This window comes from Bidens hawaiensis, unplaced genomic scaffold (assembly GCF_021521415.1).
Source record: "Bidens hawaiensis isolate Kalapana, Puna unplaced genomic scaffold, B.hawaiensis_p1.1 tig00010424_1, whole genome shotgun sequence".
Classification (NCBI taxonomy): domain Eukaryota; kingdom Viridiplantae; phylum Streptophyta; class Magnoliopsida; order Asterales; family Asteraceae; genus Bidens; species Bidens hawaiensis.
The window spans coordinates 350,538-422,626 of record NW_027491793.1 but is presented as its reverse complement, the minus strand read 5'-3'; the positions used below and the strand labels follow the sequence as shown (position 1 = coordinate 422,626).

The 72,089-nt window shown below is 38.8% G+C and overlaps 2 protein-coding genes across 2 annotated transcripts; both read right to left on the bottom strand.

Moving 5' to 3' along the window:
• Positions 1-37,716: 37,716 nt before the first annotated feature.
• On the bottom strand, positions 37,717-40,794 carry LOC143535163 (receptor-like kinase TMK4). Its single transcript, XM_077029497.1, has 2 exons — positions 39,077-40,794; positions 37,717-38,327 (listed from the first exon to the last, which is right to left on the bottom strand). The coding sequence occupies exons 1-2, from the start codon at positions 40,644-40,646 to the stop codon at positions 37,819-37,821; spliced, it is 2,079 nt and encodes a 692-aa protein (XP_076885612.1). The 5' UTR covers positions 40,647-40,794; the 3' UTR covers positions 37,717-37,818.
• Positions 40,795-49,275: 8,481 nt separating this feature from the next.
• On the bottom strand, positions 49,276-51,172 carry LOC143535173 (uncharacterized). The gene is made up of 5 exons (XM_077029501.1): positions 50,620-51,172; positions 49,866-50,070; positions 49,612-49,772; positions 49,447-49,526; positions 49,276-49,296 (listed from the first exon to the last, which is right to left on the bottom strand). The coding sequence occupies exons 1-5, from the start codon at positions 51,170-51,172 to the stop codon at positions 49,276-49,278; spliced, it is 1,020 nt and encodes a 339-aa protein (XP_076885616.1).
• Between the last annotated feature and the right edge of the window lie 20,917 nt (positions 51,173-72,089).

Genomic DNA, 72,089 nt, shown 5'->3' with positions numbered 1-72,089 from the left:
GGTTTAGTAAATGGAAAGGAATAAGGTCCAAATGGGCTCCTAGAGGATAACGTCGGGTAAGGAATTTTATTTGATGGAGAAAAATATGTATGGCAACAGGTTTTCTAAATTCCTAATCTCCATATAGGTGATGATATTAAGATCTCGACAAGCATATAACAAGCAAGTTCTAACTCTGTAAAACATGCCGGTTTCCCTCAAATAATGGCAAGACATGTTTTATATCTATTATATAGTATGTGTATTAAGTATAGGGGCTATTCTCAGAATATGCTTGGAAATAAGGGTTGTCGATATGAAACATGTATACCCGTCCCCTTGACTCGTATCCCTGCCTAAACGATTCCATTTTCAACTTCTCTTTTTGAAAAAAAATTGTTAGGAAAACTATCGAGAAGCTGAAAAACCAACCATGACCAAAAAACTCTAACTTGGCATTGATAGCAATAATCAACAGTTAGTAACTTTGGTTTCTGAATACTTTTCAAGGTACTATTGGGCTAAAAATTTCAATTTTTCCCCATCCCCACACTTAAGGTTGACATTGCTCTCAATGTTTAAATTTTAAAACAGTTAACGAGCACTTAAGGGACGGGGTTGAAAATGAACGTTTATCAATTTAAATCTCGGGACACTAAGGTGATGGGCCTAAAACTAAAATTATACAATTACACTTCTAACATCCAAACTAAGAATAACAAAATAAATTTTGAAACTGAAATCACCTGATAAGATAGATAATGCAATGCTAATCACGGCCCGTAAACTCGCAACCCACTTGTGACACTTGTCTCTGCCAAAAACCAACAATGACTAACCAAATCTACAAAAATCTCTAGACGTGTATAAGCAAACTTCTCACAAGTGTAAAACTTAGGTCTTTTAAGAGTTATAAAAATCATTACTGAGCCGAATTAGTTAATTACATAATAAATTTTGTTAAACCTTTCATAGGAATCACGGTTGCATTTAGCTTATGCAACAAGCCCTTTAAACCCCCCGGTAGCCCGGGTGGACGAGTGAGGTCTCGTGAGGGTTTATAGCAAACAACACCCACAAAGTTCCAAATACAACACAATATACATATATGAAATATAAAATACTGCAGACAATCATCAAAAGATATATATATATTCACACATGTGTTACTAACCGATTACCCATACAATTTTTCCTAAATATAATATTATATTATAGAGACCATGATAATAAAAACAAAATAAAAGGGAAAAATAACCAAAATGTAACCAGTTGTTTGCCGTGACCTACTCCTCCATATGAGCAGCCTCGCCAGCTAGCTGCTGTACAACCTCATCTCCACCAGCAGCAGCAGGCTGATCAGCTGCCTGCTCTGCACCTCCAACACCAGCGCCCCCAGCCTCCGCCTGATCGCCAGCCTGCTGATCATGTAACTAAAGTGCAGCTATGATCGGTACCTGCAAGTGAGTAAACAATATTCAAAAATAATCATCATGGCGTGCCAGGTGGGGCCGCATCTCCTCCTGCATCATCACCTGGTGCTGACAGATCATCTCGAGAGTGACCGGTGGTTGCTGTTATGGCTGTCTCAAGGGAAACTGCTGCTATAGCCTCATGATACGGGGGACCGGAGTGTGCTATCGGTGAGTAGTATTACCCATCTGTAGTGCTACAGTAGCGTCTGATACCATAGGTGGTGGTGCCTGTGGTCCCCGTTAGACCGGGACTAATGCAGGTAGATCACGTAACTCACAGATCCTGGCCCTCTGTCGCTATGTTGGCCTCCCGGCCGCTAATGATCGATAGCAAGCATAATAAGTTTGAGTTTTTGCACTTCTTGTGGCCGGAGTGGCGACCAACGATAGTGCAGGCAACTACACGGTGAGGTAACGATGGACGGGGTCCCGAATAGACGACTCTACCACTGTGCTCGAGTGGGCCCCGTCTGTTATTGTCTCCCAGAAATGGGCCAGCCGAGCATGGCTCAACCAGAAATGGCGGTCCTACTGGGCCTGCAAAGTATAACCCTGGATGCTCGAGATGAACTCTAGGGACTGAACCTCCTCTAGTGTATAGAAACCAGTGGCCACAGCGAAGTCTGTGGACACATGTCGAAATGTGGAAAGGAACTCGCGTGTGAGATATTTGTACTGCGTTGAGTCACACCCGAGGACATGGGCCCACCGAGCTCCTAACAGCTCCCGGACCTCCCCCTCTTGGCCCACTACAAGGAGTAGTGTCCATTCAATCGTGCGATGTCGAAGGAGTTGTATCGCCATAAATCGGCGATACATAATCTGCTCCTCCGACAGGGGGTCTGGAGGCCTTCTCTAACGATATGCTCTCGAAACATGTTGAGTGTAATCGGTATCTCCTCACCATCATACGATCAAGCGTGGCGGCCACATCACAAACTGCGGCGCATCCGGTGCACCTGGCGGCCGCTACCTAGGCCGCTTGCGCCCACCGGCGCTAGAAGATCCCTGAATATCGGCCATAACTGCAACATGATAAAATATTAAAATAAAAACAAAAAATTCGGGGATAGCCGATATACAAGTTTATAAAACCAAATATGCCTGCCCGAATGGAGATTGAGTACAAGCGGGTTAACCCAAAATTGTTTAACGCTCAAACTATCAACTATATCCCCGAAACTCAACAAACAAACTATAAAAACATGACTCGACACAATTGAACGAACACAAACTGACTCTAACGGACAGACTCAACTGACGTCTCGAAATACATGCCACACATAAACCACAGTCGGTGTGTACAATAGTCGGACGGTTCGGGCATCGTAATTCAATAGTATTATTAAAATATTATTAAATTAGTAATATTATATATATTTATATTAAAATATTATTATCATACAAAATGTTATTATTTATATTATATACATATTATTACTATTATATCTTAGAATATTAAAATGTTGTTATATTATATAATAAAATATATAAAAATTTCTTTTTATAAGTTTTATAATAAAATAATATTAATATATTAAAATATTTTTTTTAGAATTACAAAACCCGACCCATCACATTAGCATTTGAAAACCAACCCGACAACATTATTGCCAAAACCCGGCAACGACATAACTATAAAATCCTATCAATATGCGACCCAATTACCCCGAGAACCGAACGTAGTCACTTCACAACTCAACCGCTAACCAACCCAAATAAATAAATTACTAATCTCGATTTCGGTCGACTAATCTAACCAATAACCTAAGTTAATCAAATCCAACAACATCAAACTAACAATAAAACCATTAAATCAATACCTTGAGGTAGGATGACAAGTAAACTAAAGGGATGATGATGATGACGGTGACATGTGACGATGGTTGGGGGGAGCTGTAGTGATACTGGTTGTGGTGATGATGAATGGTAGTGTTGATGATGATAGATGATGGTGAAAGATAATGGATGAAAACGATGATGGATGATAAGTTTGATGATGTATGAGAATGATGGTGAATGTGTAGCGGCGGTAGGCGGAGAGAGAGAGAGAGAAGGAAAATGATTGAGGTGAAGGTGGACAGGCGGTGATAGGTGCTGTTATATTATAATTTTTTTCTCGGGTATCCGAGACCCATCGCGTAACGCGATGGGTTTAGATAAATTGCGTCGCGATACGCGACCCAAATATTTTTCAATTAGGGTTTTCCCCATCACGATACATGATGGGGTGGAGCTGGCTTCATCGCGCAATGCAATGACGTTAGCTGTTAGGTGTGTCTCAACCCCATCGCGATACGTGATGTTGTATTAACCATATTCATCGCGTACCGCAATGGGTCTGGTTAACAGAAAGTTTTACCTGTTTTTGAGCCTGGACATTTTCTGACCCGACCACTTTTCGACATCCCGACGTCACCCTGAACACGTTTCCAAAGTCAAAACATGCATTACATACATGGAAAGACGTGTAATTAACCAAATGCTTACCGAACTTCAATGACTTGCACTTCACCAAAAGCATCCCCACACTTGGAATTTGCTGCACAAAACTCGAGACGACAATCAATATACGACTCAAAAAACCAAAATCAAATTGGAACAAACTTACAAACCCCAGATTGCCTCCCGGCTGGCGCTGAATTGCATATCTACAGCTTGGCAATGCCTCGAATGCTTAATTATCTTCATAAATCGGTGAGGTCACAATGAAACTCACCAAGTCCGTCCATCTTGTGTATATCGTCCATCTCCAAATATGGCTTTAACCGATAGCCATTCACCACTTGACGGATGTGGTCATCAAAATCCTCAATCTCAAATTTCTTGTGATTACCAACTCCAACTATCACAAACGGGCCCGTCCGCTTACTTTTCAACTTACCCGAGAAGAGTTTCATCCTCTTGTTGTATAACCAAACCTTTTGTCCAACTTCAATGTTCTGCAACCGGATCTTCGCGTCATGTACCTTTTTCATCTTCGCCTTATAAGCCGATGCACACTCGTATGCCTCATCCCGCAACTCCTCGATATCGCACAATGCCAATTTCCTTGCTTTACCTGCATCGTCATAGCTAATATTAACTTCTTTTGTGGCCCAATAAGCATGTTGTGCAATCTCAATCGGTAAATGGTAATCCTATCCATACACAACTCTATAAGGTGTCGTACCGATCGGCGTTTTATAAGTGGTTCGATAGGCCCATAAGGCATCGGGCAACTTCGTTGACCAATCCTTTCTGTCTGTCTGAACGGTCACTACAAAAAAAGTGACTATTAGAGACTAAACTATGAGGGACTGATATATCATTCCCGAATACATAATATCAAGGACTGATTTATCAGCCCCAAATAATAAAAGAGACTGATTTTCATGTGACTAATGCTTGTGACTGATAATCAGTCGCTAATATTATGATACCTTATTTGAGACTGAATTTCAGTCCTAAGAATGTCTAAGAAATATAAGGTTTTAAAGGGAAACTTTTTGGCGACTAAGTTTCAGTGCCAAATACATAATGAACAATGGCGCAAATTTATAGTGACTAATCTCTAGTCTCTAATATGGAAAGAACATATTAGAGACTAAAAATTAGTGATCAATAGGGACCAAAGTATGAGAGACTGATGTTTCGGTCTCAAATACTTCGTATCAGGGACTAAGTTTTCAGTTGCTGGTAGCATCGGGGACTGATGTTTGTGGATCATATTTTAGTAACTAATAATTAGTCGCTAATATTTAGGAACCTTATTTGAGACTAAATTTTAGTTTCAAATATGCTTTTGCCATTTAACATTTTTGTAGGCTCCTGGACGGATCGTACACGGGATGTCGCTATCTGCGCAGGTGCGGAATCCCTGCGTAGTTAGATACGAGTGCAGAATATGTATAAACCAACACACGAACAATGAAAGCACACGTTATATTGATAACCGAACACGTGACTCGAGGTCACTATTACAGACACTGACACGTAACTCGTTCACTGAACAACTGAAACGAAAACCTAAAAAACCAACACCCGAAACTGTTCCGCTGAACAGTTTATATACACGACAACTTCGCCATAGGCGAAGTTGTCAATAACTTCGCTTGTTCAACAAGTTCGCCTGAGCGAACTTGTTGACAACTTTGCTTGTTACAAAAACATAAACATAATCATAAACATAATTACATTACAGACTCGATTACGATTGCTAGACTATGAACTACTGACACACATGTACCAACAGACTCCCCCTTGGCAGTAGCTTCATATCTTGATCTTCAAATCTTGAGTCTTGTAATCTTGCATCTCTACGCGTGCGCACCTTCTCTAACACATACCGACACCACCCGTTGATATTTCCTAGCTTGATCCTTCCAAGCAGGAATGTAGAAGATCTTCTTCTCGTTGAGCATTTTCAGATCAGCCTGCGATAGATTAACAAGATGCATCGGGTCGTAAACCCTAAGCACTTCTTGTTCATCCTCATCTTCCATAACCGCCTCCGCTGTCTCACAGTCCACAAACCACCATTTTAGGTCTTTGAGCACGTCCTTGGGCATGAGCTTCATCGGTACTTCTTTAAGGCACCGGATCGGTTTATATTTCATAACCATCCAAGGTTTTCCATCAACTCCCAGACCTCTATCCTTGTCTTCGACAAGTTTCCCTTTTTGTGGTGTCAGTAGCTCAAACTTTTTCTCTTTAACGCACTCTTTCCACACGATCTTCCCGATGATTCTAGCCATGTTGTCTTCACTTCTGTTTATCAATCCCAGTCTGGCTAAATCTTTTACCTCACATTCTGGCAGTGTGTTTAGAGATCTCAACGTTCTCCTGAAGTCCTGAATGCCATCGTATCTCTTGATCACGAAGAGCCGCAGCTGCTCGTCATATAACCAGCAGATAATACCTTTCTTAGCTTCTGCGTATCCCTTAATATTGTAACTTTTTCTGAACATCTTAGGGACTGCCGGCTTCTTCGTCTTTATGAACCAGTGAGCACAACTCTCCTTCCAATTCGGTTGTTCCTCCCATTCAGTATCTTCCACCACGCTCTCATCACCCAACTTTGGTCTCTCAACCTCCGGAATCTCGTGTTCCACGGAGTCATCTACAATCTCACCCTCCTCTATCACGTTTTCAACAGTAATCTGCTCTCCGATCCTCTCGATCTCATCAACAGGCAGCACATCATCTTCATTCATAAACTCATCATCCTCCTCATCCAACTCTTTCAACGCATCTATAACATCTTCAACATCAGCATCATCATCCACATCTACAACGTCGTCACCGGCTGCACTTGTAGAAAGACTTGTAGGGGAGATGAGTTGAGGACGAAACGGAGAGAATATCATGACGATGATCCCAATGCACCGGAAGGTGCAGGTGGTGAGCTGCCAAGAACCTCTCAGGCTCTTGGGGCTTCCACAGCTGAGGGGGAGTCTACAAGTGCAGCCGGTGACGACGTTGTAGATGTGGATGATGATGCTGATGTTGAAGATGTTATAGATGCGTTGAAAGAGTTGGATGAGGAGGATGATGAGTTTATGAATGAAGATGATGTGCTGCCTGTTGATGAGATCGAGAGGATCGGAGAGCAGATTACTGTTGAAAACGTGATATAGGAGGGTGAGATTGTAGATGACTCCGTGGAACACGAGATTCCGGAGGTTGAGAGACCAAAGTTGGGTGATGAGAGCGTGGTGGAAGATACTGAATGGGAGGAACAACCGAATTGGAAGGAGAGTTGTGCTCACTGGTTCATAAAGACGAAGAAGCCGGCGGTCCCTAAGATGTTCAGAAAAAGTTACAATATTAAGGGATACGCAGAAGCTAAGAAAGGTATTATCTGCTGGTTATATGACGAGCAGCTGCGGCTCTTCGTGATCAAGAGATACGATGGCATTCAGTACTTCAGGAGAACGTTGAGATCTCTAAACACACTGCCAGAATGTGAGGTAAAATATTTAGCCAGACTGGGATTGATAAACAGAAGTGAAGACAACATGGCTAGAATCATCGGGAAGATCGTGTGGAAAGAGTGCGTTAAAGAGAAAAAGTTTGAGCTACTGAAACCACAAAAAGGGAAACTTGTCGAAGACAAGGATTGAGAGTTGATGGAAAACCTTGGATGGTTATGAAATATAAACCGATCCGGTGCCTTAAAGAAGTACCGATGAAGCTCATGCCCAAGGACGTGCTCAAAGACCTATAATGGTGGTTCGTGGACTGTGAGACAGCGGAGGCGGTTATGGAAGATGAGGATGAACAAGAAGTGCTTAGGGTTTACGACCCGATGCATCTTGTTAATCTATCGCAGGCTGATCTGAAAATGCTCAACGAGAAGAAGATCTTCTACATTCCTGCTTGGAAGGATCAACCTAGGAAATATCAACGGGTGGTGTCGGTATGTGTTAGAAAAGGAGCGCACGCGTAGAGATGCAAGATTACAAGACTCAAGATTTGAAGATCAAGATATGAAGCTACTGCCAAGGGGGAGTCTGTTGGTACATGTGTGTCAGTAGTTCATAGTCTAGCAATTGTAATCGAGTCTGTAATGTAATTATGTTTATGATTATGTTTATGTTTTTGTAACAAGCGAAGTTGTCAACAAGTTCGCTCAGGCGAACTTGTTGAACAAGCGAAGTTATTGACAACTTCGCCTATGGCGAAGTTGTCGTTATAAACTGTTCAGCGGAACAGTTTCGGGGGTTGGTTTTTTAGGTTTTCGTTTCAGTTGTTCAGTGAACGAGTTACATGTCAGTGTCTGTAATAGTGACCTCGAGTCACGTGTTCGGTTATCAATATAACGTGTGCTTTCATTGTTCGTGTGTTGGTTTATACATATTCTGCACTCGTATCTAACTACGCAGGGATTCCGCACCTGCGCAGATAGCGACATCCCGTGTACGATCCGTCCAGGAGCCTACAATTGGTATCAAAGCCATCGTATAACCAGCAGATAATACCTTTCTTAGCTTCTGCGTATCCCTTAATATTGTAACTTTTTCTGAACATCTTAGGGACCGCCGGCTTCTTCGTCTTTATGAACCAGTGAGCACAACTCTCCTTCCAATTCGGTTGTTCCTCCCTTTCAGTATCTTCCACCACGCTCTCATCACCCAACTTTGGTCTCTCAACCTCCGGAATCTCGTGTTCCACGGAGTCATCTACAATCTCATCCTCCTCTATCACGTTTTCAACAGTAATCTGCTCTCCGATCCTCTCGATCTCATCAACAGGCAGCACATCATCTTCATTCATAAACTCATCATCCTCCTCATCCAACTCTTTCAACGCATCTATAACATCTTCAACATCAGCATCATCATCCACATCTACAACGTCGTCACCGGCTGCACTTGTAGACTCCCCCTCAGCTGTGGAAGCCCCAAGAGCCTGAGAGGTTCTTGGCAGCTCACCACCTGCACCTTCCGGTGCATTGGGATCATCGTCATGATCTTCTCTCCGTTTCGTCCTCAACTCATCTCCCCTACAAGTCTTCTCCCCCTGAGATGCCAAGAATGCCTTGAAGGCATCTATTACTTGTCCGTGTTCAACCAGGAGGGCTGCTTGTAATCGATTGGATTCCACTAGGCTGTGAATGGTCTTTGTCTGTTCAACAACAATCCGCTCTAGCGATGCAATCCTTTCGTTGTCTGAAGTAGGCGTCGGAGTTGGCGGGACATCAGCAGCAGAAGTGACCGCAGGTGGTACACTTGGTAACCCTGCAGTAGTGGTGACGGTCGACTCAACAAATCGTGCAACTACCACCGGTGGAGTAAGCGATTGGGGTGGTAGAGACACAACTGCTGGGGCCGACGTCTCAACAGCAGTAACCTGTGCTGTAGTAGGAATAAGAGACATACCAGACAAGGCAGGTGGAGCAAAACGTACCAGCCTCGAAGATTCTCCAGCTCCCAAACCCATACCTGTCCGTTCTCTTCGAGAACGTCTGAGCACAATCTGAACTGCTTCCTCTTCATCAACTTCCTCATCATCCTCGTCAACAATTCTCGGCCTCTTTCCCGTAGTTCTCTCCCGAGACACCATCAGTCGTCTAGCTTCAGCAAACGTTTCATCAAGATCGGAGTCAGCTACCGAAGTAACTGCTCTAGTAACATCCATGACCTGAGAAACTGATACATCCATATCAAACAAACCATGTCCACTAAAAAGCAGCATCAAGATCTACATCTTCAGTAGTAGGCACAGCAGAAGATGCAGCAGCTGGCACAGCAGCAGAAACCACAGTAGATACAGCAGGCGCAGCTGGTACAGCATGGGGTGCTGCCGCCTGATGTGGCTGTGGGTCTCTGAACTCGTCCCCTCCTGCAGGAACATACCCCGGGTTGATGAGATACCCGAATAATGGAGTATGCCTGGGACGCAGCTCAGGCTTGCTACGAGTGCTCGAAGTGCGGCACTGAGCAAAGATACGTTTCGTCACGCATTCGACGTATCTAATAGGGCGTCTCTGCGGTAGCGACGGAGCGACATGATTTAGAATCATTTGTAAGAATCGAGGATACATGATAAATCGCTCGCGCGCCACAGCCCTCCTCTGACGATCGATCTCGTAAAAGATCAGCTGACTAAATGAATATCGTCGGTTGTAAGTCAGCGCAGCCATGGCAGACTGCATTGTCGCGCCCATCCCATCCGTTCCTGCCTTCCTGCCAGACATGCAGACAATCAATACATGCATCAGGAAGCGCCATTGATCCAGCAAAAACCCTTTCCTCCTCTGCGTGTCCCCCAACGGTCCTGAATAACCCATCCTCAGGTACGCTCCATCACGAAAAGGAGCTACGAACTCCGTTGGGTCATCTCTTGTTTCTTCCCCAAACTGCAGAGCCAACCGTATATCTTCCGAAGAAAACTGTATGTCATGACCATTTACGGTTGCTCGCATCACCGGAGGCTCAGGCCTGCAATCATAGTACACTGTCTGCCAAAAGTCTTCAATGTTAGGCAGTGAAATGGGCAGTGTATTTGTGATCGCATGAAAGACTCTTGATCGCTGGAGAAATGTGATTATCTCCCTGTAGTCTTCTACGCCTCCTGCGTCTGGATCTAAAATGATGTACTGGTTATGGGCCGGAAAGAATTGTCGTTGATCATCACCGTCATCACTACCAGCACCTCCAACAGCAGCCATATCTGTACAAAACAAAACAAGTTAGACAATGTGTAAGCAACTCACAAGTTCGCTATGTACCACGAGCGAAGTTGTGATTAAACCTGTACAGGCGAACTTATAGGTGAGGCGAAGTTGGGAACAACTTCGCTTTATCTGTAAGTTCGTCTAAAAACTGTTAAGTAAATTGGTATAGGCGAAGTTGATGATAACTTCGCCTTATCACAACATCGCCTTAGGCGAACTTGAGTTCAAGGCGAAGTTACGGATAACTTCGCCACAGGCGAAATTAAGCTTCAGGCGAAGTTGCGGATAACTTCGCCTTAACCATAACTTCGCCTGAATCTGAAACGGCGACTGTTCAGATTCAATCGGCCAAGATCCGATGTTTTCGCACAAATTTGACGATTTAGGAGTGACGAACAACACATAATAATGGTGTTAAGACGTAAAGCTCGTCCATGAACACGTAATACACGGTTGAAAAACTAGGTTTTGAAGGTTCGACGACCCGAGGTCTCGAACCGGGTAAAACTATAACGAACGAGTAAGTTTGGGATCGATATTGACCACACATACCGTCAATAAACACTAGAAACTGGAAACAAAGATCGAAATCGAAAAGTAAACAAGATCGCCGGAATAACCGTTTTTGTTTTTGATTATAAGTTCGCCGGAATTATGAAAATAATGGTACTGTTCCAGTTTTAAAGTCCTTATATAGGGCAGATTCTGTTCAGGCGAAGTTACGCTTAACTTCGCCTAGGCGAAGTTAAGCACAACTTCGCCGAATTCAACAACTTCACCCGTAATTTCAAAATCAACCCTTTAAGTTTGAAGAAACTAGCACTTAACATTAGAAGCTTCCAAAAAGAGTTAAACAAAAATGATCATGTCCAAGTAACCAGTTTTACAATAACACAACTACAAAAATAGAAAAACTTATAAAAATTTACGAAATAAGGGATCAAATTTCAGTCTAGTCAGGGACCACTACGTTTTTAGAAAAGATCCGAACAGGAATCATACTAACTGCATGACTGTCACTTGGATCCGTGTTTAGCTGTATTATGACATAGAGAAACAGGTTGTAGGCATGTAAATAACTTAAATGGTTTTCATCGTTTCTGTGATACGGATTAAGGTTCAGTTAAGCTCAAAATTTAAGTAGGCAACAACTCAGAGATAATGATGCCTTCTATCTATTCTCAAAGCGTATTTGGCTATACCCAAGTCATCCCGAATTGACTTCGACCCATAGTGTCTGATTAACTTGTAGAACTCGTTGTCTGCTTCCCGTTCTCTTCTTACTCCAGAATTAAGAAGTCTGGATTGTTACAATGACTCATAAGTACTGAAAAATATATACATATATTTTTTTTTTAAACGAACATACTTATAGACTTCGGAGTACTAAACTACTGCAAGTCCCGAATCTGGATCACTGCAGTGTCTTGAAATGCTTTCATTACGGGAATCAGAACACTCACGGGCTCGTGTATGACTGGGTAGTCGCTTTTCTGCCTATCATTCGGAAAGATATGTATGAAGACATTCAAAACTCTTAAGGAGTTTCTACGTAAAATCGAGTAATTTAAGTTAATATCACATACACTTTTACGCACCATAAAAATTACTATGACATACAATGACTGATCTAAGGCCTTTTAAGCTTAATAACTTCACTAGTTAAGCACACACAATCAGTATATATATCATTTTCCAAGGTTGGATCAATTTTCTGTTAGACATAGCACATTTACTTCATACGAAGTAATAGACTTGAAAAGTAATTTCATTTCCCTATAAAATTTTTGATTTCAATCGCCCCGATCACGTCAAAGTCTTCAGGTAAACGGCAATCCTGAGGATCCAATGGATCAACTGGACCGACCACATACAAGAATGTGTCCTTCTTACTAAGAATGACCGACTAATTTTCAGCAACTGTAAGAACACACGTCATAACTGCCCCGGTGACTTTCAGTCTTCCGGTTAATGGCGATCCTCATTCTCTAAGTAGAAACGAGGACCAAAACATATCCGAGGATATGCCCATCAAACTGAGGTAACCGACTAATTTTAAGCAATAATGATACAATTTTTTTTTTTTTTTTTTTTTTTTTAAATACACACAAAGACATGGTTACTCGGGATTGATCATCCCGTTCAGCTCAATTAGGTTTTGAAATCTGGATTTATCAAACGCTTTTGTAAACAAATCAGCAAAGTTTTCCAGTGTATCAACCTTTTCGATCTTGATCAGTTTCTTCTCAGCACAATCCCGTATGAAGTGATGACGAATGTCAATATGCTTAGTTTTACTGTGCTTCACGGGATTGTTAATTACTGAGATGGCGGCAGTGTTATCAATTAAAATAGGAGTGAGTAAGAAATTCAGACCATAGTCGCGTAATTGTTGCTGAATCCACAAAACCTGAGAGCAGCAGTTGGATGCTGCCATGTATTCAGCTTCGCATGTTGAAATTGCAACTGATGTCTGTTTCTTGCACTGCCAGGAAACTAATCTTCCTCCAAGAAACTGACAGCCTCCTGTTGTCGACTTCCGACTCTGATTGCATCCTCCATAATCAGAATCTGTATATGCCACCAGTTCAACGTCTCCTCCCTTTGGGTACCACAACCCTAGCTTCGGCTTGCCCTTGAGATACCATAGTATCCTCTTTGCACCTTTCAAATGAGATTCTTTCGGATTTGCCTGAAAACGTGCACAAAGACAAACAGCAAACATTATATCAGGCCTAGAAGCAGTTAAATAAATTAATGAACCTATTATCGCCCGATACAGAGTTGGGTCCACATCTGCGTCACCATCTGTTTCAGCGCCCAATTTGTGATTGACGCAGATTGGAGTGTCATATGGAGAACTGTCCTCCATCTTGAATCTCTTCAGCACATCATGAACGTACTTCGTTTGATGAATGAACATCCCGTCCTTCTTCTGATCAACCTGCAATCCTAGAAAGAAAGTTAGTTCACCCATAGCACTCATCTCGAATCGTTTCTTCATGACAGCCTCAAAATCCTGACACATGGAAACTCTTGATGCAGCAAAAATGATATCATCCACGTAGACTTGAACCAGCAGGAAGTCACATCCTTCTCTCTTCACAAACAACGTACTGTCGATCAATCCCCTTTCAAAACCATTTTCCAGCAAGTAGTCTGATAACGTTGAATACCAGGCACGAGGTGCCTGATGTAACCCATACAACGCCTTGCTCAACCTGTATACGTGATCAGGAAAGTCTGGGTCAGGAAAACCCGGAGGTTGCTCAACATACACAACCTCATCAACTTTCCCGTTTAGAAACGCGCTCTTCACATCCAACTGAAATACCTTCATCTTTTTAAATGCAGCAAACGCCAAAAACAATCGAATCGCTTCTAACCGGGCAACAGGAGCGAACACCTCATTGTAATCAATACCCTCTTGCTGATTAAAACCTTTAACAACCAGCCTCGCCTTATTTCTTACGATAATTCCCTTATCATCTCTCTTACACTTGAACACCCATTTTGTGCCTATAGCGTGCACATTCCTTGGTTTTTCAACCAAAGTCCAAACTTCCATTTTCTCGAACTGAGCCAACTCTTCTTGCATGGCTTCGACCCACGAGCTGTCCTTTAAAGCCATTTGATAATTCTTTGGTTCAATTTGGCTTATAAAGCAGGAGTACAAACATTCATTCATTATACCCGTTTCTTTTATGCTTGTATAAACACAGGTGTGCTCTTTCAAGCTACTTCTGGTTTGTACACTGGAGGACACATCACCTATAATATTCTCCAATGGGTGATCTTTGTGAATTCTCGTGGTCGGAACAGCACCAACATGCAAATTATCTTCCAAATTTGAAGAGATCTCATCTATGGTTGTTTCTGGCTGAGAGTGAAAAGGATTAATAAATTCATCTTCAGTTGAGGCAGTAGGGGTACCAATAGTGTTTGATATGGAAGGTTGAGATTTCTCAATTAGCTGTCGTTGCAATAGATTCTCTTCCTCATCAAAAATCATCTTCGTCACAGCTCTTTCGTCTTCTTCAGAAATTTCTAAATCAGGTACGTTAAACGACTTAAAGAGCTTAACATAGTCGAAAAGCTCAGCAGGTCCATTGCTTGGTTTTGGCGATTGGTAACTAGTAATGTCGGTGTTACAAACCACCTCCACCTTGCAAGTCGAAGTATTGAAGACCCGTCTGTTGGGAGTCCCAACTACATAACCGACTAAGATTCCTTCATCGGCTACTTCACCAAATTTCGAATTAGTCTTCAAAATCGAACAAGGAGACCCAAATGGTTCTAGACCGCACAAGTTGGGCTTCCTTCCATGCATAAGCTCGTAACAAGTTTTTCCAAGTCTCTTAACGGTTAACACCCTATTCAGAACATAGCAGGCTGTAGCAACTGCTTCAGCCCAGAACATCACAGGAAGCTTCGAGTCTGCCAGCATAGTTCTGGCTCCTTCAATTAACGTTCGGTTCTTCCTTTCAGCCACTCCATTCTGTTGCGGAGTATACGGAGCGCTGTATTGATGTTCAATTCCCTTCTGAAGACAGAAGATTTCCATTTCAAAGTTCTTGAACTCTGTCCCATTGTCACTTCTGATGAATTTAACTGATTTACTCATGACGTTCTCAACTTTTGTAATTAGATTCTTCACCATCTGAGCCGTCTCGTCTTTCGTTTTCAGAAAATATACCCACGAGTATCGCGAGTAGTCATCAGTTATCACCAAGCAGTAAGAAGTACCACCTAGACTTTTTACATTCACGGGACCGAAGAGATCCATATGAAGTAGTTCTAGAGTACCGGCAATTGAATTGATCTTCTTGGTGAGATGGGATTTCTTGTGTTGTTTTCCCTTCTTGCAGGCTATGCATTTGTCTTCAAAGTTAAAACTTTTTAAGGGAACGCCCATCACAAGCCCATTTTTGACAATGAAGTTCATCTTCCGAAGATGAATATGTCCCATTCTCCTGTGCCACAATTCTGATTCTGATTCGCTTGCTTTTGTCATTAAACAAGATTCTCCGGTGGCCATTTCAGTAGACCTCATGTCCATCACATATGTATTCGTTTCACGTGGAGCTTTCATTACTATCCATTCGTCTGGTATCTGAAAACCAGGCTTCAATACTATCGCTTCATTCTTCGTGAAATGGACAGTGTAATCTTTATCACAAATCTGCGACACACTCAGCAGATTGTGCTTTAACTCCTCCACAAAGTTTACATTCTCAAGTGTCATTCTCCCATTCGACACTGTTCCTCTACCAGTAATCCTACCACCGCTCTCACCAGCAAAACTAACTCTTGCTCCCTGAACAGGTTTTAAATCTTGCAACAAGTGTTTGTTGCCCGTCATGTGCCGGGAACAGCCGCTATCTACAATCCAGAGATTGTTGGCAGCCCTGTTCAACTGTTCCTGCACAATAAAACAAAGAGTTAGAATCTTGGGACCCAAGACCAATTGGTCTTGGATCGATACGTCCCGTACCCTGGCTTTCTCAAGTTAGCATCAGGATAATTTCTGTAAGTCCTGTTAGGAAATCTCCTTACAGATTGAGGGTAAAGCCTCCCAAACCTTTGTGAATTGTAAGTGTTATATCTTGTGGTTTGGTTGTAAAACTGAGGTTTGTTTTTATGAAAACTTGAATTCGTTACATTTTGGCATTTTGTAAAGTTTTCATTTTTAGCAGTAACACAATGACGCTTATACTCAGTTTTATTTGGCTTCACACCTCTGAATCTCGGCTTCAAAGGGCAATCTGCAACTAGATGTCCTAACTTGTTACATCTAAAGCAACATCGACTCTCCATTTTCTTGTCAAATGTTGGTTTGGATGTAGAGGCTGTGTTACCAGCCGTTCGTCTCACATAAGGTGGGACGTACGGATTGAGTGGAGAACTCTTTTTAGAAATTTTATTTTTATCTCCACCGGTGGGTAACCCTACCTTCTCTTTTGTCTGACCAGATTCGGACAACTTATCCGAATCCGATGAGACTGGACTCGAAACAGAAATATTCACACTAGAAACAGGCGAACTCGTTTCGCCACAGCTAACACTTGGTTCTATATTTGTAACCTTGATGGGAGTTGTCTGAGTAACCTCAAAATCAACAGATTTCTGAACACTCGGATTATAAGTATAGTTGTGGTTAAAGGGTGGTGGAACTTCGTGATAACCGATTCCTCCCCTCTTTGCAGAGGTACCTTGATCACTCACGAGGTGATCAAGGATGGCCGAGGAATTCCTGAACTGCTCAAGTTTGCGGTTCAGTTCCACCACCTTCACCTGGTGGTCAGCAATCTGTTTATCCCGATCAGCAATCACTTTAGTTTTTTCTTCTAAAACTTCATAACTAAGATCAATTATTTCAATTTTCTCAGCAAGTTTAGTTTTTAAGCTTTGAATGTCTTTTTCACATGCTTTTATTTTAATTTTATAACTTGTTTCTCTTGCTTTCGTAAAATGGTGATCTTCTTTAATAGTTTTAAAATCAGCATCTAAACGGACGTACTGATCAGTCATTGTTGTTAGTTGCTCAGACAAATTTTCACAATTAGTACAAATATTCTTATTACTTACCTCGGAGCGAGTGTCCTTGTCATCTGCCATGAAAGCTGTTTCTTCTTCAGTAGCTTTCTCATTTCCATCAACCTTCTCACATTCTTTAACTTCAGCCTCAGCCATGTTCGCTTGCTCACCAGATTCATTTGAATGCAGGTTCCAGTTGTATTCACCTGCCTCTCTGGTCAACATGGCATTAATCTCTCTATTAACTCCAAAGTGTTGTGTAGGCCGACCTTGTCCACGTTCAACTCTTTCATTTCTGCATTCTTTGGCAAAGTGCCCGTATTGCTGACAATTATAGCACCTTACCTTAGATTTGTCGAATCCAGGCCTACCACCAACAAACTTTCTCCCAGTTTTATTCATAAACCGTTTTACTCGCCTCACAATCATTGCCATTTGCCATTGCAAATCCATCTCCTCCAGATCATCAGCATCGATCTGGTCGTAATCTTCATCCAGAACAGCAGGGTCCACAATCTTCCCCTGGATGTAGTTTTCGTAGGAAGCAATAAATGATGCATAGACTGCAAACTGCTCTTCAGCAGATTTTACACTCATAGGCATCTTGGAATAATTATTGCTTGAGGCATTTGCAGAGAAACCACTTGTGGATGCTTGAGGCTTTGAAGTACTTGATCCTTCAGCAATGAAACAGACATCACCATTCGAGTTTACAGAAACGTTTCCTTCATGAGAAGAGTAAGAACCTGACTCCCCTTTTGAGTAATAAGCAGCAGATTCAGGCCTTGAACTTGAGCCTGAGTTAACCTTTGCACCATACATACCAGGGTCTTGTATCTGATCTGTTGGTGTTTCTTTTCGAACCATATTAAGCTCATAAGTTCTGAGCTTGTTTACTGCCGTTTCCAGATCATAATTTGGAAAGTCTCTGTCTTCCCTCATAAGAACGGTGTACATTTCCCACTTCGGTGGGAGAGCATCGAGAAGCTTTTCAACGATCTCTTCTTCTCGGTAAGCAATCGAATAATTGCTAAGCTCTGTCATTAGATGATAGTATCTAGTGATAATATCATCCAGTGATTCGTTCTTCAAAAATTTGAAGACGGAGAACTGGGTCTTCAAAAGTTTAATCTTCGATGCACGGATACCCACATTCCCCTCGAATCTATTTTCAAGAGCATCCCAAAGCTCTCTCGCAGAAGTGTACTTTCGGAACGTATGGAGAACCTCTTGAGGAAGTGCCATTGTTATCGCAGCATGGGCCTTGCTCTCGGCCTCATACATTTTCTTTTCTTCGTCCTCCATTTTGCTATACTTCTTAACCACATCACGACCTTCGTATTGCATAGTTGGGGGGATATATCCATCCTGGATGCACACCCACATTTTTGCATCCTGGTATTTAATGTATTGGATGAATCTGTCCTTCCATGCCACGAAGTCAGTTCCTTTCATCAACCTCGGGGCCTTAGTGGCTGACCCCGCTTCTACTTCCATCTTGACCAAATCGGAGATGTTAATTGACGACATCTTTGCGAAAACACGAAAATCCGAAAATTTAAAAAAAAAACTTCCAAACAGCACAGTAGGCGAAGTTAAGAATAACTTCGCTTGAAAGTTAACTTCGCTGGAAAGTGTAACTTCGCTGGGTCTGAAATTCGCTTGACTGGGCGAAGTTAAGAATAACTTCGCTTAGAATGAGCGAACTTAGGAGGTAAGCGAACTTGGGAGGTGAGCGAAGTTGAGGATAACTTCGCTGAGGCGAACTTATGAGGATAGGCGAAGTTGTGGTTAACTTCGCTTAATCCTTATATCTTCGCCGAAACCCTATTTCCGGTGACGGCAACTTCGCCTGAAGAGATAACTTCGCCCGATGAACAAGGAAACTGTTCAGATCTGATTTCGTCAATCTAGCAGTTTCCGATCGATGTAATGGCTTGAAAATGACTGTCAAACACGAGTAAAACACAATCCCATCAAAAACACGTCTCGCGAATAGGTCAAACGAGACATTTTCTACACCCGCGTGAAATCCCGAACCTCACAATCGAGCCGATGGCTCTGATACCAATTGTAGGCTCCTGGACGGATCGTACACGGGATGTCGCTATCTGCGCAGGTGCGGAATCCCTGCGTAGTTAGATACGAGTGCAGAATATGTATAAACCAACACACGAACAATGAAAGCACACGTTATATTGATAACCGAACACGTGACTCGAGGTCACTATTACAGACACTGACACGTAACTCGTTCACTGAACAACTGAAACGAAAACCTAAAAAACCAACCCCCGAAACTGTTCCGCTGAACAGTTTATATACACGACAACTTCGCCATAGGCGAAGTTGTCAATAACTTCGCTTGTTCAACAAGTTCGCCTGAGCGAACTTGTTGACAACTTCGCTTGTTACAAAAACATAAACATAATCATAAACATAATTACATTACAGACTCGATTACAATTGCTAGACTATGAACTACTAACACACATGTACCAACAATTTTGGAACTAAATTTATTGGCTACTGGATTTCACTCTCAAATACATACCCTCTATAATAGAAAGTGACGCTAACATTATGGAGAACAATTGTTAGTCTCTAATTTATAGGAATTGCAGTAGGGACTGAATATTAGCTCTTAATATATTTAAAAAAAATTGTATCAGGGATTGATATTCAGTCTAAACTCCAGTCGGTATAAGAATTCTCGTGTGACTAATTTTCAGTCTCTATTTGTGCTAACCAAAGTCAACCATTTGATTGGAAGTATTAGGGATTATAAATCAGTCACAAATATCTTTTTCAAATTGTCATTCCGAACTGATATTTAGTTTCCACGTGATTTCTAGACAAAACAAGCAGAGACTGATGATCAGTCTCCAATAACCGATATATGCTAAAATCGTTTGAGGCTGCTATTTAGTCTTAAACGCCTATTGGTATAAGACATGCCGAGTGACTAATTTTCAGTCTCTTAATTATGTTAATCAAAATCTACCATTTGATGACAAGTATAGGGGACTGAAAATTAGTCATAAATAATTTAATTTTTAAATGTTATTCGCGACTAAAATTAAGTTTCCAACCTTTTTGAAGATAAAATAACTGGATACTAATTTTCAGTCTATCGTAAACCGTAATCAAATTCAACCATTATATAAGAAGAATAAGAGGCCAAAAATCAGTCTCAAAAGTTGAAGCATTCATGAAGATAGGAAAATAAACTAAAACATCATGATTTGTGAAACACACCAGCTGCTATTAGCCGACAAAACAATAAATTCAGCACACACCTTTCAAGTTCAGTAGTTTAATAAAAAGATTTGATTAATTTGTCGATTCAAAACCTCAAATTGTACACTCGTTTGTGGACGATAAGGAGTTACAACTCTATGATCCACCCCGTATTGTTTAAGCAACTTATCAAACTTAAAATTTTTGAAATGAGATCCCCCATCACTAATAATAGTTCGGGGGATTCCAAATCACAAAAAAAATGTTGCTTTGAACGAAATTCCAAACTACAAGGTGATCATTGGTCCTAGTGGCTATCGCCTCTGCCCATTTAGACACATAGTCGACGACCACTAGGATGTATAAATTACTGTAAGAATTCAGGAATTGGCCCATGAAATCGATCCCCCAAACATCAAAAATATCTATAACAAGGATTGGTTTCAAGGGCATCTCATCCCTCTTGGAAATACTCCCGAGTTTTCGACACTTCAAACAACATGTCACGAACTCATGCGCATCCTTAAACAGTGTTGGCTAATAAAATCCACGAGTTAAAACTTTTTGAGCTGTTTTCTGCCATTGAAGTGACCCCCACACGCGGAAGAATGCGCGTGTTCCAATAACAATCTGACATCCTCCTCGGGAATGCATTGCCTAATCATCTAATCCGCTTCAATCTTGAACAGATCCGGGTTATCCCAAATGTACTGTTTCGTCTGTGACAGCAAGTGTTTCCTTTTTCTCCCCAGCCAATGCTCCGGTATGTCACCTGTAACTTTAAAATTAACAATATATGCAAACCACGGGTTTTGGGAAACCGCCAAAATCTGTTCGTCGGGAAAAGACTCTTTAATGAGCCCATCCCGATCTCCGTCTTCCAACACAATTCGGGACAATGATCTGCAACAACATTTTCCGTTCCCTTCGTGTCCCGAATCTCTAAGTCAAATTCCTACAACAACAAAACCCATCTGATTAAAAGCGGTTTTGCATCCTTCTTATCCATGAGGTAACTGACAGCCGATTGATCTAAATAAACAATTACTTTACTACCCTAAATATAAGACCAAAATTTATCTAAAGCATATACTACCGCGAGTTTCTCCTTCCCGGTTGTGGTTTAATTCAACTGAGCGTCCGAGAGGGTTTTACTCGCATAGTATATGGCAACGGGTCTCTTTTTAACCCGTTGACCTAAAACAACCCCAACCACTTAATCACTCGCATCACACATTATTTTGAAAGGTAAATTCCAATTGGGTGATTGTAAGATTGGGGCTTAAACCAGTTTCTGTTTCAATATGTCAAAGGCCATAGCACATTCGTCATTAAAGTCAAATGAGGCATCCTTAAGCAATAAATTGCATAAGGGTTTTCTAATGTCACTATTTCTTAATAAATCGTCTATAGAACCCGGCATACCCCAGAAATGATCTAATGCCCTTGACATTCATAGGATGAGGTAGAGTCGAAATAACTTGAACCTTAGCTCGGTTCACCTTAATCCCACGACTCGACACAACATGACCCAAAAAATCTCCTTTTGGACCATAAAATGGCTCTTCTCCCAACTAAGAACCAAATTCGTTTCAACACATCTTTTCAAACCTCTTTCGAGCTGATTTAAACAATACTCAAAAGATGCGCCGAAAATCGTGAAATCATCCATGAAGAGTTCCAAAGACTCCCCCACCATATCTGAAAAGATACTTATCATACACCTTTGGAAGGTGGCGAGAGCGTTACATAGCTTGAATGGCATTCGCCTAAATGTGAATGTGCCATGCGGGCACATTAAAATAGTCTTTTCGTTATCTTCAGGATGAATAGCAATATGGTTATATCCTGAATAACCGTCTAAAAAGCAATAAAATTTCTGACCTGATAGGTTTTCAACAATCTGATCGATAAACTGAAACGTAAAGTGATCTTTCGATGTTGCTGCATTTGGTTTACGATAATCAATTCAAATACACCACCCGGTTACCGGCTGGGTGGCAACCTCGTTACTTGAGTCGTCTTTAACGACTTGGATGCCTGCCTTTTTCTATATAGTCTGAGTCGGGCTCACCCACGTGCTGTCAGAAATGGCGAAATAATCCATGCATCAAGCCACTTCAGCACCTCCTTCTTCATGACCTCCCGCATGTTCGGGTTCATGCCTCTGAGCGTCATGCGCGGGTTTCACATCTGGTTCTGTCAAAATTTTATGCATGATAATGAAGGGACTAATCCCTTTCTGATCCATGATGGCCCACCCGATCACCTCTTTGTTCGCCACTAGCACCTCTAGCAAAGTAGTTTCTTATTCCAAAGACAAGTTATAAGCTATAATGACCAGTAAAGTATCATTCTGACCCCAGAAAAACATATTTCGTATGCTTCGGTAGCTCTTTCAGCTCCACTTTCGGTGCTTCCTGCAAAGATGGTTTCAACCCAGTGTCAATCTTCTCGGGTAGTGGTTCCACCTGAACCGACCATGGGGGTCGATCTCCTCTCAAAGCTGCAACCTCAAGTTTCTTCTCCTACTCTTCCAGCTGCTTGTCAGTTTCCACCTGTAACCTATCAAACATAAAACACGTCTCTGTTCTACCGTCCGCGTCCATGACCGAGTCATATAACGGGATGCACTCGTCAATAATATAGGCCATAAAGCACTCATCATCGACCAGAGAATTATTTACATGTGTGAAAACGTTTAATCTGAGCTTATGGTTACCAAATGACAAATCAACTGTACCAGTTTTGCAATCAATTTTGGCATTTGTGGTGGCCAAAAATGGCCTACCGAGTATAACCGTAGGCTGTTTGGTTCTCTCACCTGAAACATAATCGAGAACCAAAAAGTCAACTGGATAGTAAAAATCCTTCACCTTGATGATCACGTCATGTAGCATTCCTCGGGAAAGTTTCGGTGTCTGAAGCGGACCAAAGTCATACTGATCGTATAGACTTCCTAGGAGGATACTAATACTGGTTCCAAGATCTAAGAGTGCCTGAGTCATTTTAAAATCACCCACCTGAATGGACATAATGGGAGCCCCCGGATCTTGTAGCTTAGGTGGAAGAGAACCCAAAAGAATTGCACTCACATTATCGGTTAAATCAATCTGTTTGGGAATTTTTCGATTCCTTTTCTGTGTGCACAAATCTTTCAGATACTTTGCATAGGCGGGAACTTGTTTTATGGCATCTAGGAGGGGAATGTTATTTTTAACCTATTTAAACGTTTCCCACGTTTCTTTCTGTTGCGATCCGTTTAGATGCCATCTTCGCCTTTGACGGTGTGCACAAGGCATCGGATAGGGGACGATTTTACCCTTCCCCTTGTCCTTAGCGTTGTCAGTACCATCCCTCCTAAATGGTTCATTATTTTTAATTTCACTTTTATTATTCTCAGTTAAAACAACCGGTTCTAGCTCGTCATCACTGACGACATTTTCATCAATTTCTTCCACCACCCCATCAACCCGCGGTGGTGGAACCCCAACCTTATTATCATACTTTCCACCACTTCTTAAAATACTTACCTGATTGGCGTGCTTCTTCAAACTCAAAACTGAAGTGTTGCGGGTTTATTGTGGTATCGCTCGGTAGTTGACCCGCGTTTTTCTGCAACCTCGCCATATCAGCTGCGAGCTGACCAAACTGCTTCGACATCGCTTCTGAAGACCTATCCCTCAACTCAAACTATTTCTACGTTTCTTTCTGATTATCTGTCACTATTTTCAACAGCGCATCCAATTTTTTGAGTGCACCGACTCGTCTAAATTACCTGAATTACCCTTCTGTTGGTCTTGATTTTGATTACCAAATGAATTATTAACCCGGTAAACGTCTCTGCTATACCCCCGACTGCTGTTCTGATTATACAAACCATGCTGATAGCCGCCCTGACGGTAACTATTCTACTGTCGGTTTTGACTGGACCCTGAAAGTTAGGGTTTAACTGACCCGCGACATTCCCGAATCTGAAGTTCGAGTGGTTCCTCAGGACTGGGTGATAGGTGTTTGAATTAAACCCTTGGCCCTTGGAATCCCTGTAAGCATAACTAACCCCCTCCTCATCGAGATACTCCTCCTCATCAAACCCGGGGCAATTTTCTGCTTTGTGCCCCAACTCGCCACAGTCTTCACAAACCGGGAACTTCACCTCATCTTTACCAACCTCTTTCTTTTTGTCTCGCCTATAAATTGCAAGTTACCATTCCAATTCTGCAATTCTTTCATTTTCACTTTAGGCTGATTTTACTGATCTGGTGACCCCTTATTTTCTTCTTCTTTCTGCAGCTGCTTTTGACTTAAAATCTTCACACATAAACTCAAGAAAATCCCAGTCATCCTCTTCGGGTTGGTTCAACAATAGACCATTACAAAATCCTTCAAATGCTTTTTATCCTCATACGTCAACTCGTCAACAAAACGCTTAACCAGTTCCCACAACTCAATCTAATGAGGCGGGCATTTCCTAATCATGTCCTTAAACCAAGTAGATGCCTAATGAAATAACTCACCCGGTAACTATGAAAAGTGTCAAATATCGATCCAAGATTCGCTTGTCTTTGACTGCGAATAATACTCGTTAAGGAAAACCTGCTGCACCTCACCTTAGTTCTCAATACTGTGCATCGGTAACAAGTTAAACTAGTGTTTTGCTTTGCCTTTTAGTGAAAAATGGAATAGCCGTAACAGAATTTCGTCCTCATCAAACCTACCATCACTGATAGACCCGCAGATTGCAGAAAAATCTGCTAAGTGTGAGTATGGGTCTTCTGACGCTATCCCATGAAAGTTAGGAACTATGTTAATATAGGACGGCCGGGACTTAAAAGTCTATTGTCCCGGTACATGAACCTGTGGGACAATAGGTGATGCACCATCAGATATAGCCGGTCTGAACTGACTATTTACTCCCTGAACCGGGGTGACATAATTCCTTCGTCTACCCCACTTATCAGATTTTTCAACAATCTGTGGGTCTGTCGGTAACGGTATGTTTGATCAGGACGAAATTCGGTTACAGTTGTTCCAGATTTCACTAAAAGACAAATCAAAACACTGGTTCAACTTGTTACCGATGCACAGTATTGAGAACTAACCTAATTTTACCTATAGACAGGGTAAGTCATGTATCGAATCCAGGGGAGCTTGTGGTCAATGTCATTCATTTGTTCGTTAATTTAACTATATTTACAAAAAAATTATAAAGAAACAAATATGAAGATTTGTTAAAAGTGCTGATCACATAAGCAAATGATTCGGTTTTAAAATCAATTACGTAATTAGCAAAGATTCAATCAATAAACAAAGCAAATCACACCCGGTAATCTAAGTAAGCAATTAACAGTATTCTCATGCAACCTAACAAATTAATTATCCTAAGTCAACTAATGATTGTTTAACAAGCTAAACCGTAGGCATACACAATCGCTAACATACGTCAATGGTTATCAAACGGTCCCTTCCAGTGTGACACAACTAAGGGCAATTGTATGCTTTCTTGTAATTAACTAGTCAACACAACCCTACGAGAAATTATTATTATAGCAACCGGCAAACTAATCGTTCTAATTGACAAAAACCTAAACCGACTGAATGCACAACAATACTAAACATCAATACTCATAGATTAACAAAAGACAATTACAACCAGTTGTTCTAATACATGAAGAAAATACTGAAAAATTACAAACTTTATATCCCAGGAATGACTCAAGAGGATTCAGCCGCTCATGATCTTTGATTAGTCTCGGCTATTGATTCAAGATGATGAACTACAAATCCCGAGGTGATCGGAGGTGATCCAGGGCTCCCGGAATCGCCCCCTGTCATCCCAAAACAGCTGGAAGTCGTGATAACTGATAGGGTTCATAAAATAGAAGATATTGGTCAAAACCCGTTTTTTCCCGTTTTTTAGGCCCGTCGCGATACACGATGACTATATAACAATCTCATCGCGTACCGTGATGGAAGATAACCTCATTTTTGGATTCCTTTTTTTCAGAAACCCAAAATTCATATATTATGGGTTCCGTAACTCATTTTCTAGCCTATGATATACTCGTTTTAATTCTTTGTCGATTTTTATCAACCCATCTTGTTCAGGTTTAGCATCAGCTTTAGGTTTCTCATCCAAACTCTTCCCGAATCCTTATAACACTTCCTAATACTTCAATTTTAGCTCCGGTCTTCCCGAGATATCATTCCATGCTCGTACAAGTATCCAATTTAGAATCTTTAACGATCTGAAATACAGAAGCATGTATGAAGTACCAAAGTTCTAACAATATATTTAATAAAATTACATAATTAATACACTAATATATATACAAAATACCCGACCATCACCCTCCTTCTTCGACCACCGTCGCAGCGCTGCTGCCTGCTACTTTTTCGGCTGACCACACAACTCCAGCCTTCCTCCATTCCTCCTATCTTTCTACTCTCCTAGAAGCTCGATTGCTCGAATCCTCCCACTTTGAAGGTAAGTTTACATTCATTTGTTAAATATTAATTTTTCTTGACTTATTGTTAATTGTTCTCGATTTCTAATTACCTAATTGTTAAGTTATTTGTTAAATTAGTTTTGATTTGTTAGATTGTTAGTTTTAATTTGTTTGTTTGTTAGTTTTTATTAGTTTCTTAGTTTATCATATTTGTATTATGTAATGAACTTTTCCCAAACCTTCGAACTGACCCGAACCTCAAACCGACTAGGATTTTTTATACCCGACTTTATAAAATTGAAGCATCTAAAAGTAGTGAACCACCTAAAAAATTCCTGGATCTATCACTAGTTTGATAAATGATAAGGTTCAAGGGAGAAATTATAAAAATACATGTGATGGTGGTGTGATATTTCAAAATTTGAGGATGCAATATTCAATGTTGGGAATTATGTCCATTATTTTATGAAAAATGATACATGTGTTTCAATGTTAACGTAAATTGAGAATTGGTTAGAGTAACTGAGTGAAAGTGTGAAATCCTCTTGTCGATAAGTGGGTGTGAGTTTAGCTTAACCGAGTTCACGCTGGCTTCAAAATTTGGCTTGGGCGTTACCTCGGGAAAGCATACCGCCGGCTTCCATTTGACAGTCATTGTGCATCACAAGAGCAGAACTCTCTAACGTAACACACGATGGATGAAAACCCGGATGGGCTTGGGATTCAAATCGACAACCTTGCAAGACATGGCTTAAATCTTTTATTGTCAATATCTACCCAATGTGCCATAAGTGGAGATTGAACTTGAGTCTCCACTAGAAAACCCAAGCTTTCTACTGCTAGACCACAAGTGAGGATATTAAAACCTGTAACTAAAATACAATTGTAACAACAATATTACTTTTTTATTAATATAATTATAATTGTGTATAGGTGTGTACTTTGTGAAGAGAAATTTGTACTATGCTTATTATACTTGTACCATGTGCTTTGAAGATAATTACCATTTGATTTGTGAACATCCTTTTATCCCATCTTAACCCAATAGATGAAAGGAGTTATACCACCACAACCGAAGCCTTCCTTCTTCCTCGACCACCATCGCTTGCGGCGAGGCGTTGGTTTCAAGGCAGGCGATAACATTACACCTCAATCTCCCAATTCTGGTTTGGGTAATCACATATCTGAACATGAAAATGTAGGACATGTGTCATGTTTTTAATAAATAATATTAGTAAAAAAAAGGTAAAGATATTTTCTTTATAAAATTTGGAAAATCGTAGTACATATACCGAATACAAATCTAAACAAGAATAACAACAAATATAACATATATAATATCGTGATTAACGCCGAAGACCTTAAGCTATGCTCCAATAGCTAAATCTTGAGACACATTGAAATTGGGTCGAAGTCAAGTTGAAGCCGCATTTATATCGCCTAGCTCGTGTTGACCGAGACATGAGCACCACCTCCGAGTCGTGTCTTCCTTCAATCGGTGAACCCGTCTTGATCACCCGAAGCCATCTGCACATCATTAGCTGCATGACCGGATAAACTAAAGTTTCCAGTTGTTGCTGAGGATTTATGTTAAACATATGTCCCTTAAAACAGATTTCGGGCTACCACCGCAAGCCTGTCTGTTTCCCAGGGTATAACAGGCTACTCGAGCCGTAGTTGAAACGCGAGTTCAGGATCTAGAACGTTGGAAACGAACTGAACTTATTTGAAGACATTTTGTGATTGTAAGTTTTCCTTATTCCACTCCCTATCGCCTTCTATTCATAGAAACAAGACATGCTGACTCATCACACACGTGTCAAGTGACCAGGGTTGCTCATTTGTGGTGACGACACATAGGCTGGTGACTCACCACTAGCGACGACAAGTTTCACGCACCAGGATTGTTTGGTTCAGGTGCTGACACGTAACATGCTGACTCATCCCTGCAGATGGCATGTGTCCACTTCCCGGTCCAAACACGCAAAAATACTAAGGCGGCGATGCGACTGTGCGAAGTGCAGAGTGCGTCATCAAAGCGCCACATTGCACCCATTGTGTGTGCGAGTGCGCATCGGGTGCTCAGCTACCTTGTAGAGTCACATAAGAATGTAATCTTGTGATTTATCCCACTTATAAGCAACTCACAAGTTTATCATTCTACTAATATGGGGCAAGCCCCTTTCCCATTTCACCAAAGTTCAATTTCTCAACTACACATTTTGGAGTATCGATATCGCATTCATCTCTAGTATTTGTACTCATTAATATCTAGTTTATTAGAAACACATACTAATAAATATTATTAGTCCAAATTTTCCAACAAAAAACCTATCGCCAACAGTGTTATCTCGCTCAATAACCACTTTTCGTCACCAGTGGTGGAACTAAAAGAAAAATTCATGGTTATCCCAAAAAAAATTTTGGACTTGGAGGAATCTTAATATTTGCTCAAGGGTATCCAATGACATAAACCAGAGCCGGAAAAAACGTTTTTGCACTAATTTTGCATTTTGCCATGAAAGCTAAGGAATGTCTCAGGCACCCCCTTAAACCCTCTAGGTCTGCCCCTTTTGATTTGAATATGGTGTTTGTGTTGTAGAAATTGGAACTATGTTTATCTTTTTTTCTTCCCTATCGTTCACGTTTTGGTTTTGTAGTTCCATTTTCAACTATTTTCGAGTTTCATTTAGGAGCCCTAAGCGACGATGGTGTGATGGTGGACTGGGGGGTTGCTTGTTGTTGTATGGACTTCGATTTCTACCATTGGTAGTGATGGTGATGAAGTAGTGGTCATGTCATCAATTTCGACTTTTCGGGTATGGGGTTGGTTCTGATTTCCGTTCGCTTGTGGTTTCGTTTTTGGTTCTATTTAGGAACCCTAGGCGACAGTGGTGTGGTGGTGGACTGTATGGAGTGGTGATGGCTTGTTATTCCATGGATTTCAATCTCTACTGTTGTCGAGTTCAACAGTATGTAACGGTGAGAGGTGGTGGTTACGATCATCGATTTCGGGTATACATTTGGTTATGATTTTCTTTCTTAAATGGTGTTTGATTTAGGGTATGAGTTTTGTTATTTGGTTCATACTGGAAATGTTTGGCGGGTTCTTACTTTCCTGAACTACCCTCCGAGTATTTGCTCATTGCTCGTTTGAGTTTCTATTGTTCTCATTGGTGCCCTTGCCCTAGGTTGTGGTGATTCTTTTTATTTTGACGAGTCAACTTGTGTTGCAGCCATAGTACAGGCATGGACTATGTTAGATGGTTCAACGTGTCAAACCGTTAATAGATTTGACGGAATATCTATTTAACATTTGTTTATATTATTTATGTTCTATATATGTTGATTTCGGTTGTGAAATTGGGTTAAATGGGTGAAGTGTGGTCTCGTTTGGTTGAACCGAACACAACACCTTTTGTTAAATAGGTTTTGTAGGCGATGATGTTGTCTGAGCTTATTTGGTTTTTATATTTGATGGATTGATTTGGTTAAAGATCATAATTGGGTTAAAGCCTTAAACGTGTAAACCCTTTTGACTTTAGATAATGAGATTTTACAGATGTTGTTTGAACTTATTTGGTTTCTTTTTTTTTTGGCTTGAATGCGTTAAAGTTAATGGGTAAGCGTGTGAACCCGTGAGCTTGAAATGAATACAACGTTTTTACAAGGGGTGATGTTGTCTAAGGCCTAATTTTTTATTCCTTTTTTTATGGCTTGAATAGATTAAAATCCTTAATTCCAGTTATCGATCTCTAACTTTGAAGATTATAATTGGTGCAAACTTTTTGAATGAGTTGTAATGGGTTGTCGATATTTGTGAGAACCCGTTCAAATCTGAACAAAAAAACTTATCATTGTAAATTTGTATGCCAATTGTGTTAGCAAAGAATTGAAGCGTTAAAAATCTTAAACCCGTCGCAACGTGACGGGTCTGAATACTAGTTTTGATAAAACTCCAATCGTATTGTTTTTATAAATTTTATCATTTTAGTTTAATATACAAAGAGAGAGACAATTATTAGAAAGAATAATAAATTAATAACTAACATTTTCATAAATACAAAGTTAAGCATAATCATTGATGGAATAATACAAACGTTTTCATAACTTTAAGTCCATTTTACCAACAATCATTCAATCTTAGTTTCCTTTTTACAAGTATCTAGAAACGATTAAACTTGTTATGAAACTAATAATTTGTTTTCCAAAACCAAATAATGCGATTTTATTAGAATAAAGGATTAGAATTAACATTATAAATTTGATTTTGATGTTTCAAGGGATAACATACATAACTATTTGACTAAGAAGATATTTTAATCAATGTCTTGAATATCTGGCAGATTAGTAAACCATAGTATAGGTCTATTTGTTAGACGTGTCTTAAAATTAGAGGATGCTATATTTAATTTCACTTTAACTTAATATAAACTAGGTTGTTACTCCGCGCGTTGCGCGGGCTATTCAGTTGGTCGGGCGTCGTTTCCGTAAGTTGCCGCAAATTCGGTTGGTATCGGTTACGTTAGTTACGGTACCAAAACTAAACCCAAAAAATAATTCCTCAAAATAACGAATTTAAAACAAAGTAAAAAACGAAACATCACACCACCTTACTTTTTCGTTGGTTTATCTAGTATGAAATCTATTTAAAAAAACAAAAGAAAACCAAAAATACAAAAAAAAAAAAAAAAAAAAACAAAAGGAAAAACAAAAGAAAACCATAAAACACAAAAAATCTCCTTAGATGAGGTTTAAACTCAGGACTTCCAGGTTAAAACATTACAACACTACCATCACAACAACTTCCTTTTCTGTTACTTTAATTACTTTCTAATAAATAAATATGTAAACAGATTTTAGAATATTTAAAAAAAGAAACTTAGTGGTGACAGCCACTAATTGGACCAACAATCAAAATACTGTAGCATGCCTTCTCCTTTAATATATAGTATAATTTAGATGATGTCATATTTAATTTAAGACGTGTCTTAAAATTAGTCAGAGACGGCAAAGCGGTGACGCAAAATTGTAAATTCGATTAGTATCAATTACGCTACCTATGGTATACCATAAAAATAAATTAATTAGTAACGTCTAACAGTTGACGTATCTTAGAAAAAACACAATGCAAAATCGGTCGGTATCAGTTAACTTAGCTATGTTACCGACACTAAACCATAAAATAAATAACTAGATGCACAAGAAAAACTAAATCTTAAAAATAAATTTGTTAGCAACAAATAGAACATATTTAAGAAAGAAAAGCAACGCGGATATGTTGGTATCAATCAGCTTCTGGTACCAGCGCTAAACCATAAAATAAATTAGTAGGCGCAAAAAAAGTAAACCCTAAAAATAAATAAGTAAACACCAATAATAAAACAACGCAAATTCGATCGATATCAGTTAACTTTATTGTGTTGCTAGCCACAAACCCTATAAGTAAATTTCCTTCCAATAAAGTTGAAAGTATCTTTGTTAGTTAGATTCCGCTAGATGGTTGAAAAAAAAAAGATGCGGTCGAGGCAATTGTCTTTACTACTTGGTGTTCATTTGGAGAGCTCGAAACGAGGATATTTTGGCTTCCGTGAAGACCATAGAGATCATATTTTTTATTCGATTGTTTCGTTTTCTTTTTTATATGTTTCATTTCGTAATTGTAACTTTTATTTGAACTGGGTAGAATGGCTTAGAAACTCTCTGCTCTATATGTAATTCTCTTTGTCCGTCAGGTTAGGTTCTTTAAACTTAAACCTGAAGATGTGTTATTTCAATTTGTTTTCTTTTTCTAATATAAGAAAAACTAAACCTAAAATATATTAACATACTTTTAACACAAAATAACATATTTAAGAAAAGAAACATGGTGTGGCATCATTACAAGCCACCACATGGCCCAATGGTATGCTTGCGCTGCCACCGATGTTGCGTATTAATATACTACGAGAGGAGTGCTCACGTGATGTAGTGGGAACACACACGTTGATAATGGTTTGGTTTCAATTTTTAACGGTTCTGTTTTGGTTTAAGATGATCAAAAACCGCTACTAATTGTTTATTTAAAAACCATCAAAATCGGATCGCAAACACCGCTACGTAAATGCTAATTTTTTAACTAAACAAAATATGACGATATCATACTCAAATTATAGAGAATAAAATTCTCATTTTTATGGTGTCGGCTTTTAAAAAAGAATATTAGCGTATGAAAAAATTATGACCGTTTAAAAGTCGTTGGTGAAAGTTGGGTTGAATGTGAAATTAAAAAGAATATATGGTTAAAAGTTAAAAAAGCTAAGATTGTAACTATTACTTAAATTTACAAAAGTTAATTAAAGTTGACGGGACAATATTGCAACTATGTTTAAATAATTGAAGTTTATGTGCTTCATGTTTTCTAATGGATTATATTACCCCTCTTCAACATGCTATACAAGTTGTAACATTTGTTAGTTAAGTTGTAAAAAAATTAGAGAAAATTACTGTGTGTCTCCCTGTGGTTTTAGGGCGGAGGCACAATGAGTCCCCAAAAAAATTTTTGAACTGGTTAAGTCCTCCTGGTTTCAGAAACGAAAAATTTGAGTCCCTGTGGTTTCAGAAACGAACAATTTGAGTCCCTGTGGTTTCAGTAATAAAAGTTTACCCTAAAAGTTAAGTAACGGCAGGGACCCAAATGATTCATTTTTGAAACCACATGGACTCAACCAGTTCAAAAAAATTTTCAGGGAGTCGTTGTGCCTCCGCCTTAAAATCACAGAGACACAAACAGTAATTTTCTCAAAAAATTACTTAAAATCTAAGTGTCTTAATTTGCCCCTAAGTTATGTATTATCTACTATCTATCTAGTATATTATTAAAGCAATATATCTTTCCATAAATAATATTCATTCTCATAATTTTCTTGTTAATAAAACAATTCAAAACTTTATTAAATTACATTCAATTACATTTAACGTATTTTAATCTGCTATAATATTGAATTGATAATACATGTGTCCCTTAACGAGTTTTGGTTTTTCTTTTCAAAGTTTCATGGTTGTTATTTTTTATTTTGGTAGTTTTGCTCAGCTTTAGTTTTTATAAATTTGTTTTGTTTTAGTTTCGTGTCAGCTCGATTTTGTTCCTTTTTTTTTAGTTTCGTTTTAGGTGGGTTTAGCTTTATTCAGTTTTTTATTTTGGTTTTTACAGTTTTTGTTTTTTGCTCGATTTCAGATTTATCGATTTTAGTTTTTTAGTTTCATTTCGGTTTTTGTTTTAGTTTTATTGTTATTTGGTTTTATTTAGGTTTTCGATTTTGGTTTTGTTTTAATTATTTTCAATTTGGTCTCGTTTCAGTTTGTATTTAATTTGTTTGGTGTTTGGTTTTATTATCTATTAAAAAATGAAATAATGTGGAGGGTTCACAAATTAAATGAAAGGTTTACTTAAGTTTCAACTTTCAAGTAGGTTGAAGTAATTGAAGCTTTATATTATTTTTTAATCTTTATAACCAGTAATAATGAATTCACATTTGATAGAAATGATTAAAAGCTAAGAATGTTGTATGCATTACCCTTCATTTTTCTTCTTAGTCTTCAAGTGTGCGTGTTATTTTTATTTTCATTTATAAAAATGGGTCGTTTTAGAAATGTTTCGATTTGCTTTGGCTCAAGTCAAAATGGGTCATATTAAAAGGGTATCAGTTTAGTTATGGTCAACAAGTCAATATAAAAAGGTATCGATTTCATTCGGCTTTCAACGGTTCTTTTTAAAATCGTATCGATTTGGTTCGGGTCATAACGGGCAAATTTTAGAAGATATCAATTTTATTCAGATTAAAATGGGTCATTTTCAAAACATAACAATTTGATTCAGGTCAAAACATGTCATTTTAAAAAAGTTTCGATTTGGTTCTGGTTCTTAAAAGCGCTTTGGACGTGCTTCAGTTTATTAGGGGGTAAGGCTTTTCACATGAAATGTAAAAACAGTTTTCGTAGTCAGTTAGTCACTATGTTTGTTAGATTGGTGTATGAATGTATATGCCATCAATTGCGTTCCCGGTCTAGAAAGAAAAGAAGCCCAAATCATTATTGGATGCTTATCGTGAATCTTTCCCGGATGCTTATTTTCTGATTTGCTTGCTTTTTAGACTAATGCTAGTGAAGTTTGTTTGTTTTCTGTTAATATTATTTTTTTAAGTTTATGTTTTAAACTTTTAAATTTTCTTCGTAAACATTCTATGTAAAGTGATTCTTTTGTAAGTTTATGCATTTCAATACTTTGTTCGCGTATGAATATAAATTGCAATTAAAAATCTTTTTGTTGTCTCAAAAAATATATTAAAAAATAACTTGTCGTTTGAAATTATATAAGTGTTTACTTGACGATTTCTATATTTCCGCACGTGTCGTGCACGGGTCAATAACCTAGTATAGAATAGATGCATTATAATCAAATAAATATAAAAAGTAAATCATACTATAACTTTATAAAATATTACGTATAACTTGATAAGTGTTAGTTATAATAGAAAGTATTCTTTTTGTAGGAAGGATAAGAAGTAATCTTATTCATTGATTTTAAATATGGAGGGTTGAGATGAGATTATGGGGAAATCAAGTGGGAAAGAAGAGGGGGGGGGGGGGCACAAAAATAATAATACATTTGTTGACTTTCTCTCTCCACATGCAAGGCACATGCCAAATTCCCTCATCATTTTAAAAGGTCCATAACTTTTTTTTACGACGTTTTTATTGAAAAACAAATTCACCATAATAACGATTGTCTTTTTATCTTTTATATAAGTACCATATTGTAACATAAAAATTAAAAAAATACAAATTGTGTTTTACCGAATTGTGTTTTAAAAAATTGTGTTATACAATAGTATTTTTCATTGTGTTTTTTTTTTCATTGTGTTTTTTATATTGTGCCATACAATTGTATTTTTTATTATTGTTTTTTTTTCATAGTGTATTTTTCCATTGTGTTTTTCATAGTGTTTTCCATTGTGTTTTTTCGGACTTTTCCGGCGAGATGGTGGCGGTGGGTGACGGTAGTGGTGGCGGTGGGCGGTGGAGTGGTGGTGGTTGTAGGAGATGAGTGAAGATGTAATTGGCTTTTATGTAAGTGGGTTTTTAAAATTAATTTAAGTGGGTTTTTATATTAAAGTATGTGGGTTTTGATATTAAAGTGTTAGACTAAAATACCCTCCTTTCTAGCCTTATTAGGAAAATCAAATTTCTTATTTGAACCTAACAACTTTATAACATATGTATATATTTTAGTTACAAATTTATCTGATCAAATTGGTTATCAAACATTAAAACTTCAAAGAGCCTATATCTATAAAGTTTCACTTTTCCTCCAATACTCTCACTTTTTCTTACGCTATTATAACATAAAATAAAAAGTGAAATGTCGGTGTCACAGAGTTTAGAGAAAGCAAGTAACTTGACCTTTTAGGTAAATAGTTTGGAGGTTTTAGCATTATCTATATGATGCTGTGATTGTTTGGCTAATATTTGGTGAAATATAACCCAGCTACTTTGTCCAGGTTCGATTCTCAACCAGCATTGTTTTGCTCTTTTTTTAAGCATCAATTTTCTTTTCCATGTGAAGTTTCTGCCCTTTAATATTTCCATTTTGTAGCCCATTATTTGATTTTGTTTTATATTTCATTAATTTTTATGAATGTTACTGCTTGCTTATGTTTTGCTTGATTGAGCATCGATAGTCTAGGTAATTTATTTGTTATTCTTTATGTTAATTTTATTGTATGTTATCGTATTTCGTTTTACAACTCGAACGTGAATTTCTCGTGTTTTATTTGTTGTGACTGTTCTTGTGTTTAAGTTAGCTTTTACCGTTCGTTACATCTATAAAGCCAGAGCGTTATCAGTAAAACCCGGGTGTTGGTAAAACCCGAGCGTTTTCAAAACCCGGTCATTGATAAAACCCAAGCGTTGTGTTAGGAGGAGAGTCAACGTTAACTCAATCGATATCGGTTACGAACGGCCCTGACGGCTGGTGCGTTGAAAACTAGTATGCAATTATATCCCCTAAATGCCAAAAATCCATTTTTTCTTTTCTCTTTTGGAATGAAAACAAATCTAGACTGGTCTATTTAACCTGGGTTAGTAGTTCTACAGGATCCTATCAAAACAGACTTGTCCAAAATGAAATTTTTATGTACTTAACCGGTGAAGGGTTCGGATCCCAATCGACTCCAATCATCAAAACAATGTTTTTAACTTAAAACAAATTTTCATTTTTATTGTATCTTTTCTTTTCTATATTTTTTAACAGTATTTTATTGCGTAACTAGCAAACGCTAAAAAACCAATATACAATAATTGCATTACTAACATCGAATATTTGATCACTTCGGTCCAACTAATCATACTTTATCAAGCATTATTTTTACTTTATTTGTATAAACAATTTGTTTATTTTAAAATATTTATAAAAAGAAAATGTAAACACACGGCATGATAATTGTATTGTCAACCAACTCACATAGATAGCAATCTAAATGTCTTGTGCCGAAACATCCTCCTTGATTAGCGTGGCTAAGAAAATGAAAGACAATCAGTCTATATTAAATTACATTTTAAAACTGAATAACAAAAAATATTTAAAATCTATTTTTTAAACAACTGAATTACACTAAATTCGCTTTACCATCTAACAAGTATAACTAATACCTGTTACATGTTACATACAACTTTCAAAGCAAAATATACATGTTACAAACTTACAATTACCTGAAGACTCAAAAAAGTATTGTAGATTGTAATGCATTTAATTTAATTCATATGGTACAGCTATCTAATGCAGCGTTCAAGCAACCTAAGGATCACAAATTGGTCATTTTCCAAGTTTCAAAACCAGAAAATGATCCAACATACAAACAAAAACAACATACTTCAATTTCAATTTAGTTTAACCTTTCACAGCAAAAAAATGAATAAATATAAAGACAATTCAATGTGTTTATCGGCAATCCATCGAGTCAAACGAATCAGCAAAACCTGAAGGTTTAGAGGGAATACTCGATTGTGTAAACGACATGTCAAACGTTCTAGAAGTACCCTCGTCGGCTTGCCATCTTTGGAGGGCTTGAGGAAGGCTCATATGGAGGTCGATTCCATACCCGTCTTCTTCTTCCGGCCGAGATGGTTTCCATTGTTCCACAAGTGGGCCCAACACGTTAACCGCGTGGCCCATGTCTGGCCTCTGAAACGGCTCACGGGCCGTGCAGTGACCCGCTAGCTCGGCTACTTTTGCGATGCTATCAAGTGTTTCTTCGTTATCGGTTTCAAGAGTTTGGTCAATGGTCTTTAATATGTTTTCTTTTGAGATTAGGACTCTTCTAAACCATGTTACTAAATGACATCTTTCATCCGGCTGGGTCTCGTCAAGGGCCTTTCGGCCCGTTATTAACTCCATTAACACGACCCCGGATGCAAAAACGTCGACTTTTGTTGTCACTCTCCCTGTAGCTGTTTTGATCAAGAAAAAACATAAAAGTTTTCAGATTTTGGGTTTTTAGAGTTTCTTTGACACTAAAGATTGCAAATCTTGCATCAAATGTGTAAAAGTCTTTTTAGATGATTGAGATTGATCTACACGAATACTAAAAACTACAGATTTGGCTTTGTAAAGGAACTTTAATGTGAAAGATTATGAATCTTGAAACCAAATGTGTTAAGAAAACGTGTATTTTTTATAGGTAAATAAAGAAAGTTTAAAAATGATCAAACGCTGGCCTTTTCGGGTTAAAGCTTAACCAGGCTGTCTTCATGCCAACCCACAAACACGACCCGTTTAGCAGCCCTAAGTAGTTTGGTCAAATGTGTAAAAGCCGTTAAACCTTTGTCATTTAGTAATTTGATAAAGAAAATCACCAATTTGATCAAGATTCTGGCTTTTTAGGTTCTCTTGATGCCAGGAATCAAAAATGAAAAACTTGAACCCATGTGTAAAAAGTCTTGTCTTTCTAGTTGTCTGATATAAAAAGGTCCCAAAATGATCAGATTTGGCTTTTTTCCAGTCTCTTTAACCCCAAAAATCAAATCTTGAAGCCAAATATTTGAAAGTTTGTGTATTTAGTTGTTTTATAAGAAAAGGTAATACCCAACTGCTGTTTCCTTACTTTCTTTAACACAAAAGATCACAAAACTTGAAACCAAATGAATAAAAATTGAAACTTTAAAGATCACTAATCTTAAACACTAAGGTAAGTACTAACCAGCATACTCGGGTGCAAGATAACCAAACGTGCCAGCAAGTCGTGTCTCAACCGAGTACTTGCCACCATCAGGAGCATTCTTAACTAATCCAAAGTCAGCAACTTTCGCTCGCATATCATCACCAAGAAGAATATTAGACGGCTTTAAGTCCCGATGAATAAAACTCGACTGAGCCAAACTATGCAAATACTCAACCCCGCGTGCCACATCCAAAGCAATGGACACCCTTTGTTTCCAACTAAGTGGAGGTGTCTTATGCTCACTCCACTCAAACAAATGTTGACTCAAAGTCCCTTGTGGCATGTACTCGTACACCAAAAGTCGCTCTGTGCGGTCAATACAATATCCCAAAAGAGCCACCAAGTGTCTATGTCTAACTTTTGTTAGAACTGCAATCTCGGCTTGAAACTCATTCAGCCCTTTGGTCCCCATCACACCTGACTCCATCTTTTTAACAGCAATCTTGGTCCCATCATGTAATTCCCCCTTATAAACAACCCCAAACCCCCCTCGTCCCAAAACATTATCATCACTAAAGTTATTAGTCACCTGTCGAAGAACTTGAATCGAAATAATAACATTCCCGCCATCGAAAACATGCATTTCACTATGATCACCACTGCTTTGACTCTGCAACTCACTAAAGCCGCCACCATACCCATTCGAGCTACTCCCGGCACCACTCGTTTTCACCAGTTCCTTACCAGCCTCTGGATTCTCGACCCGACCGAACTTTTGGTGTTTCTTTGTACGACAACATTTGTAGAACACAAACAAAACAATCCCTATGAAAACAATAACACCAACAACAATCCCCGCAATCATACCTGGTGAAACAGATGACCCTTTTGATGATCCAGACGAATTCCCACCCGATCCACCCGAACTGGGTCCGGACCCAGGTTGTCCATTGGGTGCACCCGGAATGGTTTGACCTAAAAACGGGTTTCCCGTATGCGAAAACTTAACATTTTGTGGGAATTCTGGAATAGGACCAGAAAGATTATTGTTGGACACATCAACCAGTTGAAGAGTCGGGATAGATGTTAAGATTTCAGGAATAGAACCGGTTAAACTATTATCACTCAATGATAAACTCCTTAATGAAGTCAGATTTGCCAACGCAGGTGAAATGTAACCCGAAAATTTCTGCTTTACAAAGTTTAAAGAGGTGACCTTCTTCCCCGAGGAATCACAGGAAACAAAGCTCCACCCTTTGCACGCGTCATTACCCATCCAAGATTCCGCCAACGACATCGGATACCCAACTGCCCCAGCTACCTCAAGCAGGGCTGTCACTTGCGGATCACATGGTCCCGGTTTCGGTAAACAGAAACGATTAGAACTAATATCAGATTCAATACTAAACTCAGGCACTGGACCCTGCAATTTATTATTTCTCAACGTAACATTGGCTAACTTAGGCAGCGACACGAGAGACGGAGGAACCAACCCGGTAAACTGGTTATCCCGGAGCTGCAAATCGAACAAACCAGTACAGTTTGACAGATCCGGGATAGGCCCAGTGAAAGCATTCGCTTGCAACCAAACTTGGTACAACATAGTCATGGAAGAAAGCACCTCGATATTACCCGATAGCCCGGACTTCTGATTATTCAGCCACAGGTTCTGAATCTCAGACCCTCGGAAACTTTCAGGTAAGCTCCCGGTAAGGTTGTTGTAACTCAACCTGAGATTCTGCAGGTTGGGGAAGCTATTGAAAATGTCCGGAATGGAGCCTTGGATGTTGGCGTTACTCGCCTGGAAGGTTTGTAGGTTTGTGCTTTCAGTGAGATCTCTGGGGAGATCCCACGGGGCGAGCTGTAGGTTATCTGAGATGCTGAAACTCTGAAGATTCGTGAGACCCAGGAAGAAATCTGGAGGAATTGAAGTGAAGTTGTTGCTGTCTAGGAACACATCTTGGAGGAATTGAAGTGAAGTTGTGCCAAACGGAGTCCAAACACAAACAAGTTTACAAAAACTAAGATTTACATTGCATCAATCGTAATTCATCAAGAACACCAATTTTCTCCTTTATTTTCACTACAGTTCGTTTTTCCGAGTTCTCTCACCCTTCGAATATCTCTACACCTCCACAATGTCCACATTGTGACGGTAAACACTGCCTCCGCCGCCTTTTCTTATATTTTGCACGAGCTTGATTGGCCCTAAAATCTAACTTGCTTTAGCCATCAAACATGGCACAAGTAAATGGTCTATTGTCTCCATCAAGTACCCAGAATTACAATACACTTCATCCCCCTCCTAACTTCCCGATATGCTAACGCTTCTTTTGTAGCTATACGGTCGTTTTTAGCTTGCTAAACAAAATAATTATTCTTAAGAGGTACACAACTATTCCAGGGGAAAAGCCAAGCAGTCATCAGCCCACTGGCATCAGATTTTTGCTTTTTTTATGCTAAACTCCATTTAATCCCCATTTGAACACCAAAGCAAACGATCCTCTTCACCACTAAAAACACAATTATTTAAAAGCCTCATTAGTTCCCTTAATTTTCTCCACTCCAACTCATTATTTGGGCCTCCTTTCCACAACCAAGCACATCGCAAACAAGACCCAGTTTTACCGTAACAATCAGCCACTAGTACCTTCTTATTATTTGTAACATTAAAAAGTTCCTCATACTTGTCACGCTATAAACCACAACCGGCCCAGTTATCAGTCCACAAATGGACCAAGGATTCAGAACCCACCCTTGCCTTGATACCCTCATGAATATTGATGTTATATTTCACCAACTCTTTGTCTATGGCTTTGATGTCTTTCCAAGTGCATGTAATATTTTTCTTTACCGGGATAGTTTTATGCCACCAATGAGACCCGTGAATTGATATTTTAACCTTTCTCCGAAGCTGGTCCAAAAATTTCTTCAATCTCCACCACCATTTTGTTAAAAGTGCAACATTATATTTGTGAAGAGCGCCTACTACCAAGCCTCCAACCCGCTTTGGTACAATAATTTTATCCCATAGAAACCTTTTGATCTTCTAATGATTACTAGGCAAACCCCAAAAGAAATTTCTTCTTATCCCTTATAGAGTCTTGCTAACCTGCGAGGGGGCGTTAAACGATGAAAGAAAGCAGATAGGGAGGCTACTTAGAATTGATTTTTCTAACGTGACCCGCCCAGCAAAAGACAACAACTTTGCCTTCCAACAACCGAGAATTGTATTTGTTGATAACCGGTTTTCAATATCTAATTTTCTTCATATTTACTTCAATAGGAAGACCCAAGTATGTAAGATGGAAGATCACCTGACTTACACCAAACAATTCTAGCCATTCAACCTGCTTCTAACTCGTTTAACACCTACCCCATAAATACAACTTTGTTAAGGTTAACCTTCAATCCAGACAAAACGTAAAAAAAATAGAAGAACTCTCCCAATTTTATTTTTCTGACCACTCCATCACAAACATAACATCGTCCGCCTAGCAAAGGTGGGAGATGTTAGGGCCCGTGTTAAGCAATTGTACTCCATTTTTATTGCCGAGATTTTTTACTCAACCAATGATTATATCAAATGCTTCCATGGATATTACAAAAAGGAATGGCTCTAGGGGTCCTCCTTGTATAATATCACGCTTTAAATCAAACTCCCACGCCGGCAAACCATTTACTAAAGCTAAGCACCTACCGGATTCTTAACACGCTTGAATCCACCCACACCACCTTTCCAAAAAGCCCATATTTTTCTTAACCATCAATAGGATATCATGATTTAGGGAATCACAAGCTTTCTCAAAGTATACTTTGAGCAACATTATATTATATTAAGTTTGGAGCATATTTCATAACCTCTCTTTTTCGACAATTTAGTTTTGAGAACCGTCTCCCTCTGAAAAATAATCCACTTATTCTATTATGAAATTTATGACAGATAACAGTTTTGTGAAAGAAGTAGATTTCTCATCACGAAGTCTTGCCAAAGTCACCTTTGCCCGTTGTTTTAGATCTTTTATCTTATTGTCTCAAATGATTTCAATTATTTTGTTACATTAGAATATTTCTTCCTTTTCCTCGTCGCATAAATCTCTAACCTCTGCCATTTAATCTAACCCTTCTTTGTCTGAAGCTATATGATGTGTTATAAAGCACGCCCGTCTTTCGCACTTGTTTTAATAAGAAATCATACTAAATTATAATTTTTATGTGTTGGATTTAGCATGTAGTTACATATTTTCATATATCCAGGTACTCGTGAATGGAATGAGCGAACACGAGGCTAAATCATGAAAAAATGAGCACACGGGAGAATGCACGAGAGTGAAAGAATAAAATTAGAAAATAAAAATGGATTGGAAATAAAGATATTGGAATATGACATAATAGAGGGTTGAAATACGAAGACGTAGGAAAAAACAAGGAGTAAAACGGAGCTAAAACGAAGATTTTACGAAGAAAACCATTGGCTGAATTGTCGCTCCCTTGCCATACGCGGAGGATGAGGCTTCACGCAACGCACAGTTCGCTTGGATTCAGCAAAAATAAAGGCCCCGACTATTTTGTCTCCCGCGTGGAGTGTAAGAATGGAGCGTGTCCCCCGTGTGGCACAGGGACCTGCTTGTCGACAAAACCATGTAAAAACCCTATTTAAATGATTTTCTGTCAAACCCCGACTAGCCAATTCAAAAGCGTAAAATGAGAATGTAACAGACACATCTGGTATCTATTACATTGTTTATAAAGATACATTACAATCTAATTTACAATATATTACATTGTTCTAACATCTTTTACAAACTAGGTGATACAATCAAAACTAGTCCGTTAACTGCTTTACATCCTGCTAGCATACTTGCATCAATTTACACACCATCGATCACAATCCAAACACGTAGCACATAAGCAATCTACTCCACTTTTCTGTACATCTGAAAAGCGTGTTAAAACGTGTCAACTATAAATAGTTGGTGAGTTTCATGAGTTTCAATGAAATTAGTTGTGCATACCATACTATCATAATTTTTATGTACACACGTATGTAAGTATGTATGTCTGTACGTTTATATGTTTGTATGTACATCTGTATGATTGGATGTACACATATATGTTTATATATTTGTGATATAATTGTACTAAGAAACAGTGAAACCTTGACAGTTTGTTCGTGCTACGTGCCTCCATTCCGCCCACAACATATTTCAAGTAACGACGTTTAATACTACATAATATGTATTTCCCACGTCTACAACTGTGGCCCCCATTCAGCCCACAACATATTTCAAGTAACTACGTTTAATACTACATAATATGTATGTATCAGTATATAATCATGTATAATCGCAGTAGATTCTTGGCCTTCATTCCCTAATCAAGTTAGTTTGTTCAGTTACAGTAGAAACTTGGCATCAAGGCCATACTCAACTCGGTTTGTTTAGTTGTAGTAGAAACTTGGCATAAGTGCCATACTCAACTTATTTATTAACTTGCAGTAGAATCTTGGCATTCAAGTCATACTCAATTTAATTTGTTCAATTGCAGCAGAACCTTGACATTCGCGCCATACTCAATTGGGTTCGTCACATATAGAGTCATGTATATAGTCAATAGTTTCGCCTTGCTTGCGGTGCGCGCATATAATGTATATATGTGTGAACCCCCGGGTGGGCAAAAGTGAAATTGCACTAATTTTGACGTTATTTTACTAATCTCGTGAAAATAACGTTAAAAGTGGTGGAAGGTTAATCAGGCATCATGTGGTGGTGTTGATAGTTGAAAGATAAGGGTACATGCACCAATCAGCCGGTGTGCCGATGGTTGAGTGTTATGTGCCTTATGTCCAAGGCTTGATGCAAAACTACTATCGAGCCGGGGGTCTCACCGGAAGCAGCCTATCTATTCTTATGGGGTAGAGGTAAGGCTGTCTACATCTTACCCTCCTCAGTCCCTACCATAGCTTTGCTATTGGTGGGATATACTGAGTACGATGATGATGATGTATATAGTCAATAGTACTATTCACATTTCACCGCGCTCGTAATCAATTACTATAGGGATCTTTCGTGTGTCAGTGCTTAGGCAATTACTATGATAATACGTTTCCAAACAAATAAATATATATAAACATGTTTTTCACCCCAAAAGTTCGTAAAACCATTTAAAAAGAAGGGTCATGAAACTCACGGTTTGGTAGGTACTCAGTGCGACATCAGCTCGTGGTTTGTTTCACGTACTATCACTTAGTCCCTATAATCAATATTATAATAATATTAATATTTTAATATTATTATAATCTCCATACTAAAATGGGCTGTATATCTAGTCTGGGTATGGCTGTCATACCCAGAACATGTCAATAGGCTTAGATCGTGATGTTGTTAAATGTCTATTGTTGAAAATCGAACTTGGCTTAGTTTCACCGTTTCACCTGCTGGGCCTAGTTGATCGTTTACACGTTTAGAAAACCGGTATGATCACATGAACTCGGGTAAATGTGTCGGTTGATAAATGGTTAAATTTATAAAGAAAAATCATAGTTTAGATGTTTGGATTCGCTACATGGCCCATTTCCGTTTATTCAGTCTGGTTTGGAGAAAAACGCGCACAATCCATCTGAATTGTCCGAATTTCTCACAAAAAGTTATGTTTTGCTCAATTAACCCGAAAATATGCTCTTGATTTTCTGATATTTCAATATGTTCGTTAATCACAAACTTATCGATTTTTATAGAATTGAATTTGTTTAACTTTCAAATTAGCATAATTAATTATCTGTTTATCATTAAATTATGAAAATTTATACACTTACCAATTAAAATATGTATATTTTTATAACAATATTTTTTGAAATTTATACTGATTTATTAATTTTTAAAAATTCATTTTGTATGATATTTTTAACTGGTAAATCGTCTGTTTATACCAAACGACTTTCGAAAATTCTGATATTTTTCTAAGTGATCCAAATAACTTCCAAAATAGCCTGTAAAATTCCCAGAACTTAACAATCTTACCAAGTTACCTTTTTGAGCCAAAAACGATCATAAAAACTCGAATAAACGCGAATCCAGAAACTATAACTAGGGTTCTCCAATTGACCCCAAATTTTATATGTGATCATATTATACCATACCTGAATTCTCCACAAAATTTCATAATTTGTCATGAAGTTTAAGTATTTTTCCCAAATAAACGTTCCCAAATGGTAATAAATTCTCCAAATATTCTCGGATTGTCGAAAAATTACCAAATTTGGAAAGGGACTCATTCATAGGTCCTTGATGTCCCTACAAAGTTTTCAAGATAACAACAAGCACGCCAAAATCTAATCCTAAACAGCCCCTAAATGAGTGTTTCGGTAATACCTTTGTGGTTTTTGACTGTTTCGACCCTTTACTTGCTTATCCGGGTTCTTGGCCTTCTAGCTAGTATAACTACAGGTCCTATATCACAAAACCAAGCATGTATCATCAAAAATACAGCCTTGAAACATAGGGTTTCGGTTAAGGTTTTAAACCAAACTTTTGAACCGTAAAAACGCGATTTAAACCCTCTAATTCGAGTTTATGGCCAAAAAAAACTTATCAATTCAGATTCCTAACCATGTTTAAGATCAAACACATCTTTTGGACAATTTTTAGGGTTTTTGCTTGGTTAGGGATGATTTTTGATAATCATAGTTCAATATTTATGCATAAACCATGATTAAAACATGCATAAAATGATCAAAACATGGGGGTTTACCTTAGGATTTATGTGTGTGTGAAAGAGAAGAGGTTGAACTCCCGGTTTGGTGTTGATATGCATGTTAAAATATCTCAAAACATAGCTTAAGTATAAAGAAAACAAAAAACGGGGTGAGTCCCTTTTGGCGGCCAAGAATAAAGGGGGTCCCCCTTGGGTCCTTTTCAGTTTATTTTGCTTCGTTTTGCATGCCGTACGTGAAATCTAAATTTATTTCGGGTTTGGTTTTAGGCGAGAAAAATATATCAGGTACGATAAACAGTGTGAAAACGAGTGTTTTTCGGCCAATTTTTGTAAATTTAGAAAAACATACTATTTGGTTGTAAAAATCTAAAATATTTTTACGGATTGCTTAAAAATTTTAAATAAATGTTTAGTAAGTCTTTTTCTACTTAACGGATGATACAATGCTTGTTTTGGAATTATCTTTCGCGTTTAAAGTCATAACGAGTAGTTAAAGGAGTATCTTTTTGTTTAACTGATTTGCCATTGTAATAAGGCCATAATATCAATATGTTAGCTTATAATATACGTATATCACTTATAGATTCCCCCCCCCCCCCCCCCGAGATATCCGGGTCATAACCAGACTCGTTTGGTTATTCGTTTGTTCGTTACGCAATAAGAGGTTAATCGCTTATTTGATAAATAAATACTAAGGCATACTTGGTTTTGTCACGAATGTCACATTTTAACAACCCTAATCGATTCATTCAACCTTTAGCCATCCCTCAAGGACCCTTAGGGAGATTTTTTAGCAGGAGAGTGTTCGGGATCAAGATGTTAAAGTCTGGTGCGCGAGATTGATCATTAAGGGAGTCTCAGGTTCGTTTATTTGGGTTTTCTTATGTTTTAATCTATTCCAGAGCATGTATTTGAATGATTGTGATCTTTTGCTACTGTTCTTGATGATTGTTGGCTAGATTCCTGAACTATCTAAGTTTTTTGTGATTATTTGTTGATTTACGGATCTTTATCAGCTTATTGGATCTTATTATTGGTTTAATGCTAGAGTAAAGAGCTTGATTACAATTGATATGATGTGTATGCGTATTTAGGTCTGATTTATTGTTGATCTTTGTTCTACATGTGTCTTATTGAATGTCTTTCAGTTATAGATGCATGTTTAGGTCTCTTACCGTGTGTTTGTCATAACTTTATGGTTTTGCTAGACGTAGTAATCTATTGGAACATTGTTTGGTGATTGGTTAGAACTTCATACTCTACCTATCTAGATAGATGACAAGTGATAGATAGTCGGGTTATCTTTGGGGTTAGGAGTTCAGGTTTAGACACTCTGCCAGGAGGTTTCCCTTGCCCTAGTTTCATTGTAATTCTGTGTTTTATAGATTGTTTTTTGGTTACCCCTTTCACTTTAGGGTATATTGAAATAATGAGACCGACGGGTGATCTGTCTTTTTGGTACCTTAGCATTTCTGGAGAGACTGTCAAGTAATTCAACCAGCCGATAAGTTTAAACGCCCCTTAGGGTTTCATTTTAGGTCACACCCGAAGAATGATCATGAACCCACTAGGTTATCTAAGGGTGTCGTATTCTAAGATCCTAGTTGCATCATAATTTCCATAACTAAGAGAGATTCAAGAGTTACAAGTATGATTCTAAACCTAGGTATCGCTTCTCCTATCTTTGAGTTCGTGTAGGTCATAGTGTTGAAGTCTGTCAGTGTCTACATCAGTTTTACTTTAACTAGTAATTTGTTTAATCAATAAAATCATTAAGTTCTTAGTCAGAGTCTAGTTTAGGTGTCGCTAGTGTCCTTCGGGTTTGATATCCGGACTTCATTAGGCTTTACTACATTTATAGGTACATTTTCCTATCTAGTGGTCTAGCATTAGGAGAGTCTAGGTTTATAAATTTAAAACTAGAGTGTCTAGGTTAGGTTAAGTTTTTATAGATCGCTTTTAGCACATCACTATATGTCTCTAACTTTTAATAACTTCTTTCAATCTTTTGAGGAGGTCCGCCAATATTCTCTTGCCAGACCCAATATCATCCATTTTTCCTATTTTGATGTTTTATTTGAATTATGTTATTTGTTTATTTAAATAAAGTTTTAGTTGTTTTTGTGTGTTTAGTTGTTTATTTATGTAAGAGTTGGGTGTACGGGATCTGGGTGGATGGACTGGAAAGGGAGGAAATAGCAAGACTATTAAAGTACAAGATGGGGTCATTCTATTCAGATACCTCGGGTTACAAATCAAGGAAAACATGAATTTGGTGTGCCTCATGGGACCGAATCATTTTCTTAATTCAAAATTAGTTGTCAATTTGGAAAGCAAGAAAACTGTCTATTGGGCGGAGAGTCACGACAATGTAAGGCGTATTAAACGCGCTACTGTCATACTATTTTCCAATGTTTTAAAAACCGGTATTTTATTCGTACCGGATTCGACTAAAAAATAGTACAACCGGTTGAACCGGGTTATACCGGGAGGTTCAACCAGGTTATATAGTTTACCCTATAATTTCATAATAATGCTAACTTTAGCTAAAAAAAACAAAAAAAAAAAACATGATTCCATATAAAATATCATGCAAAAATCCTATTCAAAACACAATACCAAAGCACTTGATTTTTAAACAAAATTTTTTTAAAATAAAGGCCGCAATAGATTTATGTCATCAGAGTGTTGTATACATCGACTTCACGATCGCTTAGAATATGAAATTCACTCTCACTGCCATCTTCATCAACAAGAGTATAAGCACTTTCATTTCCTACAATAGTAAATAAGAAGTTTTAGTTACCTATAATTATAATATAAAAAAATTATATGAAATACGTAACATATATAAAATTTACCTTGTGTTTGAGAAACCGGTTCATTCTCTTCCTCACCAAACATGGTATCAATATCATCATTATTAAGTTCTCCTTCCGGCTCTTCTTCAACCACCCAAAATTCTGTATGATTAATACTTTCATAATCAACAGGATCATAGGATCTCTTGGCATATTTAAGCCTAGAAAAACATTTACCCACATGTTAGCACTTAAAAACTATATTACAATTTACAAAAAAAGAAATTTTATAAAAAAAATTTAAGATATCATACCTATTTTGTAAACGCAAGTTGTAATGCACATACACAAGGTCATTTAGTCTTTCATGTTCAAGCCTATTTCTTCTTTTTGTGTGGATCCTTTCAAAGACACTCCAATTACGTTCACAACCCAAGGAAAATGGGGTTTGACTTAATATTCGAACGGCAAAAGTTTGCATTTTAGGGTAATCTCCACCAAATAATCTCCACCATTCGGCTACAAAAGAATAAGGTTATCAACATAATACAAAAACAAACTAAATAGTTAACAATAACATGAAAAAACAAATATATCTTACCCGATTGAGTAGCATTACGAGAAGCTACAGCACTACTCCTACCAAAACAGTCTTTAGCATCTCAAAACTTGCATAAAGCCATTGTAACATCTAATACATCATCACCCGAAAAAGTCTTCTCAACCATATTAAGAACACCCCTGAAGACTTCATTACTTTGACAAAAAAAAAATTTGTCGTACTGAAAAGCTGGATTTAACTAATATGCAGCACAATGAATATCTGAACACAACATCTTTTTCCATCGAGCATCAATTATATCCGTATATGGCTTATACAAATGTTCTTTTTACTAAAATAATGCCTTAATTCCCATATTTGCGCGATTCATCCCCTCAAAAACGTACGACAAAGAAGGTTTTTCATCCGTATCACACAAACGCAAAACCCTCAACAAGGGAGTCATCACAGTCACAGTAATCATACAATTTCTCCAAAAAAAACTTCATTCATTAAAATTTCTCTACATTCATTAGCATTTCCCAGTTTCATCATCTTTTTAAATTTAGCAGATATAACAAGAGCTTGCAAGTCATTTTTATGATCGACCAAACTTTTTAGCTCAATGAAAGTCGTAGCAAAACGAGCACTACCTGGACGAACGATTTCTGTCCAACCTTCTCTTTTCCTTAACCAATTTAAGGGCGTCTTTTGATTATAAATAAAAACGGTAACTTTAGATGCAAGTTTCACCAACTTTGCAACATTATCTAACTCTGAAACATCCTTTAATGCAAGATTTAGACAAGGAGCTACACAAGGTGTCCAAGTAATTGAACAATATTTCTTACATAACATTTGACCGACACACTTATAATTAGCAGCATTGTCGGTAACTATTTGAACTACATTCTTAACCCCAACCATTTCAACAACTTCAACAAACAAATTACACAAATTCTCTGAATTGCTCTCAATATCAGATGCGTCTATAGATTTAAGAAATGAAATTCCTTTCTCACAGTAAACTAAGAAATTAATCAAATGACGATGCCTAATATCCCTCCACCCATCAGCCATAATCGTGCAACCACTTTCAACCCAATCACTTCTCTATGAATCTATTAATAACCCAACCGATGTTTTGCATCTTTCAACAAATTGATCCTTATAGCATGATAGTTAGGTGCTTTGTAACCATAAACTATAGATGCTATTTTATCTACCGCAACTTGATAATAAGGAGAATTACAAGCATTCATAGGTGTAGTGCATCATAGAACCACATTGCAAGAACCAAGTCGACATCGTGCACCTTTTCTTTACTTTGCATAGCCTTTTTTATAGTAGGTTGAGAAGGGTCATTTGTAGCTTTTGTAAAGAAAGGTTGAACATTCGGTGTAGCTTTCCTCTTTCGCTTTTGTGTTTGGTGACTATGTTCATTTATTTCCTCACCTTCTTCGTCACCATCTAAGATGCCAATAGACTTACCTCTCGCTTTAACTTTAGTTTCCTTCAAAAGTCATTGCATAGTAAATCGAACATCTGCGGATAATTTTTTACAAAGTTCTACATCACCCTTAATGCCAGCAAGGTGTTTTTCATCCTAGTTATACCAGCACCACGCACAGGTTTTAGACAAAAATCACATATGTATATTGCTTTATCTTTCTTATCTCTTTGGCATGTTACATAATCCCATGCTTTATTTGACTTTGCTCTAAAATTTGATTGAACAGGTGGCTCAGTGTGATCATCAGGCATATTCTACAAAACAATGAACTTCTTTTAGGAGATATCAACATGTGTAATTAATTAACTACTATATTAAGAAAAAGCCAAATTGATATAAAGCCATGGAATTAATAAACTAACTTACCCATGAAATTAATAAACCTACTAGCATGTGATGATGTGAACGTACTGGAGCATGATTAGAACGAATGAAAAGGCATAATCAATTTAATAGCATATTAGAAACCAACCTTAGATTGAAGCTTCAATGGCAATTCTTGTTTAATCGAATGAAAAGCTGTCATTCGTAAGTTATGCTAGGTTAATGTTAATTGTAAAAAAAAGAAAAATTTGGGCCTGAAGATTAAAAATATGGTGGGCTAAAAAACCGGTTTAACGGTATGAACCAGTTTTTTGTTAAAACCATCCAGTTTAATGTTCCTTCAAACCGCACGAATAAACCGGGCACTAAATACCGAGTTGGTGACCGAAATCCGGTTGAACCGGCCGGTTCAAACCGGTTTTTAAAACATTGCTATTTTCATTATATAACTCACCAGAGGGGGTGTTGGAAAAACTAGAAAAAATCCTACGTGTGTTTTCTATTTTTTTTTTTGGGTGGAGCGAAAGAGGAAACTAAAATTAATTGGATTGCATGGTCAAAGGTAATAGTGTCAGTTGAAAGGGAGGTCTCAGTCTGGGGTCGTTAAAGAAAGCTAATCTTGCATTGCTTGTGAAGTGATGGTCACAGTCGTCCAAGAATGAAAAAAAGGGGTTATGGAGAAAGATGGCTTGGTCTTTTCCCCACTCGGATAGAAACTGGTTGTGCATACCTGCCAAAAAGTAACCATCGGGTCATTGGATACACATAGTTAAAATTAAGGACGAGTTAGAGGAACTTGGCGTGTGGATAAAGGTTGTCATACAACCTATGTTTGTGGACGGAGAAGTACAATGTTTTGGATTGAAAGATGGTGCGGGAATTTGCCATTTTACTTGCGGCTTCCTAGGTTTTGTGAGCTTGAGACTAAGAGGGGTGTAATGTAGCGAATAGATTACTAATGTATATAGAAGAATTTTATGGGCAATGGCGGTGGTCCAGGGCTCTGTCTTATGATGAAAAATAGAAGAATTCAAAGATCTATTATATATGTGGCAACATGTCAGTTTACACACAGATAAAGATAGACTAGTTTGGGTTTTGGATGTAATGAATGGTTTTTCGGTTAAAAGTATAAAAATCGGTATGGATAGGGTAATAACGAAGGTGAGAACTGTTAACATGAATGGAATAGCTTTGTACCCAATAAGGTTGGTATATTAGTGTACAGGGCTGTAAGGCCCCGTTCCCGGTAACCCTACTTTGGTGTTGGATTTACTCATAAACACAGTTCTAAAATCAGAGTTAATAAAAACTTTCGTGGAATAATTAAAACTTCATGCATTACATTACAAAACATCAAATCATGTCTTAACATACAACTTGTCTTTTCATAAGCATTAACATAAAATAGTCATGACACTTCTTCATAGATGCCAGTCTCTTTAGCTCGTGCCATGTGTCCCTCCTCAAGCCAGCTGCCTCAACCTATTTGCCTGCGTGCATACTAAAAGTCAGCTACGCTGAGTGAGTTCTAGTTAATCGATTAACATACATTACATTCATACCATACTCATACGTGTCCGGAGATACGTATTCATACCTTATTTACTATCACTTCTTTCTACATACTTTACATACATGCATACGTTCTTACATACTTTCTTTCATAAAACCCTATGGTATACCATAAGCTATTCTATCTTAAACATCACAGATATTATAAGGGTCTGGTCCCCAGCATCACAGATATTATGAGGGTCTGGTCCCTAACATCACAAATATTATAAGGGTCTGGTCCCTAACATCACAGATATTATAAGGGTCTGGTCCCTAACATCACAGATATTATAAGGGTCTGGTCCCTAACATCACAGATATTATGAGGGTCTGATCCCTAACATCTCAGATATTATTAGGGTCTGGTCCCTTCTGTCTCGAATAACCATACCTTTATCATACGTGCATACTTTACATATCTTCTAGTTATAAATATATATACCTACTCGTTCATACAATCATTATGTAACAATACATTCAATACACAATCATACACTTACCAATCAAGTAAGTGTATTATTTACCACATAGGAGTATGCACACAGCCCCAAAAACATAACAGATAAAGGGGCTAGAACTCTATTGGAGTCGGTTTCTCTCGCCGTTAATGGTAATGTCCTTCCTTAGTTGTGCATGGCTAACTGTACAATACATTACGCGTGTCAATTATCCATACTACTTCCTACATCTAAGTTAATGAAACCCTCAACTAACGGGGGTCCGGGGGCAGTGCCCCTGGTAGCGGGGTCTAGGGGCGGCAGCCCCTAGCAGGGTCCAAAGAGCAGAGCCCCTGGCTGGGAAATTTCATTAACAGTCCTTTAATAAAAATGCATCAGAAAATGAATTTCATGAAATTTCGCATGGAAGAATTTCGCATGGAAGAATTTCGCTTCGCATGGAATTTTGCTTCGCATGACTTTTTCGCTTCGCATGGCTGTACGATGAAAATATTGATTTTGCTTCGCATGGCTGTGCTATGCGAATTATCGATTTCGCTTCGCATGGCTATGCGATGCGAAATCGACTTATGCGAAAATATCTCATTTTCTTCTTTTTTGGCATTTTAAGCCAAATTACTCTGTGACTCTTCCTTAGGACCCGATTTTACCCTTTTTATTGGTTTTGGGTTGTACCAACTTTGTATACCCGTATTTTATGAGGTCCGAACATCACCTTTTTGTTCTATAACACACACCCATGAGGCTAAAACTCACAAAGTTCATGTTTTTCTTACATTTCACAACTCGATCTATCATTATATCGATTTGCATGTCGATTCTAACCATAAAACTTAACCCTTTGGCCGAAGCTTACCTTTTTGCTCCGGGTTCGGTTCGGTTCGGACTGAACACTACGTAGATCTGGACGTGTTCTTGTTGCTTGAAGACACTTGAACACCAAGATCTTCCTTGCTTTAGGCCAGATTTGGATTCGGGTCTTGAGAGAAAATGTGTGTTCTAGTGTATGTGTGTGAAATGAAGGAAATGGTGAAAGGGTGGAGGGGTTGAGTTTATATAGGGGGTTACGGGCCCCACAACCCACTCACAATTCCAATTCCAAATATTATTCAAACACTTAACACACAACTAATTTAACGACACACGGTTAATAACAAAACTTTCTGTTATTTATTATTTAACAAAAGTTGGATGTTACAAGGGCATTAATGCATATAAAATTATACATCTTTTCAGCACTAAAATATCTTTAAATAGTCATAATATCAACAATAATATTAGAATAAATAACCACTAATATTTATAATTTTTATTTATACATAAATATAGCCTTGAAGAATAAAACGAGCTGATATACGAAGAAAAATGGAGAAAATTGTGAAAACCGACTCAACACACCCAATGTTGAAGCAAGGCATGGCCATGTTACAAGTATACAAGGAAAAGACAAAATTCGGAAGTCACAACATGGCCCATGTTGACACCAACACACCCCATGGTGAAAGTACAAGAGGAAAAGACAAAAACTGATGAAAACACGGACCATGCTGCCATCAATACGGCCATGGTGAAAGTACAAGAGACAAAGACAAATGGAAGCTTCTGGAGCTCAGCACGGGCTGTGCCCAGGCTCAACACAAGTCGTGTTCTCTCTCCTGTTGTACTTTCTAACAAAGAGCATTTAACACTATCAGGAAAAACGGTCAACACGGTCGAGCCCATATCAACACAGGCCGTGTTGAGACGTCCTGATCAGCCTATAAATACCTTGTCATTCTTCATTGAATACACACCATCAAGAACACTTAATACACTTCACCCACATCCTTTCACCATCACTAATAAGGGAATTATCCCATCCATCCACATTTTGAAGATCAAGGAGATTAAGCTCTTCGAAGCATCTAATGTGCTAAAAGCGGTCTATAAAAATTAACCTAATCTAGACACTCTAGTTTTAAATTTATAAACCTAGAATCTCCTAATGCTAGACCACTAGACAGGCAATTGTACCTATCGAATGTAGTAAAGCCTAATGAAGTCCGGATATTGAACCCAAAGGACACTAGCTGTGACATCCCACATAGGTTGGGGAGGAGAACTATACCTTCCCCATCATAACGCATTTTGGGCGCTTAATGGTAGTGGATGAGAAGAGAACTCCACAGTTAAGCGTGCTCAGGTGGAAGTAGTATCAGGATGGGTGACCTCCTGAGAATTTTTCACCTGCGCAACCAAAAACAAATCCGTGAGGCATTGGTGGTACGTCCCGGCCAAAGCGAACAATATTATGATGCGACGGTAGCTGGGCTGTTACAGATGGTATCAGAGCCAAAGGTTGTAGCGAACTAGAAATTTCTGAAGAAAATTTCTAGACTATAACTCAATTTTTGAAACAAACATTTTCCCAGTTCACGAAGCAAAATAATAATAATAAATAATGCAAAAGAAAAGGTTGCATTGAAATTGTTTGTGTATTATGTGAAATTAATTGATAAAATTACATGCTATTTATATTTATTTTTATTAGGATTACTTAGTACGGATTATATCAGATACGTCTGATTCACACACTATTAACGAAATACACAGCACTAACACTAAGTCGTGGGACTGTTTCCGCCGACCTCTGTTATGCTGGCAACCATGCATGCACTTCTATAACCTACTCCCCTACTAGATTTTGACTACATTTCTTCTTTCCACACAATTCAATTTGCGTATGTTACAGTTAGCTACCCTATGGCTAATTCAAGTAATAAGTGGATTGAGGATGACAATGTGACCCTACCTCTAGCGATTCTTGAGGTTGTGTAACTCAGTTGTAGGCGCCCGTATTGTTTCGGTTAAGGTGTTATAACCATTGATGGAGTACCTGGACCTCCAATAACTTTCTCTTGTTGATCTAGATAGGCATTGCATGCCTTGGATATTTTAGTATGGAAAATTATATAAATAAAAAAAAAACTTGTGATTGGTGCTGATGTGTATTCACACCTAATATAGTAGTTATTTCATTAACTTCTAAACAAGTATTATAATTTTCAAGTTAAAATGTCACGATGATCTTTGGCTGATTTATTGATTATTGTGCGAATGTGACTATCTCCTATATTTAGTCACTCACATTTAATAATTAATAATGAATATTGTTTTATCTATGCTATTCGAAAATAACATAAATGACAAAATGCCACCGAAAACAACACAAAATTCTGATAGTGGAAGATATGGATTACCGACCTAGTCCGAAGGAATAGCTCAACTAATCTCTCAACACGTTAACACTATTCTAGAACAGTGAAAGATTAGCCACGGGTACTATGACTTGGATATTAAGAACGCCAAATATTTGAATGTAAATATTCCAAATGTGACGAGAAAACTTGGTCAACTTTAGTGTACGCGGTTACACAAATTAAAGTCCTTATATAAATTTTAAAAATGAATGGGTGGAATATGTGATTAGTATATAATACATGTATCTCTGTGCAAACTTGTGTTACCTACATTATAACCCACAATGGGAGAATACTAGAATGATCCTGTAAGGTAAATTGACAATTACACTTGATATCACGTAATTGTGAATTTACAGCTACGAGAGAATTCTGGGAAATTCTATTGTGATGAACTATGAGTATAATATGATAGTTAGTTACTATTAGGGATGCGATAGTAATCAGCAAGTTATCCATCAATTCGTAAAAGTTTGTTTTCTTAAAACTTTGATTCATTAATAAGGAATTCGTTGCGATTACACTCTGGTTTAAAATCTTTAAGAACCCATTCTTTCGATCCCATGATCATTCTATCATCTTTGGGCTTAATCATGCTATATTATGGTTATCCTGGCACCGTTATTACATTCGCATGTCTTCATTATATTGATCTATTGATGACATGCGTGCCAGTTCTTGTCTTTTAACAAGTTTTGCTCCATATCTTAAATCTTGATGATTATATTATCAGGGTAAACGTTGTACAAATTCCTTTGCGGATTTAGGATATTACAATTGACTCTGGTAGATGCATCAAAAGATTTTGAGAATGAAGCACATATATCATATCTTTATTAAAGAAATCATCTTTTTTGGAATTAAGGCGTGAGTAGGATATTCCTATTTTCTCAAACTCAAGGATGACACCACGCACGAATGTGTCAGTTCTTTGCGAAATCATAATGAATTCTTCGCTTAATATTCCAATCTGACACTTCCTTTATTCGCCTTTTGTATCATAAGTGACGTTACCTTTATATGCGCGTGATACCTAGATGTGGTGTAAAGACTAAAACAAGGACAAGTAGGCATCGTAGCTCTTGTCAAAATTCTAATACGCCCATTATAAACACGCGACCTGAAATCTATAGATGAAGAACTAATTGCGCAACCACCTCAACAATCACTTAACCACCTTTATGATTGGAGACACTTTGAAGATTCTGAATGTACTGTCAGGTCTGGCATATTCATAGTTGTCCACCAAGCTATAAAGTTACACACATACGTAAAATTTTGTTGACCTCCATGTTTCAAATTCATTTCTAATGGACAAAAGATAAGTTATCGTCAACCAATCAATTGCTCATAAACATTATAAGACGATCATGCTATTTACACTAAATAGAATATATTATCGGCTTTGTTGGTACATGATGTCAGTAGTTCAGTGTCTAGTGTCTGTAATCGAGTTAGTAATGTTTTGTATTTGAATTAAGCGAAGTTGAGTCTCAAGTTCGCATGATATGGGCGAACTTGTTAGATAAGCGAAGTTAGTGACAACTTCGCCTGAACATGCCAGGCGAAGTTGTCGTGTTTATATAATCTGTTAGGTTACGGCAGAAAGAAAAAGTGTTGATCGAGTTGTAACGAGTTGTCCAGTGTTTGTGATTGATATCACGTGTTTCCAGTTGCAATACAACGTGTCTTTGTTTATTGTAACGTGTGTTTAATCGTGTTAGCTCGTATCGTCTTCTACGCTCGTTAACGTCTTACGTAGGGATTCCGCACCTTCGTAGAACGAGATATTCCGTGTAGATCCGGCTGGGAACCTACAATTGGTATCAAAGCTTTTGCTCGTGATTGTGTGGTTCGGGATTATCACACGGGTGTAGAAATCGTTCCGTTCGACTATTCGCGGGACGAGTTTACCGAGTTTTTGTGTCCTACTCACCTCCCACCATCATAAACAACCCTCTACACCTTCGCATACCTCGCAAAATCCAGAAATCAGACCTGCAAAATCATCGTGTTCATCAGGCGAAGTTGCTGCTACTGTTCGTAGGGTTTCGGCGAAGATATAAGGTTAAGCGAAGTTATCCATAACTTCGCCTACCTCACAATTTCGCTTATCTCAAGCGAAGTTACCCACAACTTCGCCTACCTCCCAAGTTCGCTTAACTTAAGCGAAGTTATTCTCAACTTCGCCAAATCAGGCGAATTTAGAAAAGAGAGCGAAGTTCCGAATTCAAGCGAAGTTCAGACTTAAGCGAAGTTATCCACAACTTCGCCTACAGTACTGTTAAGAATAAAATTTTTATTTTTTGGGTTTCTTTGTGTTTCGTGAAAGATGACTTCAATAAATATTACGGAACTGGTGAAGATGGAAGTGGAAGCGGGTTCAGCTACTAAGGCACCGAAGATGCTTAAGGGAACCGATTTTGTAGCGTGGAAAGATCGGTTTGAGCAATATGTCAAATACCAAGATGCTAAGATGTGGGTGTGCATTCAAGATGGATACATTCCACCAACTGCTGAGTATGAGGGTCGTGATCAGATTAAGAAATACAATAAGATGGAAGAAGAAGAAAAGAAAATGTATAAGGCTGAAAGCAAAGCTCATGCAGCGATAACAATGGCTCTTCCACAAGAGATTCTTCACACCTTCAGGAAGTATAAAACTGCTAGAGAACTTTGGGAAGTGCTTGAAAACTGATTTGAGGGTAATGTGGGGATTCGTGCATCAAAGATAAAACTACTTAAAACCCAATTCTCGGTGTTCAAGTACTTGAAGAATGAATCACTTGATGATATCATCACGAGATATTATCATCTGATGACCGAACTCAGCAATTATTCCATTGCTTACAAAGAAGATGAGATCGTTGAAAAGCTTCTTGATGCTCTCCCACCGAAATGGGAGATGTACACTGTCTTGATGAGAGAAGACAAAGAGTTTGCCGACTATGATTTGGAAACAGCAGTGAACAAACTACGAACGTTTGAACTTAACATGGTTCGAAAAGAGACACCAACTGATCAGCTTCAAGATCCAGGAATGTATGGTGCAAAAGTTAACTCAAGTTCAAGTTCGAAGTCTGAATCATCTGCTTACTACTCTAAGGGAGACTCGGGCGCTAACTCAACACATGAAGGTCATGTATCTCTCAACATGAATGGTGATGTGTGTTTTGTAGCTGGTGGATCAAATGCTTCTAAACCTCAAGCAACCAAGGGTAGTTTTTCCTCAAGTGTTCCTAACAACAACTACTTTAAGATGCCCATGAGTGTTAAATCTGCTGAACAGCAGTTTGCTCTCTATGCATCTTTCATTACTTCGTATGAAAATTACATTCAAGGTAAGATTGTTGACCCTACAACTTTAGACGAAGACTATGATCAGATCGATGCTGATGATCTGGAGGAGATGGACCTGCAGTGGCAGATGGCGATGATTGTGAGAAGGGTTAAGAGGTTTATGATGAAGACAGGTAGAGAGTTTGTTGGTGAAAGACCAGGTTTTGACAAGTCAAAGGTGCGATGTTATAACTGTCCACAAAATGGACACTTTGCGAACGAGTGCACAAATGAACGTGTAGAACGCAGTCAAAACAGGTCTACACAACAGAGTGGGGGTGGTAATGAGAATAGAGCCATGATATCCAGACAGAACGGAGAGTACAACTGGAATCTGCATGTTGAAGAAGTGTTCGAACAGGCCAATTTGGCGAACATCTAAACTGCAGATAGTGAGAAAGTGAATGGCGAAAATGAAGCTTACATGGCAGAAGTGACAGACCAGCTCTCCGAGGTAAGTACTAAACTCCTTTGTACTAAATGTGAAAATCTGTCTGAACAATTGACAACTATAACTAATCAGTTTGTTAGTTTGGATGCTCAATTTAAAACATTAAAAGAAGATCATCATTTCACTAAAGCTAGAGAAAATAGTTACAAAGTAAAAATAAAAGCTAGTGAGAAAGATATTAGAAGTCTTAAAGGAAATCTAGCTGAAAAAATTCAAGTAATTGATCTTAGCCATGAAGTGTTAGAAGAGAAAACCAAACTAATAGCTGAAAGGGATAAACATATAGCTGATCACCAGGTGAAAGTGATGGAACTTAACAGAAAGCTAGAGCAATTTAGAAATTCCTCCGCTATACTTGATCACCTCGTTAGTGATCAAGGTTCCCCAGTTAAAAGGGGAGGAATTGGATATCATGAAGTTCCACCACCTTACAATCATAACTATACTTATGATCCTAGTAATCAGAAATCTGTTGATGTTGATTTTGGTCAGACAGTTCCGGTTAAGGTTACTATTAAAGAACCAGAAGTTAGTAAAGGCGAAACAAGTAAGCCTGTTTCGAGTGTTAAGATTTCTGTTCCTAGTCCTATCTCATCAAACTCGGACAAGTCATCCAAGTCGAGTGAGACAAAAGAAGAGGCAGTGTTACCAAAAAGTGGAGAGAAACATAAATCAAATGAAAAGAATTCTCCACTAAACCCGTATGTCCCACCATATGTGAGACAAACGGGCAGTAATGCAGCCTCAACATCTAAAACAACTATTGAAAAGAAAGTTGAACACAGGAGTTGTTTCAGATGTAATCAATTAGGACACCTAATTGTTGATTGCCCTTTGAAGCAGAGATTCAGACGTATGAGGCCTTCAAAAACTGAGAACAGAACTAACAGTAAGTACAATAATGGTAAGAATGAAAACTCATCAAAGTTCAGAAATTGGACTAATCCAGGTTTTCCAAGAAATCGATCTCAGTTTTTCCCTGTTAACAACCAAATCATGAGTAATAATTCATTTAATTCACGAAGGTTTGGATGGCCTCATAGTCAATCTACAAGATGTTATCCTTTTAGGACTTACAGAAATTATTCTGATACTAACTTTGGACAGCCAAAGTACGGGATGTATCGACCCAAGACCAATAGGTCTTGGGTCCCTAGATTTTAATCCTTTGCTTTGATCGTGCAGGAACAGTTGAACAGGGCTGCAAACAATCTATGGGTTGTGGATAGCGGCTGTTCCCGGCACATGACGGGTAACAAGAGTTTGTTACACGAATGGAAACCTGTTCAGGGAGGAAGAGTGAGTTTTGCTGGAGAGAGCGGTGGAAGGATTACTGGAATTGGGACGGTGACTAATGGAAAAATGACTTTAGAGAAAGTAAATTTCGTTGAAGAACTGAAGCATAATCTGCTGAGTGTATCGCAGATCTGTGACAAAGATTACACTGTGCTCTTTACCAAGAATGAAGCGATCGTGCTGTATCCTGGTTTCAAGATACCAGAGGATTGGATAGTTATGAAGGCTCCAAGAGAAAAGAATATGTATATTATGGACATGAGGTCGACTGAGATGGCAACAAAAGAATCGTGTCTTCTGTCAAAAGCAACTGAATCGGAGTCCGAATTATGGCATAGAAGAATGGGGCATATTCATCTTCGGAAAATGAACTACATTGTCAAGAATGGGCTAGTGCTGGGTGTTCCCTTGAAGAATTTCAACTTTGAAGACCAATGCTTATCGTGCAAAAAGGGAAAGCAACACAAGAAATCCCATCACACCAAGAAGGTTAATTCAATCGTCAGTACCCTAGACCTACTTCACATGGATCTCTTCGGTCCCGTGAATGTAAAAAAGCCTAGGTGGAACATCATACTTCTTGGTGATCACTGATGATTTCTCTCGATACTCTTGGGTATATTTCCTGAAGTCAAAGGATGAAACGGTTCAGATGGTAATAAATTTGATTACCAAAGTTGAGAATATTATGGGGAAAAGAGTTAAATACATCAGGAGTGACAATGGGACAGAGTTCAAAAACTATCAGATGGAGATCTTCTGCTTACAGAAAGGGATAGAACACCAGTACAGGGCTCCGTATACTCCGCAACAAAATGGGGTGGCTGAGAGGAAGAACATAACGTTAATTGAAGGAGCCAGAACCATGCTGGCTGATTCGAAACTTCCTGTGGTGTTCTGGGCTGAAGCTGTTGCAACAGCCTTTTATATCCTTAATAGAGTGTTAACTGTTAAAAGATTGAATAAAACATGTTATGAACTTATGCATGGGAGAAAGCCCAACTTGAGTGGTCTCGAACCATTCGGGTCCCCGTGTTCGATATTAAAGACAAATTCTAAATTTGGTAAAATAGCCGACGAAGGTATTTTAGTCGGATATGTTGTTGGGACTCCCAACAGACGAGTCTTTAATACATCGACCAGCAAGGTTGAGGTGGTGTGTAACACTGATATCACAAGTTACAAATCACCAAAACCAAGCACGGGACCCGCTGGGGTTTTTGACTATGATAGGCTTTTTAAATCTTTTAACATACCTTACTTGGATTGTGCAGAAGTTGATGAAAGAATAGCTACGAAGATGCTTTACGATGAGGAAGACAATGTTGTGCAAAGACCGCTGTACGATGAATGTCAGCCTTCCTCGTAAAATGCTGTCGATACCCCTGCTGCCTCTACAGAAGATGAATTCTTCAATCCGTTTCACTCTCAACAATAATCACCCATTAATGATCTACCTTCGAACCTGGAAGACAATCTGCAAGTCAGTTCGGTTCCGACTACGAGAGTGCACAAAAATCACCCTTTGGAGAATGTGATAGGTGATCTGTCCGACGGTGTACAAACAAGACAAAGCTTGAATGAGCACACCTGTGTTTACACAAGCATTAAAGATACGGGCATAATCAACGAATGCTTGTACACCTGCTTCATCAGCCAGATTGAACCAAAGAACTATCAAATGGCTCTCAAGGACAGCTCGTGGGTCGAAGCCATGCAAGAAGAGTTAGCCCAGTTCAAGAAGATGGAGGTATGGAATTTGGTTGCAAAACCGAAGAATGTGCATGCGATTGGCACCAAATGGGTTTTCAAATGCAAGAGAGATGAAAAAGGGATAATCATCAGGAACAAGGCGAGGCTGGTTGTAAAAGGTTTTAATCAGCAAGAGGGGATCGATTACAATGAGGTGTTTGCTCCTGTGGCGATATTGGAAGCCATTCGATTGTTTTTGGCATTTGCTGCACACAAGGAGATGAAGGTCTTTCAGTTAGACGTGAAGAGTGCGTTCCTTAACGGTAAAGTCGATGAGGTTGTGTACGTTGAGCAACCTCCGGGTTTTCCTAACCCAGACTTTCCTGATCACGTGTACAAGCTAAGTAAAGCACTGTATGGGCTACATCAGGCCCCTCGTGCCTGGTACTCAACTTTATCCGATTACTTGCTTGAGAATGAGTTTTAAAGGGGAAAGATCGATAGAACACTGTTCTTTAAGAGAAAAGGAAGCGACTTTCTTCTGGTGCAAGTCTACGTGGACGACATCATCTTTGCTGCATCAAAAGTCGCCATGTGTCAGGAGTTTGAGGCCGTCATGAAAAAGAGGTTTGAAATGAGTGCTATGGGTGAACTAACTTTCTTTTTAGGACTGCAGGTTGATCAGAAGAAAGATGGGATGTTCATTCATCAGACTAAGTATGTCCATGATGTTCTCAAACGCTTCAAGATGGAGGAAAGCATCCATTTGATACTCCAGTCTGCGTCAACCATAAATTGGGTGCTGATTCAGACAATGATGCAGACGTGGACCCAACCCAATATCGGGCAATAATAGGTTCTTTAATGTACTTAACTGCTTCTAGACCTGATATTATGTTCGCAGTTTGTCTTTGTGCACGCTTTCAGGCAAACCCAAAAGAATCTCACTTGAAGGGTGCGAAGAGGATATTGCGCTATCTCAAAGGCAAACCTAAGCTGGGGTTGTGGTACACGAAAGGAGGAGACTTGGAGTTGGTCGCCTACACAGATTCTGATTATGGAGGGTGCAATCAGAGTCGGAAGTCAACAACAGGTGGATGTCAGTTTCTTGGAGGCAGATTAGTGTCATGGCAGTGCAGGAAGCAGACCTCAGTCGCCATTTCAACCTGTGAAGCAGAATACATGGCAGCTTCGAACTGCTGCTCCCAGGTTCTTTGGATACAACAGCAGTTGCGCGATTATGGTCTGAATTTCACTCACACTCCTATTTGCATTGATAACACTGCTGCTATCTCAGTAACTAACAATCCCGTAGAGCACAGTAAAACTAAACACATTGACATCCGTGATCATTTTATACGGGATTGTGCTGAGAAGAAACTGATTGTGCTCGAAAAGGTTGATACGTTAGATAATTTCGCTGACTTGTTTACTAAAGCGTTTGACAAAACTCGTTTTCAAACCCTTGTTGAGCTGAATGGGATGATCAATCCCGAGTAACCGTGTTTTTCATGTATTTATTGAAAAAAAAACGTCACTATCGCTTAGAATTATGTCGGTTGCCTCAGTTTGAAGGACATATCTTCGGATATGTTTGGTCCTCATTTCTACTTATAGAATATAAGAATAGCCATTAACCAGATGACTGAAAGTGACCGGGGCGGTTTATGATGTGTCTTTATTCTTTCGCTGAAAATTAATTAGTCGATCATACTTAGTTAGAAGGACACATACTTGTATGTGGTCGGTCCAGCTGATCCATTGGATTATCAAGATAGCCGTTTACCTGAAAACTTCAATTTGATCGGGGCAATTGAAGTTAAAATTTTTTTTTGGGAGATGAAATTATTTTTCAAGTCTACTACTTCGTAAGAAGTTCCTTTACTATGTTTAATAGAAAATTGATCCAACCTTGGAAAGTGATAGATATGCTGATTCTGTGTGCTTAACTAGTGAAGTTATTAGGCCTAAAAGACTTTAGAACAGTCATTGTATGTCATGGTAGCTTTTTATGGTGCGTAAAAGTACAAGTGATACTAACTAAATCTCCTCGATTTTACGTGGAAACTCCTTAAGAGTTGTGCATGTCTCCATATATATCTTTCCGAATGATAGGCAGAAAAGCGATTACCCAGTCATACACGAGCCCGTGAGTGTTCTGATTCCCGTGAAGATAGCGTGTCAAGAAACTGCAGTGATCCAGATTCGGGACTTGCAGTTGTTTACTACTCTGAAGTTGTGTAAATACTTAAAAAAAATGTGAGTTATTGAGACATTCTAGAGTTCATAAATTAATACTTCTCAATCAAGGTGTAAGAAAGAGAAAGGGAAGAAGAGTCTGAAAATCGAAGAGTAAATACTATTTTATCAGACACTACGGGTCGAGGTCAACTCGGGGTGACTTGGGGAAAGCCAAATACGCTTTGAGAATAGATAGGAGGCATCATAATCTCTGAGTTGTTGCCCACTTAAGTTTTGAGCTTAATTGAACCTAACCCGTATCACAGAAACGATGAAAACCATTTTAACTTATTTACCTGCTTACAACCTGTTTCTTTATGTCATAATACAGCTGAACACGGATCTGTGTGACAGTCACGTAATTAGTATGATTCCTGTTCGGATCTTTTCTAAAACGTAGTAGTCCCTGTCGAGACTGAAATTTGATCCCGTGTACTTTATTTTTAAAATTTTTTTTTTACTTATGTAGTTGTATGATTCTATACCTGGTTACTTGGTCTTGATCGTATCATTTAACTCTTTAAAGGATGTTTTAAAATTTAATTGCAAATTGTTCAAATTATGGGGTTTGTTTTGAAAATTTTAATATCGGCGAAGTTGTGCATAACTTCGCCTGCAATCGGCGAAGTTATCCATAACTTCGCCTGTATAACTTTGACCCTATATATAAGGATTTTAATGGTCAGACTTGTTCATTATTTTCAAAAACCAGCGAACTTATCCAGTAACCCTAGGCGAACTTATAGCATCAATCCGATCTGTGTTATTTTCTCGATTCTAATCCGATCTCAAGGTGTGTAGGGCTGTAGTATCATATTATCGCCATCATTGACGTTAATCATCGGTCGTTTCGACCCGTTTCATAACCTCCGTATTTCGAAACCTAACCACCCGATTTTCAAACTTGTTTTTACGTGGTCGTAATCAACTTGATCGTCTAGATCGTCATAAAATCATGGTTTACGAGATCCTCAATCTCCAAATTCACCAACTACACGTCGAATCGAAAACCTAACTGTTGCCGATTATTATTCAGGCGAACTTACAGTTTAGGCGAAGCTATCCGTAACTTCGCCTGAGGTTTAACTTCGCCTGATAATTAATTATGTAACAGTATATGAGGCGATGTTGTGGTTAGGCGAAGTTACGATTAACTTCGCCTGGCCCTTTTTACTTAACTGTTATCTGGCGAAGTTCAAGTTGAGGCGAAGTTGTTCCCAACTTCGCCCCACCTCTAACTTCGCCTATACAGAATAAATCACAACTTCGCTCATGGTAACAGGCGAACTTGTGATTTGCCTTGACATTTATCTAACTTAGCCTGTTTGTTGCAGAAATGGCTGCTGTAGCTGGAGCAGGCGGCGTAGGTGGTGATGATGGAGGAGACAACCAACGACAGTTTTTCCCGGGTCATAACATGTACATAACATTAGACCCGGATGCGAGCGGTGTTGATGATTTCCGCGAGATCATCACGTTCTTACTCCGCTCGCGTATATTCCACGCGATTACCACAACACTGCCGATATCCTTGCCAAACATTGAGGATTTTTGGCAGACAGTGGAGTATGACTGTCGCGTCGAGCCCCCGGTGATGCGAGCAACGGTCAACAATCAGATTGTTCAGTTCTCATCTGAACAGATCCGGGTGGCTTTGCGGTTTGGAGACGAAACGAGAGATGATCCGACAGACTTTGTAGCTCCTTTCCGAGATGGAGCGTTTCTGAGAATGGGATACTCTGGTCCCTTGGGAGATACTCAGAGACGCAAGGGGTTCTTGCTAGACCAGTGGCGCTTTCTCATGCATGTGATGATTGTGTGCATGTCAGGGAGAAAGGCTGGTACTGATGGGATGGGCGCGACCATGCAGTCGGCGATGACTGCTCTGACTTACAATAAGCGATACAGCTTTAGTCAGATGGTATTCTACGAGATAGATCGACAAAGAAGAGCGGTGGCGCGTGAGAGATTTCTCATGTATCCAAGATTCATTCAGATGATCTTGAATCACGTTGCTCCAACGTTACCTCAGCGCCGCCCAATCAGATATGTAGAAAGTGTGAGTAAAAGAATCTTCGCCCAGTGCAGATCTTCCAGTGCGAGGAGTAAACCTGAGCTCCGTCCTCGACATACTCCTTTATTCGGGTACTTGATCAACCCGGAGTATGTTCCAGCTCGTGGGGACGAGTTTCGGGATCCTCAACCACAACAGGCTGGAGCGCCTCAAGCTATACCTGCTGCTCCTGTTGTGTCACCGGAGGAGAATGTAGACCTTGATGCTGCATTTGGAGGTCAAGGCTTCTTTGATATGGAGAGGGTTGACCCTGAGGAAATTGTGCAAGTCTCAATTGCACAGGTTTCGAGTGTGAATGTGACTAGGGCAGCTACAACGGTGGCTGATTCTGATTCTGATGATGAGTTGGCTGAAGCGAGACGAATTTTGGTAACTCAAGAACGAACTCATGGGAAAAGGAAGAGAACTGATGATGACAGCGAGTCAGATTATGAGGAAGAATTACATCAGTTGATTCGCAGATCAAGAAGGGAACGGACAGGTGCAGGTTCGGGAGCTGGTGAGAGCTCAAGGGTGGTACGTTTCACTCCACCCGCACTGTCCGGTATGACAATAGTCCCTTCATCATTACCAGTTACCAGGCCAAGCACCACGGATGTTCCCGTGGTGGCTACCTTATCCTCATTCGGCCTCCCACCCACTACATTTCAACTTTTGGCTCCTGAGATTGTATCGTTGCCGCCTCCAACTCTTACTCCAACGGAGGTCCTGGCAAGATTTATTGAGTCGACGGTTGTAGCGACTGCAGGGTTGTCAGTTACGTTGCCACCTGCGGTTACGTTTACGCCTACTTCTGAGGTCCCAGTTACATTGGAAATCCCTCCTCGGTACACTCAAGATATATCACATCTGAGGTTTGATTTCGATGCAACCTTATCAGACTCTGAACGAATAGCACAATCAAGGGTGAATCTTATCCAGACCCATGCTATTCAGCGCCTTGTTGCAGAGAATCAGATACAGTCGTCCCTGCTGATAGAACATGGCAAAATCATTGATGCTTTGAAGGAGTTCTTGGTATCTCAGGGGGAGACGAGCTGTAAGGGCGATGAGCTGAGGACTAAGAAGCGAAATGACAGAGACGATGATCCCAATGCATTGAAAGGTGCAGGTGGAGAGTTGCCAAGAACTGAACAAGCTCTTGGGACTTCCACATCTCAGGGGGAGTCAACAAGTGCAGCGGGCGGTACAGGTGATGAGGTGGTGGTCGTGGATGTTGAGGAGATGGATGATGAGTTTGTAGGTGATGATGATGTATTACCGGTTGAAGAGATAGAGAAGATTGGTGCAGAGATTGTTATTGATAATGATATTGAAGAGGGAGAAATAGTAGAGGAGAATGTGGAGCATGAGATTCCGGATGTTGATAAGGCAGATATAGGTAAAAATATGGGAAGTGATGAGACGGAATGGGAAGAGCAGCCAAGATGGAAAGAAGGCTATGCTCAGTGGTTTGTAAAAACGAAGAAACCGGCGGTCCCTACTATGTTTAAGAAGAGTTACAACATTAGAGGTTATGCTGAATCGAGAAAGGGGATTATATGCTGGATATATGATGAGCAGTTGAGGCTCTTTGTGATTAAAAGATATGATGGTGTTCAGTACTTCAAGAGGCTGTTGAGATAATTGAATACATTGCCAGAATGTGAAGTGAAAGACTTAGCCAGATTGGGGTTAATAAATAGTAGAGGAGAATGTGGAGCATGAGATTCTGGATGTTGATAAGGCAGATATAGGTAAAAATATGGGAAGTGATGAGACGGAATGGGAAGAGCAGCCAAGATGGAAAGAAGGCTATGCTCAGTGGTTCGTAAAAACGAAGAAACCGGCGGTCCCTACTATGTTTAAGAAGAGTTACAACATTAGAGGTTATGCTGAATCGAGAAAGGGAATTATATGCTGGATATATGATGAGCAGTTGAGGCTCTTTGTGATTAAAAGATATGATGGTGTTCAGTACTTCAAGAGGCTGTTGAGATCATTGAATACATTGCCAGAATGTGAAGTGAAAGACTTAGCCAGATTGGGGTTAATAAACAGGAGTGATGATAACATGGCTAGAGTCATTGGGAAGATTATTTGGAAGGAAAGTATAAAAGAGAAGAAGTTCGAGCTGTTGAAACAACAAAAGGGAAAACTTATTGAAGACAAAGATAGAGGATTGAGAGCAGATGGCAAGCCTTGGATGATCATGAAGTATAAGCCGATCCGGTGTTTGAAAGAAGTGCCGATGAAACAAATGCCCAAGGATGTGCTGAAAGATCTGAAGTGGTGGTATGTAGATTGTGAAACAGCTGAAGCAGTAATGGAGGACGAAGATGAACAAGAGCTACTGAGAGTGTATGATCCGATGCATCTAGTGAACTTGTCGCAAGCTGATCTGCAAGTGCTGAATGAGAAGAAGATATTTTATATTCCTGCTTGGAAAGACGAAGCGAAGAAATATCAAAGAATTGTATCAGTTTGTGTACGTGAAGGAGTTCATGCTTAAAGATGAAGATACAAGATTGTTGAAGATTACAAGACACGTGTTTGAAGATAAAGATATGAAGCTACTGCCAAGGGGGAGTCTGTTGGTACATGATGTCAGTAGTTCAGTGTCTAGTGTCTGTAATCGAGTTAGTAATGTTTTGTATTTGAATTAAGCGAAGTTGAGTCTCAAGTTCGCCTGATATGGGCGAACTTGTTAGATAAGCGAAGTTAGTGACAACTTCGCCTGAACATGCCAAGCGAAGTAGTCGTGTTTATATAATCTGTTAGGTTACGGCAGAAAGAAAAAGTGTTGATCGAGTTGTAACGAGTTGTCCAGTGTTTGTGATTGATATCACGTGTTTCCAGTTGCAATACAACGTGTCTTTGTTTATTGTAACGTGTGTTTAATCGTGTTAGCTCGTATCGTCTTCTACGCTCGTAACGTCTTACGTAGGGATTCCGCACCTACATAGAACGAGATATTCCATGTAGATCCGGCTGGGAACCTACCGGCTTCAAAAATATTTTTGATGGAATTAAGTTAAGTGTGATTTTATCAAATCAATAAGCCCCTCACTAATGATAATGATGATCAATATAATCACATCCTTAATAATTCAAACTCTAGAACCTAAGACCAAAATTGTGGGATCAACATCTAGTAAAAATTTTTACAGCTCAACTCTCATAATGAACACGTTGACCCTAATTCGACGTAAAATAATGATTTTGTGAGATTAAGTCTTCAAGAAAAATGTATCCATAATCGAATTTCGTTAAAAAGGAGTCATAATGCATTGATACCATTAAGGCTAAATAAAAAGTTGTTAGGTTTACAGAACGTAGTTACTTGAATAATGCATATTATAAAAGCCTATGATAACAATCTTGTAGAATCATTACTGTATTATGTTTCCTACTACCTGACTTTAAAATGATGCGTGATCATTTGACTAATCCTTGGTAGTAATTTATATTTCCAACTCTTGCTCACCCCCGGACTTCTGGACTTTACCCGCAAACCGAAATTTCAGTCGATTTATCAATTGCCCAGAGCAATAAATATATGATCTTTTGTCTGGAATTAATCACCTATGATTTGTTATTTTCTTCCTTTAGTAATGATAACTAACACGCAGTTAGTACTAATATCGTTACTTGGTAGCAAGATTTCGTAACGTAGGATATAACTAACACTTCTCTTCATTAATTTGAACCGAACCTCCGTGGTGCTCGTAGCACCCGAGTTTCTCAGTAGGATTGAATAATATGATCTTAAACAGTTGTCTCAAATTTAGCCTAACTTCAAATTCGATCATTAGTTAAATAACATGCATCATG

Bases quoted from the DNA above. Each gene is read 5' to 3' on its own strand.
- LOC143535163 (XM_077029497.1), bottom strand. From the start codon at position 40,646: ATGACTATGTTGTACCAAGTTTGGTTGCAAGCGAATGCTTTCACTGGG. The intron at 38,328-39,076 runs GTTAGTACTTAC...TGATCAAAACAG, and splicing joins TCTTGCACCCGAGTATGCTG to CTACAGGGAGAGTGACAACA.
- LOC143535173 (XM_077029501.1), bottom strand. From the start codon at position 51,172: ATGGCTGATGGGTGGAGGGATATTAGGCATCGTCATTTGATTAATTTC. The intron at 49,773-49,865 runs GTATGATATCTT...ATGTTTTTCTAG, and splicing joins AACTTGCGTTTACAAAATAG to GCTTAAATATGCCAAGAGAT. The intron at 49,527-49,611 runs GTAAATTTTATA...TTACTATTGTAG, and splicing joins ACCGGTTTCTCAAACACAAG to GAAATGAAAGTGCTTATACT.